The sequence below is a fragment of the Pteronotus mesoamericanus genome, unplaced genomic scaffold (genome assembly GCF_021234165.1).
Source record: "Pteronotus mesoamericanus isolate MK-2021 breed Mesoamerican mustached bat unplaced genomic scaffold, CSHL_Meso_final contig_26, whole genome shotgun sequence".
Classification (NCBI taxonomy): domain Eukaryota; kingdom Metazoa; phylum Chordata; class Mammalia; order Chiroptera; family Mormoopidae; genus Pteronotus; species Pteronotus mesoamericanus.
In genome coordinates, this window is record NW_026555109.1 from 9,184,088 (window position 1) to 9,256,176 (window position 72,089).

Genomic DNA, 72,089 nt, shown 5'->3' on the forward strand with positions numbered 1-72,089 from the left:
TTGTCCATTTCATCAAGATTTTCAAATTTCTTGGCATATAATTGTTCATAATAGTTTCTGATAATCATTTGTATTTCTGTGGTATCAGTTGTTATTTCTCCTCTTTCATTTCTGATATTATTAATTTGGGTCCTCTCCCTTTTTTTCTTGATGAGTCTGCTTAAAGGTTTGTCCACTTTATGAATCTTTTCAAAGAACCAGCTTCTGGATTGGTTGATCCTCTGAATTGTTCTTTTTGTCTCTATTTCATTCAGTTCTGCTCTAATCTTGACTATTTCCTTCCTTCTACTTGCTCTGGGATTTATTTGTTGTTGTTTCTCCATTTCTTCAAGTTGTAGTGTTAGGTCTTTTATTTGAAATGTTTCTATCTTTTTAAGGTAAGCCTGTATTGCTATGAACTTCCCTCTCAGGACCGCCTTTGCTGTGTCCCATAGGTTTTGGACAGTTGTCTGTTCATTTTCATTTGTTTCCAGAAATTTTTTGATTTGTTCTCTTATCTCATTATTGACCCATTCATTGTTTAATAGTGTACTGTTCAGTCTCCATAAATTTCCAAGTTTTTGATGTTTCTCTTTGAGTTTGATTTCGAGTTTCAAGGCCTTGTTGTCTGAGAAAAAGTTTGGTATTATTTCAATTTTCCTGAATTTACTGAGGCTTGCTTTGTGTCCTATCATGTGGTCTATCTTTGAAAAACTGCCATGAGCATTGGAAAAGAATGTGTATTTTTCTTCTTTGGGATGTAAGATTCTATATATGTCAGTTAAGTCTCTTTGATTCAGTGTTTCATTCAGCGCCACGATATGTTTATTAATGTTTTGTTTGGAAGATCTGTCCATTTTGGACAGTGGGGTGTTGAAATCCCCTACTATCAGTGTGTTGCTATCTATATCTTTTTTGAAGTCATCCAACAATTTCCTTATAAACTTGGGGGCTCCTATATTGGGAGCATATAAGTTTACAATGTTGATGTCTTCTTGATAGATTCTTCCTTTAAGTATGATAAAGTGCCCCTCTGGGTCTCTCTTTATGGCCTTTACTTTGAAATCTACTTTGTCTGATACAAGTATGGCAACGCCAGCCTTTTTTTCATTTCCATTTGCTTGGAATATTATTTTCCATCCCTTTACTTTCAATCTGCGTAGGTCTTTTGCTCTGAGGTGGGTCTCTTGTAGGCAGCATATGTGTGGGTCATGTTTTCTTATCCATTCAGCTCCCCTGTGTCTTTTGATTGGGGCATTTAATCCATTCACATTGAGAGATATTACTGATAGAAACTTACTCATCTTTTCTCTTTGTACTTGTGAGGAACTATTTTTTAAGGTAAAGAATTATTTTTCAGTACCTAAATTTCACATACAAAAATTGAGTTTAACACATTTCTCACAATGTAAAAGAAATGTTAACAAAACTTAATTTCTTTTTTCCATTAAGTTATTTCTTTTATTGTAGATTTTTCCTACTCCTTAATGTCTATTTATCTTCCAATCTGTATTTGTGTATTGTCTGATTAGTTTACATGCACAAGTATCTCTCCATGTTTTTTTTTTATTGTCAATTGAATTGTTCCTGGATAATTTCATTATTTCCCATGCAGTCAAAAAACAATTAGCAATGCTGTTATTACAATGACATGGTTCTTCAAAACTTTTTTGTATTGAAAGATTATAGATCTTCCTGCTATTGCAGTACTTTAATACCATTTACTTTAATGCTGATTATTTTTCAAAATAGTGTACCATTTACTTACTTTGCTACATTTGAATACTGGTTTCCAATGACTCACTCAGGTTGTAACTGTACTTTCTTGGTGATGACTACCAATGCAAGTCTTCTCTGAGTATGCAGGGAAAGGTAGATGATTATTTTCTTATACTTCTAAATTTTGCATTTTTAAATTTATAGCATAAGTGTAAACAATACATCTTTCAACCATTTCTTTTCTTGAACTCTTCAAGTTGGAATCATTGAATTCACAGAATATAAACTCTTACAATGACGGCTCCATCTCTGTTGAATCGTTATCAATAAAGTAAAAAGAAATATGCTGACACACAAATTAGCAAATATGCTAAATGTTTAAAAACTAGCAAATATGCTAAATATTTAAAAACTGTTGCCAAACTAGATACACTCTATGCAATGATTTTTGTTAAGAAATTATTTATATGTTTGGGTGTATATATATATATACACAATACACATATATACTGATCAGCAGTAATGTACATCTAATTCTTAATAACAGTTGTTTCTAAATATTAAAATTATGAAAGACATTTCAGAACAAAGTTGAGGTATAAAAATTGAGAGCATAAAATAGAAGAATTAATCAAGGATGGTAAAAGCAAATAGACCAGGACAGAGGCACCACCCTAGTATAACTGAATAGAAATAAAGAGACCTACATTAGCACTGTGTTCTTCCCTCTCTCTGTGCCATTCGTGGCCCTCACCATGACCATGTTTCTCTGTGCTTCTCTGTCCAGATGTTCCCTGAGAGGCTGAGCCTATGGACTTCTGTTGTCTGCAGGCAATGAGCAGCACTTAGGGAAACTGGAGCACAGGAAGAGAGAGGTAGGGTTATTTCTTCCTTACTTCTTTCCTGTTTTGATGCTGCGTCAAATCACATTAAAAATAAACAAACATCCAAGCCCTGGCGAGGTAGCTCAACTGTTTAGAGTATCATCCTGATACACTCAGGCTGCGGGTTTGATCCTTGTTCAGGGCAAATATAAGAAGCAACTAATGAATGCATAAGTAAATAGAACAGCAAATCTCTCTCTCTCTCTCTCTCTCTCCCCCCCTCCCCCCTCCCCCCCACAACTTTCTCTCTCTCAAATCAATAAATAAAAATTTTCAAAAATACAGATATTAAAAATATTTTATTCTAAAGAATCACTGCAAAGGATGGTGAAGGGAAAATTGCAATATGATGATAAGACCAATAAGTGTCCACAGAGTTAGGCAAAAGATGGGTTTTCATTTTTAGAAAGGAGTAAAACAGCCTAGAAAGACCCAGGTGTGTGGGAGTGGGGTGAAAGGGGGACATAATTGGATATAGAACAGGGTGTTTTACTCTGAGGCCAGCCTTTTCTCAGGAGTGCCATCTACTGACTCAGGCTTTGATTGGGCCAAAGTTCAAGCAACAGGGGCAGGAGAGAAGCTAAACCAAAGTTTGACTAACAAGCATTTTGTTCTCATTGACCAATGGGGACAAGCAGTTCAGCTAATTATTTATAAGCCAAGAATGGGAATGGGAGGATCTGTGTCAGGCCTTGTTACAGGCTGACAAAGGAGGCATATGAGTCTTATCTAAGTCACAGAGAGAAGGTTAGTTCCTTACAGGAAATTGTCTCCCAAAACACAAAGTATCAGAGATCTTTTAACCTTGTCTGTTTCCCAGGATCCCAGTGCCTGGGTAAAGTTCAAGATCAAGGGTTCCCTAGCACCTCCTGTATCTCTGCAACCAGCACTCTCTTGAGAGACCTCCTCCACAAATCCACAGATGCAGTTCACCGTGATTTTAGTCACACTTCCTCACCTTGTCTTCTCATTTCTAAATATTGGGAGGCTTCCCATAATTGCTGGTCTCTGGGCATCTCCACATCCCTGTCAGCTCCTTTAACTCCCTTTACAGCAATCCCCCATGAAGATCTCATCATTTGTTGTGATTTTAATCCTATGCTCTGATGTGGCCTGGTGGTTTGTAACAACTACTTACAAAGTTGACAGTATTCTCCATTTTTTTGACATAAAGTTTCTTTTGGATAGGGTGGCAGGTTATAGACAAATAAGGCAGAAGTTGTTGTGCCAATATAGAAAGGAGACCAAACCTGGTGAACTCACTAAAATCTTATAATCGTAGTATGGTTGTGAAGAACATTAACAATTAGGATTATAAAAATAAATGAATAAATAGAGTGGGGGGCCCTCAGGGTCCTTTAGTCAGGAATGGCAGGGTTTTGTTGATTAATACATCCCCAAGGCCAAGGCTGAAGAAAGGGAGAAATCAGTATCACATTTGCTTGCTTAACTTGCCTCCCTTCTTCTCCTTTCCCTCCCTTAGTAAGAGGGAAAAGGCCTTTCTTTTCCTTGTTTTATATCATGCCTCCCTTCTTGTTTCCACAAAAGCCTTCATAACTTTTCTAAACAGCAAAAAACTCTTTCAACTTAGATCCTCAAACCCAGTTGTTAATAGGGAAAATGTGGAAATAAATAAATTCAGAAGATTTGTTCTCAAGATAATAGCCTGACTTACATGGCTATTGTTTTCTGAAACACCAGTTTGAAACATCAAGAGTCAAGTAACTTCATAGTTGTTTTCCTCTGCATCTCTTTGGGAACAAATCCCCAGATCCTAGGTAGCAAAAGATGCCTTGGGTAATCTAAACTCTGTTTTTTCATTTATTACAACTAAAGAGAAGCTCACCATATAATTCTTAAATATTGTGATCATTATATATCCAAGCAAACACAGCATTTGAATTAAAAACATGCTGGCTACAATAATAATATGAATATTCAGAAACACCTCAACCACAGTGAGATGCAAGATGCAAGAAGTTCATCTTCACATGTGAAGAAATACGCCTTTCGTTCTGACCAATTAAGACCACATAAGAAGGTGCAAGACTAACACACAACAAAATTACAATTCTGTTTACATAGCTCTCATTTACATTTACAGAACTCCCAATCTAAGGTTTGTGAGATGATTTTGTATTGACACAGCACCCATAAACTAACAAGGTTACCAACACGTCAGATATACAAAACAGTTCCAAACAACCTTCCTCTTCCCACTCCCCACAGACCTAGCATTGTATTGCAAGGTACATCAAGAATCTTGAAAATGAGATAGGTTTGTGGCCTTTAAACACCCAGCCTCAGAGGCAACTTGCTGAGTATACTCACAATTTCTCTTGGTAAGCTTTTACATTCCAAGAGAGCACAAGATTCACATTCTCCACTTTACAGTTTTATAGTTATGCAACAGGGAACAGGAATATAATAGCAAAGCAATAGAAATTAAGTTGATTAAATTGTATAGTTATGGCAAAGAGTTTCTGAATCTTTAGATGAACTTTAATCATTGAAAACAAGGCCAAAAATAGTGTTCACTTTGATACAAAGAAGAAAACTGTGTAAAGACAGAAAATAAGCATGGGTCAAGGATACTATTTGTCCAAACTCTGAAAATTTCTATAATCTTGAAATTTATGTCCCCTTTATGCCAAACAGGTGTCAAGTGGCAGCATCCAATTCCAGAAACCTCCTCTAACTCAAAATGTCATCAATATACAATCTTCCCAAACCCCCTTTACTTGCTAGAAACCAACACATTTTACCAAGTTGAACTGTACATGGACTTTTGGCAGGTTCATGGTGAGAGATGGCCTTCCAGGTCTGCAAATACAATAAAACAGCCTCAAGTATGGGATCATGTGGATCACCAGGGTCAGGGACTATGGCGCTGTAAGTAAACTCAATGTCAAAACATCAATTTCCAAATGATTCTTCTTGGTTGGATACTGTCGTGGATATGTCATCTCACCTAAGACTCAGACTGTTCTGGTTGTCTATTGCAGTGTGATGAACCACCCAAAATCAGTTACTTAAAACAAAGATAGTCTTTATTTTGTTCTATATGGAGGTTGACTGGGTTCAGCAAGGCAGGTCTTACTCAGGGTGTCTCATCCTGCTGCATTAAGAAGGTACATAGGGCTTGAGTCACCTCAAAGTTTTCTTCACTCACATGGTTGAAGGGAAGACTCAGACATCTAGGAGCTAGTGCAGCTGGGGCTCCTTGAGTATCCCTTCCTCTCAAGCTATGTGTACTATTCACAGGAAGGCCTCAGAAACACCTGACTTCCTCCTAGAATGAGGGTCCTAAGACAAAGTGGTAGAAGCTGTATGATCTTTTCCAAGTTTCCTCTGGAAGTCATGTAGCATCACTGCCCCAGAACTCTGCCCTGGAGGCATCCCAAAGGACCACTCTGATTTAAGGAGAGTTGTTCTAGCCATTACCTTATGGTAGGAGGTATTCCAGAGAACTCATTCACCCTCTTACCAGACAGGGGCCTGATGCCGAGTGGGTCTGCCTAGTGCCAACCGTAGAGTGTGGGCTCCTGATTTGGTGTAGGAAAGATTTCACAACATGAGTCCATGTGACTATGAGAATACGTTTATTAAAGCTGGGGACAAGGAAGTTGTTTAGCATACAGAAAGTGATGGAGAGCTTACGCTGGGCTGCCTTAGCCCACTGGGAAGTCAGAGAAAAGGGGATTTTAGGGGCAGGTTCAGGAAATTAACCTGGGACAAGCTGCCAGTTACCCATTGCCTTAGAGTTTAGGAGTCACATGTCTGTGAACAAAGAAGGTGGAGGGGGAAAATAAAGGAAAGAGAATGACTCACGCCCCAGAGGGAGAGCACAGGTGGGTGCTTGGTCCTTTGTCTTGAGGTTTTTATTCTCTTTCTTACAGGCAAGTGGGGATCTTAGGGGAGGTTTCAGAGGAGTTTTTCAACAGAATATTCATCAGTTCTCCAGGTGTGCCCTTTCAGAGTCATGGTCTCCACTGATCGGTCAGTGACAGGGCAGGGGGTCTTTAGTCATTGCAGTTGGCCCTGGCATAACCTGAAGCACCTGGTTTTGCTGCTTTTCTGGGCCTGGAGCTGAAATACAACTGAGGCTTAGGTATTATCTCCAGAGAGCAAAGGTTACCCTGGAGGTAAGGTCCTTGTTTCTCATTTGTCCTCCCTACTAAACATTCAGGGTCTTCCAGCTCTGGTGACAAGCTGCACCTGGCTGTAAATTGCTCGGCCATTGTGTTCAGCTATCTGTCTCAGTTTCCCTATTCCACTTGCCAGGAATTTTCCTAGATTCTCACTATCCTGCCTCAACCTTTGAGTTGAGACCACCATCATGGTTTTCAGGAAAACTCATAAGATGCAAAACAAAACCACACAGGCTGTAAGGAAAGATTTTCTCAAATACCAAGTGTATTTAGTGCTCCCACGACAGCACCCATAGAGATATCTCAAAAATAGTCAATGCAAACTAAAGACATACCCAGGAAGGCAAAAGAAGACACGGTATCAAGACACAATATCCGCCAGTTCTATCTAAGAGTTGCATTGATACCCATAGGATGAGAGAACTAGTTTTTACTTAATACAAGATTCAAGAGGCAATTATGCCATTAATTATGTATAATTTTCTTCAAGTATTTGTACATAATTTAGCTCTTGAAAACCCTTCTGTAGGTCTATGAGGTTCATCCCAGAACATAAATTCAGTCCTTCTCAACTAAATCCTTTTGTTTTTCTTATAAACCCCAAGTTAAAAGAACCTAGTTGGATATCACAATAAAAAGTCACTCTAATTCCTAGGGTCCCAATTAAAAGACAAAGTATGACCCAGGCCATAGAGAATGGGGCTTAATTCAGGACTGTCCCTATTAATGTATGTCACTCTTTTATCAGTACATAGAATTTCAAGGAAGAAGAAACTCAATCAAACTTATGTATATGTTTTTAAAGGCTTTAATGAATGTCCAAGGCATTAATGCCACCAGCCAGTCATTAATTCTTTTAGCTATTTAATTTCACCTATTACCTTCAAAAAGTTCTGATTCATAAGTAATGCCAAAATGGAGAAAACTGAAATATAATTCAGTTATATTATCATCTGCGCATGATGAGAAATTGGGCAAAACAATCGCTCTTAAGCAACTTCTGCATAAATCAGTATGAGGGACTTGAGAATTGTATATACTTACTTAATGTAAAAATGAGATCACTAATCAGAAAAACTGGTGCTAAATTGTTAAGGCCAGGTGAGTGCTGTTTTTCATTACAGAAATTTTGTTCTGTGTTAAACAGTGAACTTACCCAATACTCTCAATAACTATTACTGTCTGATTTAATAATTAAAAGAATGAAACTATTCATATGACTTTACATCAACATGGCCAGAGAATGTCACTCTTACAACAAAGATTAAAATGTGTTTGATTGTTGGTCTTCCATCAGACCATAGCTTAAAACAAACACATGAATTGCATATCATTTGAAAACTGTTCTGATGCATTGAAGTTAATGACCTAATCATACTTTTGTCATTGTGGAGAACTAACGCATCAGGTAATAGAATTAAATTCAAATAGAAACACTTATATATTTAATGGCTAATTTCGAAGAATAAGGTTTAAAAATTCAAAATTCATTTAACAAAGAACTATTGAGTATGTTCATGAATACAGCAATTTTAATCTGAGAAACACGTGAGAGTTTTAAACATTGAAAATTTTAGGAGCACACACTCAAAAAAAGCCATCTGTTTTAATACATCTGCCCACTACTTGGTTGGCTTCGATCCCAATTTTCCTGCTGTTTCACAATATCTTTCAATCCTTTTTTCTCAGGAAGAAAACTATGCAACTTCTGAGTTTACTTTAGGAACTTTGTCTCATATACCTTATGTCTATTTTTCCTGTATAAGGTCAGCCTACAGGTAAATATGTCTCCAATGCCAGGGCTTCTCCTTCCTTGTGCTTTCTTACTCATCCAAAACTCAAGATGGAGGTTATTAAAATGCTGAGTCTATTTCATGTAATGGGACATGAGTAGATGACAAGAAATGCTCCCTTATGTGTCAGCACCACAAAGGGTTATAGCTAAGGTAAGTGGGGAAGCCTCGAAGCAGTGGTGTCTGCAGCTGACTCATTTCTGTGACTCACAGAGCCAATTGGTAAACTTTCAGGAATTTTGCAAGCAGACTGTTAAACCATTGTAGCTTGAAATGGGCCATGATGAGAATATTTAGAGTATTTTCCCCATGGAGGTTAGCAAGCACTACAAGCAGGGCTTGGGAGAGAGACGAGAGTCAGTTGTTAGACATTTACCAGCACACCATTATGTTGGAGAAACAGCAGTTTATTGTATCTACTATACCATGGGCTACTTTCATAAAAAAAAAAAAAAATTACATTCAATTCTCACATGAACACTGTGTAAAAAACAGGCATACTTACCATCACTTTTTTTTTTTTCAGAGAAAGAGTTTTCTCATAGAAAGAACTTGCCAGAAATTAAACTACTGCCAGAAGGGTTATAAAGTCTTAACTAGTTGTCCTCTTTACCTCACTTAAGCTCCATCTGCTTCACTCTTTATTTCAGGATTGGAAGAAATCTTAAATGTTCTGTTGTCCTATAGGCCAGTCATGTGGATCTGCATTGTAATAAATCCCAAAATGGTTGTCTTGCATATACCTGAACACTTCCGGTGACAGAAAATTTATGATCTCACACTATTCATAGTTTGAAAGCTGTTATTCTTAGAAAGTGCCTCCGTATTTTTAATAGAATACTGCCTTTTTCCTCCAACCAGGAGAGGCAAGGAATAAAGCAAAAAAAAAAAAAAGCATTTATCTCAGTTTTGTATTTTGCTTTTAAATATATCCACCATCCATTTTGCAAACATTTCTTGGCCAGGTTATTTATGATATTTGCCAGACTACAGACTGGATAGACAAATATGAGTAAGGTAGTTCCTGGTCTCAGGAGGCTCACCAGCCTAGAACCCTGCCACTGAAAGTGTGGTCCACATTTCCTAATGGAAATGTAGTCTTAGGTCCTTCTCAGACCCCAGGACTACTGAATCAGAATCTCCATTTTAACAAGGCCTCCAAGTGATTCTTTTGCACCCTAAATATTGAGAAGTCTTAACCTTGGCTGAACTGAATATTTATTTCATTTCTCTAAAGAAATGTGTTTCCATTGTTTATATTTTAATGAGGTATTTTTCTGAAGATCTATGGAGCACCTACAAAATTCTAGAGCCAGTGCTCTTTATCTACATAATTCTCTTCCTATTCTGAAGGTGGTTTTCTTAAAGGTAACAAAGTTGTCCCACAAATGCGTCACCTTAAGTTTACATTATTTGTCAGAGTTCATGGACACTTTATGAAGCACCCAAAGTGCTGTGATTCCAATATTGTATTATGTGTGGGTCATGTCGTGTTTTTATAGCTGGATTTGATTGCATGTATACGTTTTTCTGCAGTCTGCATTTAGAGTTCGCACTTCAGATTTCCTTGGAGGATGTCCTGCAGAGAAGGACACTGAAAATGGAGTTCTATTCGTCATCACAGACACTGTCAGCACTTGCTTCAGGGAACCGCAGCAAGACGCGTTCAGAGTTGAGAAAGAGACTGATTTTCTTTTTTTCTCCCCGTGAGTTACTAGAAGTATTTATCTCATCTTTGAAGAAATGGCCTTCGACCTGGCAGTTCACCCCCTAAGGATCTAGAAGTCTTTTCAGTCTGTGATAGTTTACTTAATACTGAAACAAGGAAATAGGAGCAAAAAAGAAGAATCAATCATGAATATATGTTGCAAAACAAGACAGGGTTAGAGGCGATATTTTCACCATGGGGCCTTTCAGGATGTCAAATGCACAGGATTGGTTGAATAGTTAAAACATCATGAGGAAACCACCCTTGGGTACACACACTGCTATTTTGACAAAGCACAACAGCTTTCACACTTCTTCAATGTATACACATGATCTATATCAGTAATACCAATACAATAATATACCATGCCCTTTCTAGTAGGAGGGCATTTTTTATTGCAAAGGGACATTCTTTTTTCCCCTGATAGATGGTAATTAAATTATTCCCCAAAAGTAACAACAGCATTGCAACATTTTTCATAAGAAATCTTCAGAAAACAAGTAATTTGAAGTGACTAAATTTTTAGTCCCATTTAAAACCTAAACAACTATTTCATTGCTTTTATTCTACTCACTTTTGCTTTCTTTACTCCTTTTTATTCTTGAAGTAAACAAAACATAATTTACTAATAATAATACAAAGCCCTTGTTTTTGCTATGTGGAGTAGTCTGCTAGAGTTGCTTTAAATGAAATGCCACAGACTGGGTGGCTTAAACAACAGAAATTTACTTTCTCACAGTTCTGGAAGATGGCAGTCCAAGGTCAAGGTACTGATAGGTATGGTATCTTCTGTGGCCTCTTTCCTTGGCTTGCAGACAACTTCCCTTTGCTGCTTATTCATATGTCCATCCTTCAGTGTCCTTGATGTCTTCCTTTTCTGACAAGGACACCAGTCAAACTGGATTAGGACCCATGGTCTTATTTTAACTTGATCACTTCATTAATGACCCTACCTCCAGATATGGTTACATGTTGAGCTACTGGGGGTTGGAACTTCAACATACGAATCTTGGGGAATGCAGTGCCATAACACTCTTGAAGCACTTCCTACACATTTCACAAGTAGGAACTCATTTAACTTCTCAACAACCATTTGAGGCAGACACAGTGAGTGCCTCCATCATACAGAAAAGAAGGGGAAAACAAGCAAAAAATCGTACATTTTTAACCCACAGTCGGCAGGGCTGGAAGTCACTTCTGGAGTTGAGGTTTTCAAATCATGAGGCATGTTGACTTGATCTTCTATTCACAGAATCAACATGTTTATAAATGCTTGTGATGGGTCTTTTATGAGAAGAACAACTCTATTTGCTCCCATATTCAACAACCCAAGAATGCTGGGCTTATTGTAGCTTTTTGCCAGTGTTTTTTAAATTTTTCTGGCTCCTCCCTCACTGTAGTCCATTTGTGCTCTTGCTCATATACAGCTTATCCAGAGTGTGTGGGGAGCTGCTTTGTGTTCTCCTGAAAGCTGATGTTTATATATTTCATCCATTCCCCACCTTCAGTAACATCACATTGGCAACCTGAAAGGGGCTGTAATGGGAATATTTACACAATGGAAATTGGCAAACACTACAAACAGAGACATTTTTATTTTTTGTAAAATACAAATTAGGGCTTCTTTTTGAGAGCCAATTTGCAGCATATCACTGCCTACATACCCTGCATCCTCAAAAGAAGTATGATGATCTCTAAGAAGAGCCCTATGATGAGTCTTTATCTTGAAAATGTATTCATTTTAATGCATGAACTTCTGAAAATTTTTTCTCTTTAGAGATAATATTTTTATTTCATCTGTTAGTTGTTGCTGATTGTCAAATGTTACAATGTGTATTTTCAAATGCTATTAATAATAATATGATATAAAATATAACCAAAATTTTGTTAGTATTGCAAGTTTTTCATACAAAAATTTACATTATATAAAAATACCTAAGTACATAGTACAAAAACATGAGAAACTCCAAATTAAATTATAAGCATTATTTTTTTTGCTGTAAAGTTAGATTATTTAATACAATTCTAAATCAATGATATCAGTTAGAATTATAAATATAAATTTTATATCATAAATAAATATAATGACTGTCTTTAGTCTTTGATCATATACATTAAATCTCTTATTAATAAATTAGAAAAATATCACTGACATTCTTTGAGGGTAAAAATGCATTATTAGAGAAATAACACATGTCTCACAGTGGATGTTGTCTGGTAGGTCACTGGAAAATAGGACCTCAGCATTATTATGCTAACGTTTTTATTATTTGTTTTTTCAGATCCTGAGTCCCTCCTTATTACTTCATCACAGCAAGTACCTACTCCTCTCCCACTCTGTTTTCACGGACTTTCTAGCTCTCACATTCTTGTAAGGGAGATGAAGCTGCTCAGAATGCCTGGCCTAGGTAGTTTCTTACCCCAGACATCAATTCCTTGGAAACTATCTGTAAGTTGCCACTGCTACCACCCCCACCCTGGATTCGAGATTATCATATTTAATTAAGCCATCCTTCTAATAACATGTCAAAAAAAAAAAACACACACACCTGATTTCAAACATCTGACATCACAATAAGAAAGGACAGAATTTCCAACTCTTTCACTTGTATTAGAAACCTAGCAAATGGTTAGGGCATTCTAGTTCGATGAAGGGAAGTAGGCAGGAAAGATGCTACTTCCTATCTCTACCCCCATTAAAAGGTTACACTAACTGGAACCTACTATGTGCCAGGCTCTTCAATAATAGCTTCATCTTCACAGCATCTCACTTGGTCCTCAGTACAAGCACATGAGACAGATATGAAATTTTCATCTCATGAATGAAGAAACTGAAGCTCAAATAAATTATTTGTTCAGATTCTTAACTCTAAGTAAAAAGGGCAAGATTGAAACCCAGGATTGTCTCATTCCACAGCCTGACCTCTCTCCCTCAATCACGCAAACTGTGATTCTGGATTCAGTGGTGGAATTTGAGAACTAGAAGGTCCTCAAGTACCAGATATTGAGTGTCCAGAGAAATCAGAAGTTTGGAGGGAAAAATCCCTATGGACATGATGAAATGAATCTTTTTCCTTGCACCTTTGAACAGACAGGGAGTTCCTGCTCTGTCATTACCCCACTGTGAACCTCACTGGAGTCCTGTTCTGTATTCCTTTTACTCATTTGTAAACAAGATTCATTCTTACCCCCAACCCGCTTCACGGGTGGTGCAGATGGAGTATATAATGTCAGTAAAAGCCTTTGAGCACATCAAAGACGGTGCTGTATAAATACTATATTATTATACACGTTCCCATAGGAAGCATCTCCAGGACTCTTTGATCCATAAATATTTCATTGACTCAACCCAGCCAAAGCCCTCTTAGACTCTGAGGCATCATAAGGTAATTGACCACAGAAAAGAGTTCAAAAAGTAATGCATTCTACATCCATATCACAACTGTCTCCTTACCTCTTTATTTTCAACTTGTTCATTTTCAAAATAATTTTATATCTCTTTTACATGTTCAATTATAGAGTAAGCATGTACCTGCACATAATTCTAGGTTCTGTGATAATACAATGACCATGGGTGCTGAGACATAAGAAAATAACAAAACTATTCACACTTTTTAAAGAGTAAGAAATGCTAAAATATTTAGGTCTTTGCCCTCCAAAAATAACACTTTATATACCTAGATTTATTTTTTCTGCTTTTATTTATTTTTGAATTTAATTTTATTCTATTTGGCAGCAAAAGACTTTTCACATCACTTGAAGAGGGATTAGATTTAAGTTATGTAATTTTTCAAAGAGTCAAATTCATTGTTACTTTCCTTACATGGTTATTGGTTGCCTTACATGGTTATTGGGATGCCTTAATTTGTTACAATAAAAATAAACTATGTTATATTTAATCAAATTAACTTATTATAAATCCAGAAAATCTCCAATCCTCAAATCAAAAGGAACCCCAGAACAATTAGCAGTTGGTGATGTTTTTAGAGATGAATATTCTTCAGCAAAAAACTATAAATTTTACTGAATATATTTAAATATAAGACATTTGTAAAAACTGCTAATATTAAATAAAAATTTAAGAATTTTGAGGTAATTAATAATATTATAATGGGTCGGTAATTTTCTAACAAATATAAATGACTTCAATTCCAGGGGGAAATAGTGTAACTGAAAGCTACAGTTAGTTGTTTAATCTCAAACATTTCTCTGGCTTCTACTCTGCTGACTCAAAAAAACAAAACAAAAAAGAACAGGGAACAGGAACTGAAGAGAGTGAGTTCATTCACCTCGAGGTTACATCAGTGGGAGTAAGAGTTCCCACTCAGCTTTGTAGCAGATGTGGACTGATATTTGTAAAGAAATGTTAATCATTGTGATTATTTTTTTAAAGGGAAAAAGTTATGTAAAAAGCATGTATCTGCATATAGTTTTTTATTAGACCATCATGGCCACTGGAAATACAAATTTATTTTTATCTACGTCCTTTGATAGTGTGAAAATTTCTATAAAAATATTTTATTCTTTATATACTGGCCCCCACCCCTGCTGTCTCCTGCTTTATTCTAGCAATAACTGCTCTTTGTTCCCTAGCCAGAATACCTAATTTATTAGTGTCTAGTTACACATCTGATTGTGGATATACCACCAATTTGTTACTACCAAAAGGATCATGATCAAATCTATGATAACATTTTAGGACATGAGGGAAATTTCACATAAATTCACAAGTCACTCAGATTCAAATGTGCATATTTAGTTAATATTCAGTGGTCCTGTGAAATATTGCCTCCTCCAGGACATAGAAATGTTGCTCCATGGTCTCAGAGCTCTCATCTTGGACTACAGCCAGTATAAAGAATAGTCATATGCTCACCAAACTTGCTCAGTATACACCAGACACATCAAATTTGTCATTTTTATTAGCCTCTAAAACACATCTACTCAGTCATTACACAAATAACTATTGAGCATCTATGAAGTGCCAGGCAATGTTCTAGGTGATGGAGATATTATACAGAACATGGAGCTACATTCCTGTGGGGAAACCTGGGTTGTTAGCAAGTAAACAAATAATCAATAATATAAATTCAGAGAGTTGCATCATTTATGAAGGAATTAAAACATGGTCAGAGGATATGGAATGTCTGGTGGGCTGAGCAAGTTATCAAGAAAGGCTTTCTTAAGTAGGTGACATTCAAGGGCCAGTTTGAAGGGCAAAAAGGAGCAGATTGTTCAGACATTTGCAGGAAAAAGTCCATGGTCAGGAATAGATGAGCTCATAATCATAAAAGAAATAAAACAGCATGGCACTAATGCTGTTGCAAAGGCCCAGGAGAGAGATGATGGCAGCCTGAGTGGAAAGGTTATGGTGGAAATAGGGAGCTGGGGTAACCTGGATCTTCAGAGGCAGATGCCAAGATGGGATACAGTGGACAAGGATTTTATTATGGAAATGCCTGTGTGGAAAGCAGTCAGGAAAGAGTCAGTAAGGCTGGGAAAGCAGTCAAAGGGTCATGTAAGTCTAATCACAGTAACAGGCTGGGCAGAAGCATCCTAGACTGCCATGTAGTCTAAGGGCGGGTGGCCAACGCCTGTGAGGAATCCTTGAGCCAATGGCAGCCAACAAAGAATCTCATGTACCCCAGGGATGGCTGCTTAAGTAGCTCTGCTGCATGCACTTCTTAGCATCAAATAGCCTTGAAGAGGCTTGGTCTTGGCACAAACACAGCAAAGATTTCAAAGCCCAGCTTGGACCCTTGTTTAATTACACTCCCTGTAGTAATTCTGAGTAATTACACTCCCCGTAGGAGTTCTGAGAAATGCATGCTCAGGGCTACCAGAAGTAGTTATTGGACTAGCATACCCGGGAGAGAGGGAGAAGATAGGGCTTGGTGTATGATTCCAAGAGACAGATTAAATTATAGTTTATCCATAGAGTAGACTAGTTCACACAGTGGAAACAGTGAGAAAGCTTTCCATTGACTGGTAAGGAAAGATGTATTGAGAAAAACAAGGTAGAACATCAACATAATGGAATGCTGTCCATCTTTTCCTGCTCTCAGGCACTGACGTTCCTGATTCTGGGGCTTTCAGATTCTCTGAGATTTATACCATTGTCACCCCACCCTCCAATCATTGAGCCTTTGAACTTGGACATGAACTTAAATCATTGTCTCTCTTGGTTCTCAGATCTTTAGATTCCAACTGAATTACACCATTAGGGTTTCTGGTTCTCCACTTTTCAGGCAACAGATTGTGGGACTTCTCAATCTCTGTACTCATGCGAACCAATTCCTGTAATAAATCTCTCCTAGTATCCTTAAATCCTATTTTTTTTTTCCTCTGGAGAGCTCTGACAAACAGTTTGAGCTACCTATTGGATTTCCAGATGGAGCAGATGAACAGATTAGGGTCTATACTAGTCTCACATTCAGGGAGAATTTCCAGGGTGGAGGTATAGGGCATCAGCGCATAGCTGGTGGTTTAAGCTGTGGAACAAGGTAAACTCTAACAGACAGCAAATGTAGTGAAGGAAAAGTAGTTTTGAGGCAATCTCAAATGAGGCCTGCGTGAAGAGGAAGGACAGCCCCAAAGGAGACATGAATATGGCTAACGATGTCAGGGGACAATATAGGGAGAGAGGTGTCCCTGGGCTCAAGAGAGGACTACATCTTAAGAATGAAAGTCTGCTCTTTCACATCAGATATGTCTGAGATATCAAACTATGTCATATGCATTGAGGAAGACTGAGAATTAATTGCTGAATTTCCCATGATGTTCATTGATGATTCTGACAAGCACTGTCTTAAAGAAGGGAGTGGGGGCAACACTTGGTTGGACTAAATTAAGGGGAAAATTGGAGGAAGGAAGGGGATTGGTGGCAGTAAGTAGACACCTCAGAGCCACCTCTGTAAAGAGATATTAAGAAAGAGTTGCTTGTTTGTCTGATTGATGTCACCACATGTCTGTATACTGACAGGAATTGTACAGTGGGAAGGGTATAATTTTGCAAACAACCTGAAATTCCCAATTTGAATAGAGTTGTTTCCAAGATGTTGCTTCCCAAAATTCCATCTGAAATGTATGCATGCCCAATATACTGCATGAAAGAAATACTCTGCTATGCATTTAATAACTGTTAGGCCCTAAAACAGCACAACCTCAAGCTATTTCCAAATTAATGAATCCATGCAGAAGAAACTGTTAATTTTCAAATTCTCAGTTTAATTAATGTCATTACAGCTATTTCAATAATAATTTGATATATTCAACATTTTTCTCCCTTTGAAATTGGATTGTCCTTTTAAAGTATATCCTCCAATGTATATCAAACATAGTCTGCCTTTTATAATTGTCAATTTAAAATCATTCTTTCAGAGAAGAATCCCAAGAAATGTGCAAACAAGTAAAACACAACATCTTCTCCTAGGAAATTCATAATCTGAAAATGAGAGTTAAAAATATATATATATAAATCACTAAAATATGTTACACGTTAAGTTCTATAAAAGAAGGCAAACCACTCTAGGGACTTAGGGGGAGGAGAGATCAATTTCCACCAGTGTGATGAAGGAAGATGTGGCAGCGAGTGTCCCAAGAGGAAACATCCGGCACTTGCAAGTTAGGGAACATTGAAAGGGTTTATTTACAGAGGGAGCTCTGTAACTAGAGGTGTGGGTGTTGGGAAACCACAGCCCAGTGGCCTAGGGCTGGTAGCAGCAGGAGCTGTTACCACTGAAGCTCACAGGGAGAGTGTTCTCTCAAAGGTTCACTCAGAAGCCTACAGGACCTGTGGACTCCTATAGAGAAGCAGCAAGCTTTAGTCAAAAGACAAAACCAGCCAGAGGTGACCTCACAGCGGTAGCCAAGAACAAAATTCCCTGACCTCTCTATCGTCCTTCCTCTAACCTTCCGCCAGTTTCCCCTCAGACCTCTCCCACCAAAAGCCTCAGGCCTAGGGACCTGGCACACAGCTCACATGGCATCCTAAGAAACAGAGAAAGGTGAATCGGCGGAAGAAAATGGGAGAGTTGGAATGGAAGATTCGATGAAAGAGTTGGCCTGAGACCTACGATTTGAAAAGTGAATAAACAGAGATTAAGTATGCTCTTGCAGGTAGAAGTTATAGCGAGATCACATGTTGATAAATGTGAAGAGGAATTAGTTTTGCCACCAGCTTTTAATATGTGGAAGGAGAGAGAGAAATAAGAATAGAAAATACAGGTCAGGGGATTAGGGAAGGGCAATAAATATTGTACTCAGGGTTTTAGTTTAATTTTATAGAAAATGAAGAACCACTGAAAGTGACTCATTTGCCAGTGAAACAAAGAGAAAAGGGGAGAAGCAAGAAATTAAAGGCAGAGAAAACAAGAGAAACTGTCTGGAGAAAGTGCCAACATGGGGACCATTGTATTTCTCTGTCTAATGTTTACCATAGAATAATCTAATTAAAATCATTTTTTATCTGGACAACAATGTAAATGAGTTTCCCAGAATAGCAGAAATTCAGCTACAACCAGAACATTTCCATTACCATTAGCACAATGAATAAGAAGTATTTTGAGGAAATAAAATGATGGCACTCTTAGGAATGACAAAATGCTCTCTAGAACTTGATTAGACTCAGAATCCACATTCCTACTCTATAGAAATGGTGTTGCTACTATGAAAAAGGTTAAACATAGAACTACTACATGAGCCAGCAATTTCACTCCCAGGAGTATATCCAAAACAGTTGAAAGCAGTACTCCAACACGTATCTGTACCCTTATGTTCATGACAGCATTGTTTATAATAGCAAATATGTAGAAGCAATCCAAGTGTCCATTAACAGATGAATAAATAAAAAATAATACACTATGTACATGCAATGGAATGTTATTCAACTATAAAGGAAATGAAATTTTGATATATGTTAGAACATTAATAGATCTTGAAAACCTGTTTAGTGAAATAAATCAGTTATAAAAACACAAATATTTTATGATTATAATTACATGAGGTACCTAAAGTAGGCAATTTCATAAAGACAGAAAACAGAATAGAAATTATGAGAAGTGGATGAGGAGATTTTAATTGTTTAATGAATAAAGTTTCTATTTGGGTCAATAAAAATATTTTTGGGTATAGATTGTGGTAATGGTTACACAGTATTATGAATGCATTTAATACCACTGAATCATACAGTTACAAATAGTTAAAATAATAAATATAATGTTATTTATATTTTACTACAATTAAAAAATAAACCACTGGCCCACACAACAAATATTTGCATCAATACTTATTTTGCAATAAATTATACTTGCAAACAATATTTACGCAATATTACACCAATATTTCTTCCTGATGTAATTTGCATCAAAAAGAAAGATTGCCTGTGTTAGAGGGTTTATACTCACTTTCATAGCATTTTTTAAATTGCCATCTCCTAATAATTAAGTTTACAGCAAGTCCAGGCATTCACTGTTCAAACTGGTAAATTTTGGAACTTCACTAGCAATGCTACTAAAGCATTGTGTGGCAAGCATACAGTCTTTACTTCTCTGTTAACAAAACAAAATCACACACACACACACAAAACAAAATCACACACACACACACACACACACACACACTGTGGGGGGGTCGGGGACTCCTTTCTTTGCCTAGCCTACGAAGCTATTCTGAGACCAATTCACACAGGAGTAAAGACTTAGTTGTACAAACTGCAGTAATTTAACAATTCATACACTGTCTGGGCTTGTGTTAAGGAAATACTGTGATTTTAAAGTTATACAAGAAATCCAAAAAGAGATCATTCTGATGCAAATGAGTCATTTCAAGCCATTCACCAATGGAAGACTTCTTGAATACTGCAAAAGTTGAGCTGTTAATTGTTGTTTGGTTTCTTTTAGTTGTTTTTTAGTCTTATTAACTTTAATCATAGGAAAAAATAACAGAAAGAAAAAAAGGAGTAAAAACTAGTGGTGTAGTTTAGAACTTTCATTAGTGTCTATTTTACATTACAAGACACTAGAAGGCACATTTCCAAGAGGCATAAGCTGAGAGAAAGAATTGAATATTGGGAAAAACAGAGTTTCCTGGAGTCAAAGCAATGGGAAATCACCTCCAATAAGCAGAGACCTCATTTATAGAATCGTCATTACTTAAACTATTTAAAATATTTTCTTAATCTTCCAACAAGATCTATTTTTGAAATACACAAAGACTATTTTAGAACTTTAGAAATACACAAAGAAATTTAGAACTTGCACTTTAAAAACAGAAAAATAAGAGAGCATCTTTATGTCAAAAAAAGAAGCTCATTGCTATTAAAAATTTTTCCTTAAAAAAATTATTTCAAGAGCATCTATTTTATTTTTAAGATAAACAAAAAGCACAAAATAACTTTGTTTTACACCTTCTTGAACAATGACAAAGGTTGCTTACATCAAATAAGCTGTAGAATCATCAGTGAGAAATGAGTGACAATTTCATAAAGAGATAAACTAGTAAATTTCTAATTTTCCTTTTAAATAAGGGTATTTTTAAAAGATAAAAAATTTTCAATATCTATAAACATATTTTCCTAAACAATTCCTATTTCACTTTCATTTATTATAAAAGAAATCTAAAAATATTAATATTGATCCTTAGATCAGTATGTATAACAAAAAAAATTGTCTCATTGTAAAGGAACATGTTGAGATTAAATTTTTTTAAGTTTTATCTTGATATCTAAACCTATAGTTGATCCTATAATAAAGTTTTGCAACTTTCCTATGATTTTGAAACAGTCATTGACAAAAAGATTCTCAGATTCATTGGTGAATTTTCTCTCAGCGATTTTGTTCTCCATTAACTCAATTATGAACTGTCTCTCATAGCTAGATAAAATAATGAGCATTTCTGAAACTGAAGCAGCACTTTGGAAACTAGAGCCCATATCAGCATGCAAAGATCTCAAAGTGGAAAGAACCACAGAGAACACTGGATGTGATTTTAAATTCTGCCTACTGGCAGAGAGATCTGTAAGCCTGCACCGGTTCCCTTAGATTCTCAGTCTTGACCAAGCAGGGATCAGGTGATTCTTACTCTTCTCACCTCCCCTGTGGCAGCACCCAACTCCTGTGTTTTGAGATAAGTCTGAAGACAAGCCATCCTGTGCGATGTTAAAATGTGTTAATTTAAGCAGTATTTTTTTTTAGTGTCAAACTTAAAAATTCTACCCTGCATTCCCTTCCCCTTTCTCTTTTTTTGACTCTTAACGGATGAAATAAATCTCCTGAATGACTTATCATCAGTACAGAAAGGACTATCTTTTCCATCAAGCAGGCCACAAAGGCAGGAAAGCTGATTCTATGGAAGGTCCTGGAGGGCCCTGAAATGCCATCTCTTTCAGATAGTGATACTTTGGCCTTTTGAATACAATGGCATCTAAGAATTTGCAGCAAAACTATTTTTTGAGAAAAAAGGTACAGACTTATTTTCCACATGAGCCCTTTGTTTTTTAGGTTTCTTGAAAATAAAACTTCAAGGACAATTATTGGAACGTATCAGAGAGATCATTCTTTCACTTTACAATTAGTTTTCTAGTTTACATTATTCTGATCTTTTTGTACCACAATGGCTGTATAATGATGCAACCACCACCTTCCAGAGATGATTATTATACTGGAAATCATCACTGATTATAATTTAAGATAGATTATTCATATCATTTTTAATTATTACTATGGGATTGAAATTTAACATATTTCCATTATTTTTTTTTACCAATTATCTACTTTGTAGGTATGAATTTTATTTTTCTGAGTCCTGGGTAAAATGTGGTAAGCCATCTCCAGATTTTCATTTTCATATTTGTGTATTATTCATATTAGAGATCTGTGACTTTTTTTAAATTGGCAGCATAAGGGGTATTATAACCTCATATTCCAATCAGGTTTCTTGTTCTCCTTTTCTCTCAAATATATATATTAATTGCACATCTTGTTTATTTTTTAAAGCTTTTCACCAGCTTCAACGATAGTTGCTAATTACCTTTTAGAGCTATAGACATATTTATAACATATATTTGTCTCCCATATTTCAACATAAGATAAATGCAGCCCCAAATTTTCATTTATATTTCCTTAATATAATTGGAAAATGTTACTTCCAACTATCTGCTGGTTGTTCTTTCAAAGTTTTTTAAAATTATTTTATAGAAAAATAACCTGTAATACTTATACTTTTCTATTTTTAGGAAATGGAATATAATATCGTTGTACTCATATCCTACCTAAAGGATATTCTGAATATCCTTTAAAGAGAACCACCACATGCCCATGTCAATTTTTCATATTTATGAGTAATACCCACTTTTAGTAGAAATATCAAAAGCAAAAGAAATACAAAGATAATCACAAAATTTATTTCACTTTCTAATTCTCTAAAGAATTATTCTATTTTTATATGTCCTTTCAATTTAATCTCAAATAATGTCCTCTACTTACCTTTAACTTAAATTGACCACCACCTAAGTGATACCACCTAAATGACATCAGTTTCTGAAACATAAATGGATCTAAATATTGGAGTTGGGGCAAAGAAAACCACATTCATTACCACAGTGTGAACAAACTATCTTCAATATAATTCAAAAGGATACATTTTCAAAAGAAATTAACTGAGTTGATTTTTTTCCCATTCACATTTAGTATTACTGTAATCTCTCATGAAATCTCTTTTTGTTCCCCTGATATATACAATCACTATGGAAATTTTAAAAGCATACACTTCAGTCTGAAATTCTATCCTCAGCTCATTTCAAGGAGTAACTGTAATTCTGCACCAATACTCTGTGTGTACTGTGAATTTATTCCCACTTCAGTAGGAATATTTTTTAATTAAGACGGTTTCATTCTGAGCTTTTGCATAAGACCTTAAAATTAAAGTTGGAGAAATGTTCATTCCAAACTGATATTTGAGTTGAATTTTCCATAATTACTATTCTTTTAAAAATAACTTTACAAAATAAGAAATGACTTGAAGGAAAATAACTATACAAACCAAGGCAGAACTCCACAAAACTTAGAATCTTCACTCTTTATTGTCAATGTGTATTCAACAATGGTTTACCAAAAATATGTCAAGAACTGGAAAATGTTATTAGTGAGAAAGCCATTTATCTTTAAATGATATTTGAAACTTGAATGCCCACAATGATGACAGTTATTTAAAATGCAGATGGTGAGGTAAACAAATAGAACATGACAGAACCAACGGAAATTCAATAGCATGTGCTCATGTTCATTTTTCTAATGTTTTTGGTGCTAAGATGTCATATCTTTTGAATCCATTCAATGTTATCTGAAATCCCATGGCTTAATATCCAAAAAATAACACGAAGGACACATAGGGATTATATTCTCAGAACCTGAGAATCTAATTTTTAATCATTTTTAGTCCAATAAATTTGGTATAAATCAAAAATTAAAAATTAATAATAAAAAAGAAACATAGATGTAATTGACCATGGTCTCCACACACACATTCAAGATTTCTACCATTGAAGCAGATGTAGACAGGATCCAGTATTTGAAGACAAAACACTGTATTTAAGACTTTGCTCAAACCTACACCATTGCTATCTGCATTTTGAAAACTTCAGAACAGAGACTTTCCTTAATATTTACACTAGCCATAAGTGTTATCTGCAAGTGCAATCCTTCATTAATTACCTCCTCTCTCAGGTGTATTGTTCAGTCTCTCCTTCACCTATAATTCCTGCCCTGTGATTATATTTTAAATTTAAGTTTCCCCATTTATTAAAGGCACGAACAATAAGAGGCAGACACGTTTTACAAGTTCTCTGAAAGTTATAAAGGAACCTGATAAAATCAAATGCTTTGGAATAGGGAATTGAGAGGCTGAGGAATACAGGTTAGGAAGGTAGTTTTTCAGCCTATATCTGTGTATATCTTTCAAACCATTGAACAATTACCTATTCAAAAACTAAATAAATATTTTATGCCCAAATTTCTCGACCTCACCCTAGACCTATTGAAACAGAATCCCTAAAGTAAAGCCCCAAAATCTTCATTTTATCTCATGCATAAATAAATAAGCAAAAAAGTACTGCAACAAAAAACACAGATGGCCCAATATTAAGAGGTCCTGCATGTTAGATAATGCAAAAAATGCTGAAGAACTATGGCAATCAAAAAGACCCTCCCTCACCAGTCTGCTCTCTAATGTCTGAAATAATTTTTCTGGACTTTTTTTGTCTTCAATATATCCTTATAAAATTGTGATGCCAGAGACAGGTAAAGAGAGAATTTTTGCTGCCACCAAAGTCTGTCTTCAATCTATTTTCCCAGTATTATCTAATCAGCACAAAATCTTCTTTTAAGAAACAGGCTACAGAAATTCTTTTTAATATTTTAAAAATATTAAATCCATCTAATATTCACAACAACCTTACTTTAGGCATAAAAGAACTGAGACACCTAAAAGATAAATTACTCTTTCAGGTCACATGGCTGTTAGAAATGGTCAAAGATTCAAACTCAGGTAGTCTAAGTCTAAAGCCATATTGCCAATGATCATGTTATGTTGCTTCTCAGCATTAGTATAATATTCATCAGCAAAGTTTCGATTCAATCACTTTCGGTCAAAAACTTTATATGTATCCTCATTGAATACTGAAATATTTAAAAATCTGTAATTGAGTTAAGGCTGAAATTTGATCTTATCTCTACTTAATTTTACAGCCACAGCTTCCATTATTCTCTTTGACTCATAGAAAATATTCCAAAGAATAAATAATATAAATTATTAACTGGTTTCAAGATTATAAGTTAGACTTGTTCTCCTGTGGTTTGAGTTTTTCTTTACAGCTATAAAAATTTTAGCAGAAATCTGTCTATAGTATAAAACTTCAATAGGTATAGGAAAAATCAAAATTCAAATCAGAAGTAACAGAGACCAATTTATCCCCTCACTTCAAACAATTAGTAAACCAGAAGTATACATATGAAATAATAATGGTGGTTAGGACATTGGACATTAGACAACAAAGGATAATGATGACAGAAGATACAATAGGGTGAGACCTATGACTGCTCCAGCTTATTTCCTAGGGAAAATTTCCAAGCAGAGCCACCAAATAGGAAAACCCAGGCTGGGTCTGGAAATGTCTGTGAGTTAAGAAAACAGAGCTAGAAATGTCTGGGGGTACCAAGGGTGCTATAGTTTTCAGGGTAGAGTATCACTGAGCTATAGAACCACAAGAATCCCATTATAAGAGTAATTAGAATTCCCATAAAGAAAGGAGAGGAGAAGAATAAAAAATACTCGAGTAAATAATAACCAAAAACTCTTCAAATTTGATGAAAATGATAAATCCACACATTGAAGAAGTTCAACAAGCCCCAAGCAAAATAAACTTAAATAAAAACTAAACAAGGTGTCAAAATCAAATTGCCCAAGCATAGTTCTCCAGGTCCATCTATGCTGTTATGAAGGATAAAATTATCTTCTTTTTTATGGCTGAGTAGTATTTCATTATGCAAATATACCATAGCTGTTTTACCCACTCATCTACTGATTCACACTTAGGCTGCTTCCAAATCTTGGCAACTGTAAATAATGCTGCAATGAACATGGGCCATTCAAAGAAAGACAGTTACCATATGATTTCACTCATATGTGAAATCTAATGAACAAACTGAACTAACAAGCAAAATAGAAACCGACTCATAAATAGAGAGCTGTCTGACAGGTCTGGGGTGGCCGTGGGTTGGGGGGCAAGAAAAAAAAAAAGAAAGAACATGTGAACACAGACAACAGGTGGTGATTGTGGGGGAGGTGAAAGAGAATACAGGGGGATAAATAATAATGAAAAAAATACAATTAAAAAAAATCAAATTGCCCAAAACAAGAGAAAAAGGAATTCTTAAAAACAGCCAAAGAGAAACATTATGTACAGGGGAACAAAGATGAGATTAAAAGTAGATTTCTCATTGGAAATAGAGTCAGTTGGGAGACAATAGAGGTGCATCTTTTAAATAGAGTAGGCCCTTCTTATCCATGAGAGATACTTTTCTTTTTTTTTCTTTTTTTCATGAGAGATACTTTTCAAGACCCTGGGTAGATGCCTGAAATCGCAGATAGTACCAAACACTAACCAACTTCTTCAATTCTGCTGAAAATATAATAGCAGCTTCTTCATCAGCAAACACAACCTTTCCAATAATTTTTATATTTTTCAGTCCAAACCTACCCCTGAGTCTGAATTTACTTGCAGTAAATGACTCATTTCAGGGGATACCTTGGTAAAATCTTTAGGCTCTATATTTTCTGGCTCAACCTATCACCATCAATTGGAACACGTTTCCTGTTCTTGTTTCCAACCCACAAATTTAAAGCCTTTTCCATTTTAACTGAGCACTTCATCATGCACTATGATCATAACTTTTGCAATTTGCTGTGGGAGAACAAAACTAACATGAATTTTTTTTCTTCCCAATTTCATAAACAAAGATTCATTCTTACTATAGATCTTAACCTCAGCATATTATTTTTTCTCTTTCCTTATTAAGTTGAAAATTTTCACCTTTTCACTTAAAGGAAGTACCTTACTGTTTCTCTTCAACGTATCCAAATTGCCAGATCACGACTCTTGCACTTTGGGGCCACTATTAAGTAAAATAAGTGTTAGTAGAACACAAGTACTGCAATGCTATCACAGTCAATCTGAGAACTAAGATGGCTACTAAGTGAATAACTGGTGGGAAGCATATACAATGTGGAGACACAGGACAAAGGGATGATTCATGTCTCAAGGGGCACAAAGCAAGACAGCACAACATTTCATGGTACTCAGAATGATGCACAATTTAAAACTTATAAATTGTTTATTTCTGGAATTTTTAATTTAATATTTTTGGACCAAGGTTGACAACAGATAACTGAAGCTGTGGAAAGTGAAATCACAGACAAGGAGGGACTACTGTAATGGAAGAAGAAAAGTACTTAGAGCTTTTAAAAGCAAAAATAATAACAAGGTATTTAGGGGTAGAATGTAGAAATAAAATGATCTATAATAGTACAAAATCAGATGCAGTAAATGGCAATATATGGCTATAAAGTTCTTATACTATATATGAAGATTGTGATGTTATACTATAAATCATAAATTAATCACAAAAAAAAACACAACAAAGAGTTATTGCTAAAAAGACAAAAAAAGAGATAAAATAGAATTGCCAAAATGACAAAACTGTTCCAAAAGAAGGCAGGAAACTAGAGAAAGAAAAACAAGATTCAGATGAGACAAACACAAAACAAAAGCAAGAGGGCATATTTAAACCCAACCATAATAACTATGTTTAATATAAAATGTCTAAACACACCAAATAAATACAATAATTATCAGATTGTATTTTAAGAAGCAATATCCAAGTACATGCTGACTTCAACAAATCCAACTTTAAATATAAAACACAGGCAGGTTAAAACAAATGGATGGAAAAAAGATAGAGCACACTACACCTATCAAAAGAAAACTGGAATGTCTATGTTAACATCAGGAGAAGCCAAAAAATAATTATTAGAGACTTTTTAAAAGTTACTTTATGTCCTATCAAAACTATAAATTCATACATCGAAGAAATTACATAAACCCCAAACAAAAGAAACATGAAGAAAACTACACAAAGATACATCAATTCAAATTGCCCAAAACCAGTGATAAAGAGCAATTAATTCCACCAGTCAGTAAATGCACACACAATCTAAGCCATGCTTTTAAGCAGAAATGTGAAAGTACAAAGGCTTACATATGGCACAAAGAGCTACCAAAGTTTCAATGCCAAAACAAGTAGAAGAGGTATGACCAGAGACAGGACAGGTAGCCAGCCATCTGCCCCACAACAGAGCTACATTTTTTACCCTGAATCCAGTGGGGAGCAACTGAAGAATTCCATGCAAGGAAGTGGCGTGAACAAATTTTGGAGGAAAAAAATTACCTTTCTGCCAGCAGGTTCAAAAAGATTTGTGCGATGTTTTGGGGGAGATAATAGGAAACAGCAGTAGCTGGCAGTAGGGGAGGAAGTTCTAGGGCACATAGGGATGGAGTGGTAGACAGATCAGGAAAAAAACTATTATAATAACCCAGAAATGATGAGCCTTATAACTACTGAATTATTGTTTAACTTCTGAATGGCTCAGTGAGCATCTGGAGGATAAGAAATGTCTTTTAAAGTTGTTGTTGTTGTTGTTTTACCCTACATATAGGTCTAGTATTTCTGTTCCTCTGTATTTTATGTTTTGTGTGTGTATGTCTTACTGCAAATGGATCTTTATTTTTAGTATATGTTCCATTTATTGTTTGCATATAGGAACAGCATGGATCTGCATAATCATTTTGTAAGTGATCCCCCTAAGTGAGTACTTCTGATAACTGAATACTTTCAAGTCTTTTTACCTGAATGTCCCAATCAGATGCCATTTTAACTTTAACAAAAATTTTTTAAACCTCTTGCTTTGCCAATAGTTGTATTTGATTCCCAAATATGGTATTGTAACATAAATAAATTTGGAGATAAAAGAAAGAGATGTCTTTTAATCTTTCTGTCTTCAGTATCAGACACAAACCTTGGTATATATATTTTTAGAACAAATAAATGAATTTGATCACAATTTGTATTTTTATTTACTTTTTATGTCAGAGACACTGATATTAATAATTCTAGAAATTTCTCATTTGTAAATTTCTGGGGGGAAATAACATGCTTAATCACATATTAGTCATAACCTTTCTTAAACATTGATCCAATTGCATATATAATCATAGATGTATTGCATACATAATTATAATAAAGTCATAAATTATATTAGTGTGACTTAACAATAAAGAAAATGGGTTTGGTTCACGTCATTTGAAAACAGCATCATAATTGTATTGTTTTCTTGGGAAATATTCACACCCCCTAGTACAAAAGAAAACACATACCTTATTTAGAGCAAAAAGTAAAGGAAGAGAACAAGGAAGAAAACTGTTTCAGTAATTATAACTTCAAATGAAAAATTTATCAATGACAATATTCCTATTTTTTATTGAGTTTCCTTTCATTTCTATTAATATTTAATATCATTTTTAAAAGGAAATTAACAAATTAAAATGCATTAACAAAAATTTGGAGATATGCATGTTATGGTATAGCTTTTGCACTTTGAATTATTCCCCAATATAAAAATTTTCCTCAATCATCTGAAAGTATGCTAAAAAATCACACTTTTGAACAGAAATAAATACATCTGTGAGGATAATGGAGGAGATTTGCCCATGATTACAGATTGGAAGGTGGAATGGAAAAAAGACAAGCTTTGGATTCACAAAATCTGGTCTGTGAGCTAATAACTAACAAGTTGGCTCACTAGGTTACTCTCTGACAGGGACTCAGTTTCCCTATCTGTGAAATGCGGATGTATTAGAAAAGTGTACATGACTCCAAATATTCCCTACCCCACCTTTTACTCCAACCACTGCTGAAGAGAACTGCTGGGCCCAGCTTCTGCCATCTTTGAGAAGGTGCAAGGAGATAGCATCTCATGTCAGGTCTTCACCAGGCTGTCTTTCACACACTTTTGTGTGTGGTACTAAGGGGATCTCACTGAAGCAGGTAGAAATGAGATAAGTGGACAGTTAACTATTCACTCACCTACCTTGACTGATGGAGGATGGAAGCTGATGGGTAGTCACCCTTTTTACACTTCAAGTAAACAGTGTTTGGATGCATTTCTTAAGCCTTTTCAAAAGGCTCCTTGAATCAGGTCCACTCTGTTGGTGGACTGCACCAAAATGCATCCTTGCATTGGCTTATCTCCCTCCTTATTTCACTCACTCATCCTTTACTCCTGCTCCCTGGGGTTATGTATTGGCCATAGGCTTTGCTTTCAAAGGAATGGGGGCTAAGGCAAAAGATAAGAATGCTTCTAACCCCACATGGTGGGTAAGGAATAAAATAAGGTGATTTATGTAACAGAGTATGTACAATGTTCCACGTATTGGTCTAAGTGATTTGCATAAATTAACATTTGTAAGCCTCCCAAAGAACACTAAGAGGTAGATATTACCATTATCTTCTCTTTATAGAGAAGAAAGTCTCAGAGAAGTATCTTGTCCAAGACCATACAGCTATCAAGTATCTCCAGAACCCACAATATGTCCCAAAATCTCATCCACTAAAGCCTACACTAGATGCCAGATAAGTAGTGGCTTAATATTTTTACAGTGTTAGTTTAGATCTAACACAGCTTTGAAGGTTGGAAAATTATGAAGGACAAGAAGGAATACAGAGCAATGATGATGATAAATCTGCCTGCATGATAAGCTGGTATTCGCGTCTGCTTTGATCTCTAAGAGATGAGACATATAGCCAGGCTCTGTTCTGTACACATAGGGAGGCAGCAGCTCACCATCCTTACTGACACTTAAAATAGTAATATGACTAAATTGATTTAGATGCTGAGCTTCCTGCTTAAATTCCACTTATCCTATTGACTTCAAACATAGCCCTTTGCTTTCAATGTAGATTTTTCCCATTATCTATTCCCTCAAGGCAGCTCCCACTAACAGATGTCTATCTAGCTCATATACACTAAAGCTTGAAATCCAAAATCTCTTTATCAAAGGAGATTGCAACTTCCCCCCACTCTGCAATTTAAAGGCAACTGATATCTAGGTACAAGAAATAAAGGCAGAATCAGCAAATAAAACCCAAGGCCCCAGATCCCACTGTGTAAGCCAGATACTGCTCTCCTGACAGGGAAGGAAGATAAGAAAAGCTTCGGAGGCAGCCGCAATGAGGCATCTCTAGGCTCCCCTTCAGAAATCTGCCCAGTGGTCACTAAGAAGTCCCAGGTATCTACAAGTTGCCTGTTTCGAGCTCAGGAAGTGGGAAAAGAGGAGCTGTTATACCGAGTCAGCTTTAATGTCAGTCTCCTTTCAGCCTCAAAATCAAAACATCAAACTGTCACTTTAGAAATTACAGGCCTTGTAAAATTGAGCCTAAGGGCTTTCCTAATCTGAGACCGCACTCCAATCTAGCCAAGGAGGCAGGCCCATGTTTACTTCTAGGAACTAGGACGAGCACAGACTCTTTTTTCTTTTTTCTTTTTCACTTACATTCAAAAGGAAATATCTTGCATTTCCTCTGAACAGAAGCACATCAGAAAGACAAAAATTCAATTTCATGATAGGCCTTTAAAGTTACTATCCAAGACCATAAAAATTTAACACGGGATAAAGAGAAACAGACTTATAGAGGATATATAGTCAGCTGTGAGTTTATTGGATTTCTCAAATAAAAATGCTGCTTTTGACTTGTAAATGGAGACGTCCTATAAAATATTTGGCACTCAGAGACAAGGAAATAGCAAGCGTTTTCATAACTATAAATACGGCTTCTTTTATTTTTCAAAAGGCTGGACGGCCTAATGTATCCTGGGAATATAACAGGCTAATTCATTCTTGCCCCACCACCACCCTAACCCTGACTTTAGGAGATGAAACTTAAGGACACTGGGAGATATCTGAGAAAGTAATGTGGCTACACACATTCAAACACCATTTATTAAAATTGTTTTTTTAAAGGATCCAATAGAGGAGAAAATCTTCTAAATATTACAAAGGAAGAGCCAAGAGTATAGATTAATCCACCTTAATGAAGAACTGCTGCCCCCTGAGCAGGAAATACAATTTTCCAAATACTGCCCGATGAATCTGGTTGTGACCTCCATATTACTTTTGAGTTCATGTTCATAGAAAGATGATCGAAATTTCAATGTGAGTGTTTTTTGTAGCTGTTATTGCTCATTGTTTCCTGAAATCTGGAAATCTACTTTTTGGAAAAAGACGATTTGTGAAGGAAATTTTTTCAAAAGTCGATGGTATATTCTGCTTGGAAATTTCTTTTTTGAGACTATAAAATAATTACCAGATAACTTAGAAGTGACATGGTGAGTGCATATTTGGCCTTTGAAGAAAAACAAGTTCAAAATTTATCAATAAACTAAAGAATATCAAGCATTTAAAACAAATTTGTGAACACATCTCAATTTACCTTGACTTGAGAAACATTCATAAAGTTTATATTTGCAACAAATATATTAATACCTGCCATGACTACAAACAAAATCTGAGAAAACATTTACTATTATATTGACAAAGTTCATTTTTATTAAAAAAATAAAGCAAAATAAACTAAACCAAACAAAAACTCCTGCATGATTGATCTAATAATTTACTAATAGCTAAAAGAAGAAAGTATTTTAAATGAAACACTTTTAGTGGACTAATCTAGCCATTGTCATCACACCATTGCTATTTTAATTTAATTCATAGGGAAAAATAAACTTAGAGTGCAAAAAGGTTAGTCATTTACAAGGTCTGAACTGTTCCAAAATCATTAACATGTTGTTACTGTCAGGTAAAACAACTGCTTTGAACACTCTCTAGATCTTATTTACACTATATGAAGACAATAAAATTTGCATTCAGCTGACTTTCAGGTGATGCTATGAACAAGTAAAATGTAATAGAATGCAATACTCTTAATGTAAAAATAACCTTAATTGATAACCAGACACTTTGTCCTAGCCACAGAGTAAGAAGTTACTTTATAAAATTAGTAAATATGTGAGTATATCAAAAAATAATGGATTACACTTTACACACAAAAATAGTATTTGAGAATGGAATATATTCCAAAGATGTGTGACTTGTGCCAAGGAAAACAGGTGATTATGAGTGTTCTATAGAAGTATGCATGATATCTCTTCCCATCAAAGTCAAGTAAATACAGGCAAGCTTTGCATTTGTGCATAAAAACCAAGCTGGTGCCACACACAGGAATCACCATTCAAAATATTAAATTGTCCAAGATTCTTAATTCCCATTCCTTCTTTAAAAATGTCTTGTGTTTGATTAAAAGATTACTAAAAGATTGGAAACATTCTATTTTTCTGTTTTAACCTAAACTGTAGCTTTAAAGGAATAAAAATGAAAGAGTAATTAAAAGACTACCATCAAAAATGTTCATATCCAAATTCTTTGTTCATTTGAAAGCATAATATAAAAATTGGCCTAGGGAAGTTTATATCTAGATTATAGAAGTTGGTGTTTCGTCCCTTTTGTTGGAAAGTAATTAAACCTCACATACAAGGTTATATATAATAAAACCTCACATACATCTTTTGCCTCTTAAAAAAAAATTATGCCAGACAATTTTCAGATTTATTTTATCAAATGGTATACCATTCCACACCACTTCTTTGAATACACTTAAATTGTATGCATTTATCAGACACATAAATATATATTCATGTTCTTAATAATAAAAGTAAGCTATACTTAATTCAACAGCAGGTGTTAAAGTTACTTTAATAACATGTGCCATATGTGTATTCTACTATTATGTTCTCATTTATATAGTATTAATTTAGTGTTATCGGTATATGATCACTCAGTAGATATACAGAACACATCATGTTAAAAGAATGAAATAAAGGAAATTTTACTTCTTTTGTTTTAACACAATTTTTAATCTAGATTGCAGAAATGGTAAAGGGATAGGCTGAAAAAATCAGAATTGTAAAAAATAAATTTAATAAAATTGATACATTATGTCATTCTCTTTGAAACAATATTGATGGTAGCATTTAAGTCAAATTTGGGTCTAATGTTGGTTTCTTTTTAACTTACATGTATATTTTTAAAGTTCGAATCTTCACCTCAGAAAATCTAACATGAAATATCTTTCAATAAATTACAGTGACTTTAAAATGTTATCTGTAGTCATTTGCACAATTTCTGAAGTAATATTATGGAATTGAGAATATTTAACTTCAATACTCATACTTTTAAAATTGGCAAATAAAAATAGAAATAGAAATAAAAGGATTATATTTTATTTGAATTTCAATATCTTCATAGTTTCCCAAAACATAAGGAAATTTTAGTTTTAATCTTAAGTATTCTTCTAAAATTAATTATCTAGAACTATATTTTCTAACAATCTATGGTTAGAAGAAGGTTAAAAGAGTAATACAGTTTTTGACTACAAGAATTCTAACCCTCCAGTGTAAATAGTTAAGGAATGCTGATAAAATTGAAGCATTTGGTTATGGAATTGTGTGTGGTGTTAGAAGGTTTCTGTTTGTGAAATGTATGTAATAAAAATAAAATTTCAAAAACTTAAAAAATAAAAAAAGAATTCTTACCCTCTCTAGAAAAAAAAGTGTCGTTTCCACAATGCCAACATTGCAGAACTAATGGAGCTTGCCAGGAAAACTAATACTGTCATTGTATTATTTTCTAATTACAATGGGCACAAACAGGTAAAACAAAAGCCAAAAAATGAGAGAAATCTGGCACTGCTAAATGATTCTGGCTTCCACTAATTTTTAAATGTCTCAGGTTAAGCAACAAAAACACATTTAATTTTCAACAAAAATATATTTCCTATTTTTTTCTCTATCATTCACCAAATTAAAGCACCAGACCTAGAATCTATGAAGAATTGAGCCAATCAAGCTCTTGAAAATAGACAGGAGATAATTATTTTTAAAAGCTGTTTATAAATCTAAAATTTTGAACCACTGATTATGTCCCTGTTTTTATAAATAGATTATTTTAAATAGTGCAAAGGAGGATTTCAACATGAAATAATGTTAGTGTCTATTAAATAATTTCAGATAAGCTCTTATATTTTAAGTTCCATAGAGGAGTAGTATTTTCTCCCATTCATTGTGAAATGTTTGAATAAACACTTGCTATGAGAATTTGAGTGTTATTTCTTTTAATGTTTTAACATTATTTTAAGATAATTATTCTGTATGACTAATTACAAACACAGACACTGTTGTTGTTCACAGAGATTAAAATGAAAATGGATCTCTTGGCTTTGTGCACAGCATAACCTACCCAAGTATGTGTGGCAGCCCTGTTAATTGGTATATTTAATCATTTTACATTATTATTTCAAGCAAAATCATGACGCCATGACTAAGTCCCGTTTGGTCAGGGTCACACTTTAGATATATTACCTATATTGTTACATGCCACAAAGGAGAACACTGGGCTCATAGCAACAGAGGCAGAATAAATGCCTCAGTGAGATTCCAAGAGCATTAGTCATTTGACAGCTTCTGCTTGTTCACAACAAAGCAAGGGCACCAGCTCCATACTTTCTGATCCACTGAAGGACAGGCACAGACAAAAGACTGATACTAGAGTCTGATATTTAAGAACAAATGACAACTCTCAAAATGTGCTGTAGCTCTGAAATGCTCAAGAAAATATGAAAGTAATTTTCCAAGCCCTTTCCTTGATGTTTCTTTTTTAAGAGAAACATGATCTCTGGAGACGTTGATTAAAGAAAGGTGTAATCACTCTTTTTAATTCACTCTGATTTCACCTCAAAAGGGACACCCAAGTTCTCTTTATTCCAGGTTGACTCTCACATCAAACCAGAAGAAAGGCATAAAAAAGTGAAACCAATTTGAAGAATTCTTCCCAAAATTTGGAACTTCAAGGGTATTGACATGTATACTAAACTATACTGTAAAAAGAGAAAAAGAAAAGAAAAGAAATTGATTGTTCTTATGCCACAGGAAGATTTCAGAAGAATTTTAGTTTTAACAGTATAACCTAGAAAATGTGCAACTGTCATCGGCATGTGGAAGAACCTTTAGTCAGGCACAAAATATGTACACTTCAAAGATCATCTCTGTTATCTTCATTCTCTAATATCTCTAGAGTGGACATGGATTATTTTTAAAAATAACAATAATGAAAGCTGCCATTAAAAAAATAAATAATTATATATTGTATTTGGAGACAAAAATCTCAGAATCTTGTGTCCATTTCAGGGCCAAAGCACAGAGATCCTGCTGAATACAGCAAGAAGACCACAGTCACCATGGTGTTAATTGATAAGTGCACGGCTGAATAAAAGAATGGAAAAGGGCTGAGAAACAAGGGCAGCCAGGGCAGTTAGCACTCAAAAGCTGGTGAGCTTGTCCAACTAATCGGCCACGTTTGTTTTCACAGCTTTGCTCGGAACATTTGCAGGGCTGGCCCGGCACTCCCTGCAGAGCCTGAGAGCGGGTGGTGAGCCAAGATACCAGCAGCACATTGTTTCACCTGCGCTGCCAGATACTCAGACAGAAAAAAACACAACAGTTTGTCAAAACAGCCACGGACGCTGCGCGCTCGTTTTCCCCGCAGCCCCTGGCCTCGCTGCCAAAGTCCAGGGCCGGGTTTATCTCCGCGCTGGGGTTGATGTAACATGAAGGGAACCGGAGTGCTCCCGGGGGAGGCAGCCAGGGCTCTACCTGAATAGGTCGTGCCAGACACATTAAATCAGGTTCCCACAGCCCTCAGCCTTAGTCAGCACCTGGCTGTGAAATGACTCAGACACAAGGAAACCATCGGATCAAGGAGGGGCTCCAAGCTTCATGGGAGAGCAGGGCTTTTTAATTCCTCCCTACCGCCGGAATCGCATGATTTAAAAAAAAAAAAAAAAACAGCCTGCACATAAACCTAAGGCAGAATTGGTCTGCCTTTGTCTTCCCTTTGTTATCACGCAAAGCAAGCATCAGGATTGCCTTTGTTGGGTTTCCAATTCATCGCCAGCAGAAGCGCATGTGATAAGAAGTTTCTGATTAAGCACATACCAGCAATGCCTAATTATGAACGATCTAATAATATGTTCCTTGTGTTTCTCTGACAACCACATGTTCAGCATCCCGGATGCGAGTAGGCATAGAGAAAGATACTGACACTACATATTATTGCACAGAGAGGGGGATGTTCTTTACACCGACCACACCTAAGCGAAGCCAAAGTCTTCATTAGACACACATGTCATGGAAGAGAAAACAGGATATATACAAAAGCAGTTTCTTTAAATTAAAATTTTTTCTCAGGGAAAAAAAAAATCAAGTGTTGCTTGGTAATTAAAATAAGTGCAATGAGTTATCTTTTAATTACCATTCCTCAAGTGTCAGAAAATGTTCAAATGTTGCCACTGTAAAATTTCCTGCCTCATCTTTAAGATTATGTATTTCTAAAAATACATTAGGTGACAGTTAAACAGGCAGGAAAAAGCATATCGTTGATCTATACATATGGAAATAAGTTCTCTCAGGCAATACCTGGAACAATGGTGGCAAAATCTCTATCAAAGGAGTTGGAACCTGCGAGGCTTTCCCCTTTGTGTGAGAAGTGTGTGAGTCCCGACTTAATGGGCTCAAGCGAGAGATGCCCACTTTGAACACATAATGCTCGGTCACCTCCACTCTTCACCCCACAGGCTGTCTGAAAAGTACATAAAAGAGGGCTTCTCAGGAGACACTTGATCAAAGCAGGAGCATTTGCCTCCCTGAAACAAAAGTAAAAAAAACACCAAGAAGCTGTCACTGTAAACCAGTGATTCCAGGGGACTTCCTTCTCAGCTTTCTGGGGAAACAATTATGCAATTCTGTTCCCCAACATTCATCAAAATACACTTTTTAGATAACAATTTGGACTTTTACACAGGATTCTGAGGGTGTCCGTGAAACCATTTTTGTCACACTCTGTCACAACATTGGCAAAATGGCTCAGTTATGGCAGATAAATGAGAGAAGAGATGGCTTTCTCTTCATGGACCCAAGCCTTCACCGAGAACGCCTCACCTAAGAACCTCACTACCGCCTTCTCTCCTACTTACATTCCAAGAAATATGAAACACAGGTACTATCTAAATATTTAAAACAAAAGATGAATAAACACATGGAGGAATTAATCCAACTTTTGAGCATCTCAGCAATTTACTGGATGCTAAAGTCACGCTGCGACTGTTTTCTCTAGCTCACCATGGATTTCACAGCTATATCTCTTTGTCACTTGGACTCAGGCACTTGAAAAGTCCCAATTTCATAACTCTATTATTATATATTTCCTGGCCAGTCTAAATTAGCTCATTAGATGTAATGATATAAAATTGATTTTTAAAAATTATTTTTTCTAGACAGAATAGCTGGACTTTCCATTGAAAAATAGATCTCTCATTTTTCCCCCTAGACATATTAACCATTTCTAGTAAAGAGCAATCTTTATGTCCCCAAAAACCTCCAAAAGTTAACACATTACCAGGAAGTGAATGGTTTTCCTTTTTTTTTTTTTTTTTTGTAGATCCCAGTCCACTAATTGCTCAGACACGGTGTCTGCTGGACCATTTAGTGCATGCACGTGCCTCCTGGCACCAGAGCAGAAATCACTTTCACTGATCAAGGAGAGGTGAGCCTCCATCATTAAAACAGAGTTCTCAAAGGCTCAGCTAATCAGGAGAAATGCCTTCAGATATGCAGCTAATCTCATCATTCAAATTTCCTGGTTGCTTGGTTTTCCTCTGCCAGATAACACTTTATCAGGCTGTAGTGGAACTTCACTCTGATCTGGAAAAGGGCATTGCAACAAAATATATACATACGTTTGATATCTTCCTTTTATGGAAAGTGGGCGAATTTAGTTGATAAAATACTGAAATACAAAGCTGGAGTCCTGAAGTCTAGACTCAGTTTCAGCCACCAATAATTCAATGGGCTTAGTTTTGACAATGGTATTAAACACAAACAACTAGAAAATTTTACTTTTTATTGTCTTTCCAAAACTATGTATGTAAAACGAAAGGAAAAATATACAAATAAGAGGTGTTTACAAGCAACCTGGAAAGTACTCTTGAAACACAGTGCTAACAATTAAAATTTTAAGTTAACATTTATTAATATGTCTAAAAAATTAGTATGTGTGAAAAAACTTTAGTTCTTGTATTTGGATTTTTGTTATCTTAAATTGGATTTTATTTTAAAAATTGTAATAAAATTATATATATTGTTTCAGATCTCTCTTTTTAGAGAAGCAAAATATAAGCAAGAGACCTAATTGACAACTCATAAATGTTACAAGCACCTGACTATCAAAAGGATTTAGACCAGGGCTGTAAAAATAAAACAAAACAAAAAATGAAACAAATGAATAAACACTTCAGAAGACAGTTTAGCAGTTTGATACAAAACTAAACACATTCTTGCCATGTAATCCTTGGTATATTGCTTCCTTGGTATTTCTTCAATTAATTAAAAACTTATGTCCTTGAAAACTTAGACATGAGTGTTTATGATAGCTTTATTCATAATTGCCAAAACATGGAAGCAATCAAGATGTCCTTCAATGAGTGAGTGAATCAACAAGCTGTGGTACATCTAGACAATGGCATATTTTACAGCAATAAAAAAGAAACTAGCTAGCAAGCCAGGAAAAGACAGAGTGGAACTTTAAATGCATATTGCTGCACAAAAGAACCCAATCGGAAAGGGTACATATTGTATGATTCAAAATATAGGCCATTCTGGAAATGACAAACCTCCGGAGGTGGTAACAAAATGGGTGTTTCCCAGGGTTCAGGAATGGGGTGAAGGATGAATAAGTGAAATATAAAGGATTTTTAAGGCATTGAAACTATTCTATATGAGACTGAAATGGTGGATACAAGTCATCATGCATTTCTTAAAACCTATAGAATGTACAACATAAAGAGTAAACTTTATGGAAACTATATATTTTAATTAGAAATAGTACATCAACACTGACCCATCAGTTGTAACACTAATGCAAGATGTTAATAATAGGGAAACTGGTTGGGGCTAGGAAAATGAGAGGCTATAAGGGGACTCTTGGTACTTTCCTCTGTAAACCTAAAACTACTCTAAAAATAGAGTCTTGATTTTTTAAAAATTAACAGTTATAAAAATATACACTGGTATAATGCAAAATGCCATTGAATGTGTCTATGAATGTCACTCCACAAATTAACAACTTAGCATTTTTAAATATATATTCTTCATATTAGAGATTAGGGTCACCACTAATTCTTGTCTTTCACCAATAAACTATTTAATTATTAGCAGAGGTAATAACCTGGACCCCAAAATGTCTTTATTTTATAACCTATAGAAGAGAAAAAAGTTTAAAAAAAAACCCTATACTTTACCAATATAACCCTTCACAATGAAATCCTTTCACTTGCCCCTACTAAATCTGTTCCACTTGGACAGCTTATTACTTTGCAGACACAACCTCTCTCTTAACACCATCACTTTATTCAGTGATGAATTATTACCGTTTCCTCCAAGACTGACCTGTTGTTACCCTTCGTCAATGTCTCCACTGGCCAACCTGCTGCAAGAACATTAAAAACCACCTTGCACCAAGGACTTCCAGTGGCTCTCACATGAGGGTTTGGGCTCAGCAGAGAGGCCTGAAGGCCTGCCTCTTTGTATGCTTCTCCTTCTAACCCCAGCACCCCTGAGAAGGAAACAGGAAAGATGCTCCTACTTTCTGTCTTCTATATTGAAGTTCCAAGTAAAATTTTCTTTGCCAAAAAAAAAAAAAAAAAGAAAGAAAGAAAGAAAGAATGAAAGAAAGAAAGAAAAGAAAAAAAGAAAAAGAAAAAACCCTGCTGTCAAATGCTATTCTGAAAGACCGCTGACATGGACCATATTATCTGCCTTATTGTACTGAAATTAATTGAATTTCCCTTTAATTTGCTGTTGAAACTGCTCATTCTGCTAGTGAGGGAAATTGCCTCTTTAAAACAAAATCCACCAGTAAGTGAAATTGTAGCTAGTAGCTACCACCTAGCAAGAAATGTAATGGCAGAATTGGAGCAGAGCAAGGCAGTAGACACTGACCTAGAAAAAGTCTGGCAAATGGGGACCTGGAGACTGGCAAAAGAGAAGGATTTCCACATTATTTAAGATTAGCAAGAGGCAGGGGAAAACAGTGATAGAGGGAAGCTAGTAACAGACTCTTAATCTATCTCAGCAAACAGATTTTGCTGGAAGGAACTGCAATCTTTATCCCCTAGTAGAACTCACATTAGTTACTTTTATTAAACCTGGGCATTCTGCCCACCCAGACCCTTCAGTCTTCTGGTAGCAAACATAATGGTTCGAGTCTGCATCTCACATAACACCAAGAGCTAAACATGCACACAAAGAAAAGGCCCGTGAGCGCATAGGAAGAAAGCAGACATCTGCAAGTCAAGGTGAGAGGACTCAGGAAAAAAACCCAGCCAGCACTTTGATCTTAGACTTTTCAGCCTCCCCACTGTGAACTGAATGTTTGGGTCCCTCCATAGTTTATATGTTGAAGCCCTCAGCCGGCAGTGGGATGGTATTTGGAGGTGGGGACTTTGAGAGGTTATAGGTGATGTGGGTGGAGCCTTCATGAGTGAGATTAGTGCCCTTATAAGAGAAGACTAAAAAGAGATGATTTTTCTCCCCTCTACATGTGGAAACAGCAAGAAGATGATCACTTCTGTAAACCAGGAAGAAAGCTCTGAAGAAGAACCTGACAATGCTGCCACCCTGATCTCAGACTTCCAGCCTGCAGATTATCAGAAAAATATGTTTATTCTTTAAACTATGTAGTCATTCTGTTATAGCAGCCTGAATTGAAATGCTTTAGAACTTCCAGAAAAGAAATTTCTCTTGTTTAAGCCACCCAGTCTCTGGTATTTTGTTATAGCTGCCCTAATAAACTAATAGAGCTTTCAAAAGGCCAGTAGTCTTGAATATCATTCCATATCAGGCCAAGATGGTCTAAACCCCAGAAGAGAAAAATTTAGAGGCCAAAAAGAGAAGTGCTTTCCACATTGACAGGGTTGTGGGGCCAAAGGTTTTGACTAACAGTAAGACAAAGGGGATGATTTCGAAAGAGCTGAGACTGCCCCAGCTCTGGCCATCTGCACACTCCACTCACCACGGCTTCCTGGCTTGATTCAGCATCCAGTCTCCTTCCCAGACAAGACTTGGACTCCCATGGAAAGGTCTACACGTTATACAGACAGTCAAGCAAAGCAGCGACAAACAAAGCTATTTTTATTTGGAAGAAGACAAAAGAACTATGACTAATTGTTTCTAGGTGTCTTGTCCCTTTAACCCCTCCATGTTTATTATTCCTGTTAATCCCTGTCTGCTCTTCTATAGTCATCAGGCACAAGTGCAGAAGCTGTGGGCTTGTGTGAAAAACCTTTGAGCAGAGAAGGAGGAGAGAATGTGTCTCCTTTTCCACCGCAGACATGGAGACAGGAATTGGAATAGGAAGGGAACCACTTAGGGAAGAAATGGGCTGTCCCATTCTTGAGGCCTTGGAAGAAAGAGATGAACAAAAGTGGCCTCGAGGTTTTAAGATTCAAGAAGAGAACTGTCTGAATTGTGTTACAGACCTGAAGTTTAAGGCAAAATTACCTCAGCAGGCTGCAAAAGAGGGTCGATTCAGAAATGGTGACCTAAGCAGAGGACCTAAAGTAGAACTGGATAATAAATTATCAGAGGGAATTTAAAATGAAGTCATAGAAAAGCTAAACTTCTCAAGGAATTTCACATGTTAAAATTTATAAAGACTTAGAAAATTATAAGTACTCTAATTAGGATCTTTAAATAAAGTTAGAGACAAGATGTGTTGATAAAGGAATAACTACAACACATAAGAAATAAAAGATCTAGTATCAGGCAGGGTTCCAACAACAAGTGACAAAGGTCTGACTAAAGCACATTTAATGGAGGGATTATATGGAATGTGAAGTCAGGGATAGGGGCAATATCCAAGGATGCTGAAACATCCAGGGACTATGAAATGCAAGGAGGACACTACCCCAAGGCCCAAAGGGACAAGGGAAGGAAGGGTGTCAGTAGAGTTTAGCAAAAACAGTAGAGTGGGGAGTAGCCACAGGAGATAAGGAGCTTGGGGCTACTGGAACTCTTCAAGGCATGGGTGAGGCAAACAGAATGAGTGCTATGCCTCCCTCCCACTCTCACCACCCAAAATCACTATGTTGCTCTCTTGGGTCACCTCCACTGGAAGCCAGAGGGCAAAGAGCCTGGTGCTTTGATCCCTCGAGCACAACCTCCCCCTACACCCAACAGACAGGTGCAGAGTGTGTCGAGCAGAAGGGCAAGCAGAAGAAAGCATGTCTGGTCTCATCAGTTGACACCACTTCAGCTGAAAGCACCTGACTTTATGTTGCTTAACCAAGAAGTAGGACATGCACTCATAGACAAGGCCCCACATAAGACTGATTCTTTCAGATGTTCACCAAAATCCTTGAGAAACCACATTCTTTTCTCTCTTCCCTGTGTACCTGGCCTTGACCTTGGGACTGTGAGGAGGACCTGAAGCAGTGACTAGCCAAGGGCAGAGCCAGTACAGGAAACAGGAGGGGCCTTGTCTGTAAAGAATGTGAAAACAATAATAAAACCAACTCACAGTCTGCTTTTTGTTATCACCGTGTGCTGGCAAAGCTACACATTGTCAGTGATGAGAACATGCCTCCCAGAAAAAAATCTTTTGTTCCACAAGTTCTAAGCAATTACTGTAGCAACTGTGTTTTAGCAATACATGTATGCTTCAAATTAGCACATGTCATTCCTTATTCTTTTGCAAACAGTGTATCAGAGACCTCCATGATTTATTTGGCCCCTGCTATACCTGAAACTGGTACCACACACAAGTTTCAAAGCAACTTCCTAAGAATTTGGAAATGAGCTTACTTCAGATATAGCTTGTGTCCCCAGACCCTGAGATACTAAATACTCCAAAATTTACACAGTGGCTTTAAAATAAACCATGAGAGCTCAGAGATTGTATAAATAACAGCTTTTGAGATATTTTAAGTTTGTTCATCTATATGAAAATCTTGAATACAAGTGATTAAAGCAGAAAAAAATTATAATGGGGAGGAGGTGTTGAAAATGAATCTGCTTCATGTGTCAAATATACCTGGCTCCAGCACTTCCCCATTCCAGGTGGAATATTCACACCCCACAAGATACTGTAGGAGAAGGAGCTATCTCTTCTTCAGGAACTTGTATCTGCAAAGGAAAGTCTCCCAGAGCTCTGAACTGACTTCCCTGGGGTCTCCTTTCTTGCACTTCTACCTTAGGCTGAGCCATCATCCATCACATGCAAAGGCCATGGTCCACCAGCTGAGCCTAAGCTTCTTAGGACCCACCCCAGGATAGGCAAGGCCCCACCTGCCATCCACATAGACTAGGAGGATACTCAAAGGAAAGGAGAAGAGTTACTGAGCTCCTGGGGCAACAACAGTGTGGTTGTAGTCGTGTGATACCATTGCTTCAAAAATCATTCTAAGTCTTTACTTGATTTCCTGTTTGATACTTGCGTACTTTTTTTTTTTAAATAGCATGTAAGTTCCAACCTAGGTCTAGATTTGGTGTTGTACATAAGTGGCAGGGACATCTCCCCACTTACACATGAAATTCAACCTCATTATGGCTCCCAAACCCCAGGGAGCATGACACACATCAGAACCTGCAGACAGCCAAGCCAGTTTACAGAAGGTGGACTTCCTGCCCAAGGCAGCCCTGTGCCAGCAATGTTGACAGCAACGTTGGGGGCTCTTGCAGGTTGGGAGCATGTAGCAGGCAGAGCTTCATTATATCACAGGCATTCTCATTATTCTGGTCATGTGGAGTTGAAACGTAAGGGGCCTAAAGGACAGTGCTAGATCCCCTCTGTGAAATGTTCCCAGAAGCTCCCAGTAACAGCGAGTTGGGCTTTTGGAAGGGAAGAGTCTGGGGGCAATATGCCACCTCTGGAGGCACAAGTTCATGAAACTGAATCTTCCCTATTGATGGGACCCCATTAATATTCCCACACTCATGATGCCTGTGAGGAACTCAGGTTATAGAATGAATACACACACACACATACAGACACACACACACACACACACACACACACACACACACAGAAGGAATAGGAAAATGTAAGATTTAGTCTGGATGACCTTATGACAGAAAGACTCCATCTTTAATTTCTGAGGGCAGATGTACTTTTTTTGGTTCAAATGTTAAATGAGGCACAATATCACCAATTGATGGCAATGTAATCATGAGGCAAGTATTAAATGATTCAATCTGCTTGACTGAAACAGGAAAAAAAGAGGTGAAGTTTGGGCAACTTTTTGGAGTTAATGAAAGTATTTAAACTAAGTCCTTTTGAAATGTAGGCAGTTTATTCAATATTTCTTCCTTCTTATCTGGCATATCACTTTATTATCAAAATGATAGATACTTAGGAAATAACTTTGTGCACATGCATCAGTTAAGAATGAAATACCAAATTAACAGTGACCTCAGTAAGCAGGTTTAGACATAGAGAATTCAATGGCCAATGACCTTGGTTCAGCAGCTTTGGTAGTGTCTCTTTAATTTCTTTGACTTTTTCTAATGACTTGCCTCAGGACCTCAAGATGGCTATAGCACCTCCAGCTATCAAGTCTAAATGCTGAATAAGATGAATGTTCAAGGATAAAGGGCTTTATTTTCTTAGGGCTTCTATTTTTTATCAGGGAAGATGGTTCTCCCCGGAGATGTACTCCTACGTGTCACTGGCCTAGAACTATGAGGGAGACTGAAAAAAAAATCAAGTGTTTAGCCTTCTAGATTCTACATGTTTTCTTTTCCAAACTGTAAAAAACAAAAGACAAAACAAAACAAAAGGCAAATTCACTCACTTCTCTTCTCCCCTCCCATGGTTTCATACTTGGATATTTGACTTAGTAGATCCATTAGTAGAAACCACAGTTTTTCCAAGGGATGAGATGACCCAGTAACTTTTATGTACAGACCCCTCGGGCTTAGAGACATGGGTAGCTAAGTTGGAAACAACAAAGCCCAGGACTCAGGATGAGAGCTGACCCCTGAGAGTCTGTCTGTGAGACGTACCAGAACTGGTCTTGCCATTGGATGGCAGACTGGGGACTTCAGAGGTCTTTTGGGGATGCTGGGTTCCAATTTCACGATGAACTAACTAGATTACACACTGGATCATACACTTGATTTTCAGTCCTATAAGTGAAGAACGTTAGTTCTTCCTTTTCCCGTCAGAATATTGAGAGGTTCAAATAAAATACTCCAAAACAACTGTAAAAACCTGAAAACATTATGGCAGTGCAAAGTCATATCATGTCATCCAGGTTAAAATTAGTCCTAAAACAGAAATAAGGGAAAAACAAAAAACAAAAAACCTGTGGTTCTGTTTGGCTAACTGCTTCTCCTAGGGGCCTTTCTCAATTCCTTCATATTTCCTTTAAAAAAACAGGATTCAAATCCTCACCTTTATTCTCAGATGCATTTGTCACTTCCTAGACATAGCCCAATATCTTTGCTTCCTTTTGAGCTCTCCTCCTTTAGTACTCTCTTCTCCCCAGCCAGCCACCTACCCCAGGAGAATTTATCCCAAAGATGTACTGTTTTCGTAAACAAAACCACCAACTCTACATGTCTAGAAACAGCTGATACTTTTTAGGTGCTGAATTACACTACCTTTCATGTCTGAACAGCTATAGTGGCACAGAATCAGTGTTGAGTGCTTTCAGAAATACACTCAAATACAGCGAGATAACCACTCCGCTCTCAGAACATCATGAATATTAGGTGAGATAAATATACTGTCAAGTGTAATGACATCCTCCTCCCAGCTCCCTCATAAAGAAGTATTGAGAACATATAATTGCCCTCAAAAGATATCTATTTTATGATAATCATTACCTAAATATTACACACCAGAGACTTGTACTATTAAAGAGGCTTGAAATTATTCATGAAATATTAGCTGTTTTACTTAAGCACTTTGGACCTAACTCATAAAAATTAATTCATGGTTTATAAGAATGAGCTCTGTTCCTTAATAGAAAACTTCTGTAATTCATTCAGTTCTTTAATCCCATCACCGCTGATCATGCACACTTCAATTCTAGTCCTTTACAAGGAAAAGAAGACAAACTTTCAGCAAGTTGAAGGAACATCAGGGTTTTCAACCAGGACTTACATCTCAAAAAATTATAAAGAAATTTATAGACTATGGAGAGCATGAGGTGAAACAAAAGTGGGCCCAGATATATCTGCTTTTCAAATATATTTATGAATATTGGGATGTAAACCTAAGTTTTAAAAAATGTTACTTTTTCAAGACATTTCTCTGAGAATACATGGATCCTTTCTGAGGAAAAAAGTCTGATTTATAAATTTTCATGGTTCATCCCAGATTTCCTACAATCATTTATTCACTGGGTTTTCAGTATTTTTAAAGCGTTGTCAAAAAAGAGCTCTGGGCCCTTTGGAGAGACTGTGGACATGTGCATGCCAGTCAGCTCCACGCAGCATCTTCAGGGAAATGATATTGTAAAATAGAATATATTTCCCACCATCATGTTTAAGTAATTGTTTAATGTATTTTTTAATTATTCAATGTATTGATTTACATCTGTCTCCATCTCTGGGTTGTAACATCATGAGGGCAGCAGACCTTTTTCTGTCTTATTAGCCTCTCTCTATATTCTTTGCCACATGATAAATTTTCATCAGTATGTCTAAATAAAAAACTAGCATATTTCACTAAATTTACTCTTGTCCAACCAGGCTAAGTAATATTAACTCAAGTCACATACATTTATTTATTTTCTACTTATAAAAGGCTTATAAAAGTCAGGAAAATAATCCCTTATATTTGTATTATCTTTAAAAGTATATGATTATCTAACCACTATAATGGACACCACAAACTAATACAAAATCATATTGAATGTCAACTGAAACTGAAAAAAATGTAAATAAAATCATTACTAACTTTTCATATGTATCAGGGCTTTACACTCACATTAACTTTATGAGGAATTAGGGTGGATTTTTTTTCCCTATATTTTATAAGTAAGGATACTGAAGTTCTGAGAAATAACTCACTACAAGATCTGGCTGCCTGGGTGTAAGTAAAGGGAGGTTATTCCTTCAAATAACACCGAGTCTAGAGGCATCCTCAGGTTGGCCCCGTTGCTCACCCATGAGTCAGGTGCTTTCCTTTCTCATCCTTACAGGGAAGCTCAGGATTAAAGGTGACTATTCCATTCTCAGGCATCGGGATATGTTCCAAGCAAAAAGGTAAAAGACAAATGGCTCTTGCTACCTGATTCTGTCACTTTAATCAGTATAACAAAAGTGTTTCTGATAATTTTACTCAAGAAACTTCCACATACATTACATTGGCCAAAAGTAGATCATGTGGTTACTTCCAGCTAAAGAGATTGTGGATTTGTAATCACATTAGCCACCTGAACCAAAGACTGGTTTTCTTACAAAGGAAAAGGGGTAGAATAGTTATTGGCGGGGCATCTAATAGTGTCTTCCACACATGGAAAAGTGACTGAGTTTCTTTAGCACAGAACTTTTCAAATTTACTTTGTGAACTTACCATGGGAGACTGGGGGTAAGGGTGTGTGTGGGTTGAATTATATTACCCCTTCTAAATTCATATATTATGTCCTTACTCCCATTACCTTTCATTGTGACCTGTTTTAGAAATTGTTATTGCAGATATTAGTAGTTAAGATGAGGGCATTAGCATGGGTTGTAATCTAATATGACTGCTTTCCTTATAAAAACGGTCAATTTGAATGTAGATGCACACTCAAGGAGAATGCCATGGCAACGTGAAGAGGGCCATCTCCAAGCCAGGGAAAGAGGTCTGGAATAGATTCTTCCCTCACAACTCTCAGAGGGAACTGATACTACCCACACCATGATTTTAGACTTCCAGCCTCCAGAACAGTTGTTCAAGTCACCCAGTTTGTGATATTCAGTTCTTTGAAATGTGATAATTCAGATTTGGCCATAAGCATCCATCCATCTTGTTACCTTTTTATTCTTTATAGTTGTTTTTTTTTCTGATTAGAAGAGTCATCTGTTCTTGGTGTAAACAAAAAAATAAAAAATTTTAATAGAGAGTTAAAGTCTCTCTTAATCCCCACCCTTCACCCTCCTCTCGCCTCCACGGTAAGCACTACAACAAGAGTGCGGACATTTTTTCCAAAATTGTTTGACAGATAGAGCATGAAAAATATATCTTCAAAAAAATGGAGTCTTTATTGTTTTATCATAAATCCTTTTTATATCAGCATATCAAGCTTTATATCTTTTATCAATAACTACATAGTATACCAATATACATATATACTTTCTGTGCTATTTAGATATTTGGGTTGATTCTAACTTTTTAGCACTACAAATGATTTCTGCAACTTATATATTCTTGTTTATGCAGTTATTCAGGAGTTTCTATAGGATCATTACTAGAATTGTAATAGCCAGAGAGTTCAGTTATGAACATTTTAATAATGATAAGTACTTCCAAATGACTCTACAAAAGTTTTATACTAATTTATGCATCTATCAAAATATGAGAGTAACTGTTCTCCCAAACACTCAGTAGAGAATAATCAAATTTAAATATTAATATTTGTTTTTCCAACTCAAAATATGTCTTTTGAGTGGATTTTGGATTTCCTAAGGGTTAGCATATTTTATATTGGACACTCTTATTTTTATTCTTTGAAATATCTGTTCATATCATTTGTCCATTTTTCTTTGGAGTATTTCATTTCAGACATTTTAAAAGCTCTTTGCATGCCATAAATAATAATTGTTCCCTGTGATGTTTCAATATTTGTTTTCAGGTCTTCTTTTATTTTTTGTCTTTGTGGTAGTTTTTAAACATGAAATTTTAGTTTTCCATCGAGTGAAATTAATCAATTTTTTATGACTTTAAGATTTGCTGTCATATTTAAAATATATTCTTTAGTCCATTATGTTCTCCGAGATTAACTGCAAGCACCCATTTCAGTGGTTTGTTCCACCTAGTTATGAGCTCATCTGTCCTCGGATGTGGGTACAACTATTTCCAGGACGTGGATCACAGAATAAGCAAATTACATTGGTTAGCTTACTATCGCTGTTGTTCAGAGTACTGGTTTGAATATTATTTGTATCACAAAGGCTTCCAGCTTCTCCTAGGGAGTCCCAGACTGGACCCTGGCTCAGTATAAGGCCAAGATAACAGAGTGCATATTTTTCCACTTAAACTGAGGTAGCTATTAGGCATAATATCAATGGACCAAGTAAACAAAACCTTGGTCCCAAAGGAAGGCTTACTCGTTGCCTTAGTACACTATGTCAAGCCCACTCAGTAGATGTTTTTTACTAGTTGGAGAACATTTCATCACTTAGTATAGAATTCCATAGCCTCTGAAACAATAAAGGAAAATAAACGAAAAAAACAAAACTCAGTTTACATACGGCTATATAGTCTGTGTATTGTGTATATGGATTTGTGTGTTTGTGTATTAGCTGTTCTCTTGTTTTCAATGAGCTTTTATTTGCAAGAAGATTCCTGCTAAGGGCATCTTATTTCAAAGAACCAAATAATTTATATGGGAATAGTTGAATAGCTGACCACCATCATACAAAACTTCCTTATGTACCATCATAGAATTTCTCTTTGTTTCTCCGTAATAGCATAATCATAGTCCAGCTTCTTGAAAGCCTCCATCTGCTTGTGTTCATGCGTTGCAGGGGGAGTTGCATCTCCATCATTATGGCTTTTGGAGAAGCCAGCAGGAAAAGGACTGAAAGTTCACGGGTCAAAGGGTCCAGATTTTAAACAGAGTTTAGCTTTTTCTTCCTGCTTCAGCCCAGCGGGGGTGTATTTCCCATAAGAAGGCCTTTTTTTTTTTTTTTTTTTTTTTTTTAAAGAACAGCCACAGTAGCGAGTCACTTCAGAAGGAATTAGTAAGCTCTCCCCAGGAAGTTTTAATTTAGTGCAAATGATTGGGTCCTGGATAGGTGGGTCACAGTACAAACTCTCCCCCACCCCCCACCACCATTCTTTAAGAAGAGACACAGTAGGACTCAGGAAAAAAAATAATTTATGATGAGCATTCACCACATAAAAACACTTTGTAGTTGTTATTTTTAAAGTCCCAAGCTTTCAAGAGGAAAGACTTGTTTTTCTTAGGAAAGATTAACAGTCAGATGCTAGTATGGTGATGGCCAAAGAGAACATTCTAAGGGATAACACAGTCACTTCTCAGGGCTTAAGGAAGCAGAAGACTTCCCTGCATTTATTTGGAAAAGAGTACTAAGAGCAAAGAAATCAAAGTTGTTTGAGGTAATATTAGAAAATTGTTTATTTAAAGGAAGGAAGTATTGAAAAGGAGTGATATTATTATTTTGATCCTGAGGATGAAAAATTAGTAATCAACAGTAAAGAAATATGAATAAAATAAAAGGCAGTATACCTAATTAGTTTGAACACATCCAATTTGTAGCTTAAAACTAAACCTATTAGTGAGTTTAATGGTGGTTCTATTTACTGATAAATTACTATAAATACCAAACACATATTCCATTAGCCCTGATAACTCTGGGTTCGAATCTTAGATTAATTGGATTAATTTGAGTTTATCTTTTAAGAATATCTATTCAGAGTCTAGATATTAATTCTGTATACTTTTAAATGGCTTAACAGGTAATTAGGGAAAATGTTTATTAATCCTCTTAGACTAAATGTTTCTCCAGAAATAAACCTTGAAAACAGATTGAAATGCATATAAAGCATAATATCCTAATATTTTTCAAATAGATGACAACCTTGAAACATGGGGGAAAATACTTTCTTTTTCTGTAACTGTTGGTGCTTGTCACATTTGAGATGTTTTTATTTACAAAGATCTATTGCATGTTAACCAGTAGTCTGAATTCTGAGGTAACAGTATCTATAATACTTTAAATGTTTTTGGCCAGACAAGCAAATCAACTGGTCAGTAGAATATCAGTGAGTAAACAGTGAGGGTCTATGGTCATTTCCTTAAGACCATTAGACACTGTGTGGCCCCAGAAGAGGGTGTATGTGAGAGTTGTCCCGCAGAGACTTCTTTTTCACTCTTTCAAACCTTGTAGCTTATGGTTTGCTGAGGGGCCACCCTCACCTGTAAGTCCCTCAGGCCTCTCCCAGGCTGCCAGAGAACAACCAGGACCACAGAGGGCAATTTCTGATAACACCTTCAGATGCCCAAGGTACACATCCATGCTGTCAGGACAGCGGCTCACTCTGCATAGCTGCACCACGACCATGGCATGCCGCAGCTGTCGTCATGTGGAGAATTAGTATTCACAATCCAGTTTTAGCAAAAGAGAACTTGGGTATTTCCTTAAGCCACCAATTGATAATGAACTTGATATAGATGCAAAAATAACTACAAAGAGAGAGTTTTGGCTCACAGGACAATAATTAGGATGGCAGAAGCTCTGCCAAGAGTAGGCTTTGAAAGGAACTAGCTGAGGGCAGAATAGCTCTCTAGAGGCAGCTGAAGATTTGCCTGGCTTTGGACTTAGAGAAAAGGAGACCCAGCCGATACATCGCAGCACCTCAGAGAGCTCATGGCTCAAACCAACTTTTGTTTCTCATCCAACGTCTGTAATATGGTCTTACAGTTGTCAATTATGGCTTTTTTTTTTCAGGTAAAACTTCAGAAAATTACCATTGTGTATAAATGAAATAACAAAACCAGTTAATAACAAAACCAAACACTTTTTGGTAACTCATAAAATAATACAAACACTAAGAAAAACAGCAATTTCACTTAAAAAATGGAAGTATCTTCCTCACCTACTCCTACTCATGATGCCAGAGATAGTTTCTAATACCAAAAGGTTGGAAATCAATTTTCCTCTTAATAATTTTAATGCATAATTTTAAAGGGCCAGTAAGTATGTTCGAGCAAAGATGATAAAGCAACAAATACATTAGTTCTTCTTACCATAAAAATATAGTACTTCCTATTTTGCTTATAACTGTGTTAACATATGATTTTATTAAGATATTTTACAGCTTAACTTCGTAGTTAAAGTTGTATCTTTTTTTATAGTATATATTAATTGAATCAGTGAAAAATATTTTGCAACACAAACCTAGCTAAGTAAATGATAGAAAAATATGAGGTCATGACAACATAAACACCACGAAAAAGCACAAATTCCAACCAGATTCCCAAACACAACTCCTGCCATGAAAGGACAGCCATGTTAGTCTGAAGATTATATTGGGCTGTGAGCAATAAAAGTCATGAGCATGCCAGGAAACCAATAAATACATTTCCAGATGGCTCTTCTTGGTCACCCCTGATTCACTGTCCCTGGTGCTCCCCTGTTATCCTGAGCCCTCAAATCACAACCTCTAGTTATTACCCCCTTTTCCTGAGTCAAAAATAAATCAAGATTTCAGTGTATACATGTGAAATCCCATTGACAAAATAATGAACGAGTCATCAGTTCTTCCCCATATGCCATTTAGAACAATCATATACATTTAAATACTCAGGGCAGGGGTGGGATGGTGGGTGGACACACATACCCTATCCAATGAGCTTGGAAAAAGAAAAAGTTGCTTTTGATATCATTTGTACTACCATCAACAAGGCTATCTTTCTGTGTATTTCAGTGCTGGAAAATCACACAGATGTACCCTCACCTGCCAGTGGGGTATCTTCTTCTCTAGTCTGCCTATTTTTGAGGTGTTTTATCTCCTGACAATACCAAATCAATAAACCTAATTTGCAGCAACATACCACATTACAGCATTTTATATCACACTTCCAAGAACTAGCAGTCTAAAATCCTGACAACTTAAGCCATATACCAAGTTCTGACATTTAGATTTTTTCCAGTAAAAAATATGATAAAGTTTTAAAAAATATACCACATAGTATCTATATTCCCTACTTCTGTCAATAGTACCATTATTCCAAACCATCACTTCAGCTTTTAAACTTTACAGCTGTTATCTTTACTTTTATAGCTTTTATCTCTTCTATGTGCTCATATCTTATCAGGCACAAAGTCCTACGAGTTCTTCAGAGTGTCGTCTACTTCTGTCCATTTCATTCATTTCCAGGGACACTTTCCTCTTCCAGCAATCGGTTATTTTATGCCTGGATTATCATAGTTGTTTTCTAATTAATCTCACTATCTCTCACCTCTTCTGCCTTCAGTTCATTCTACCCAAACACCACCTGACTGGTCTTCAAGAAATCTTAACTTTTTACTTCACTTGGCTTTTTAAGAGTTTTTAATGACTCAAACTGGCATTCACATCCCTCCATAGTCTCCCCAGGCCAGCATTCCAAGAGTTTCTCTCAATTCTCTACAAAGTAGTGAGAGATAAGACTTCTCATATACCCTCAAACCACCACAGTAATGCCTCATCCCACACCGTTATTCAGATGCTGCTCTTCACCAAGAATATATTACCCCATCTTCTCTACGGGTGCACAACACAATGTGCAGATGTTTGATTGAGTTGTACACTTGATACCTTTATGGTTTTGCAAACCAATATTCACCAATAAAGTTAATTTAAAAAATAAAAAACCACATACACAAAAAAATTTTACCTGACCTTCAAGTTTCAGCTCAAATCCAACCTCCTCCATAAAATTTCCAAACATTTCTGCCTCACAGAGATTTCTCTCTCCAAATTCTTCCTGTTCACTTTCTCTCCAGACATAATCTGTGCATTTAAATGTGCCCTTTCTACCCTTATTTTTATCAGATACATATACATCCAAATACATATGTACACATACATATATTTTCCTTACATAATTGCTATTACAAATTAATGTTATATGACTTTCTTTTTAATACACTACCAATATATATTTGAGATCTATCCTTATGATACCTGTGGGATATGGATGGCTATTCATTTTTATATGTCTTTATTTTCAAGAATTTCTAAGATAATCATGTATAAGCTTTGTAATGACATGAAAAAGTGCTATTTTAAGACCACAAAAACAAACAGACAAAGATATATCAACATGAGGTATCATGACCTCACCTTTCTATCTAGCAGGAAAAAAAAAAAGAATTCTAATAGTGAAAAAAATGCATGGAGAGAGAGTACAAAATTGTACCACCTTCAAAACTTAAAGATTTTTGTAAAATAAGTTAGAGTAGAATATACACAGCAATATTTATATTTTTGTTCAATATATATTTAAGCACCTACCAGTATCAAGGATTGTGGAGCACAAGTGCATAAATGAATTAACCCTAATCCTTGCTTCAGGGTGACAGTTTACAGAAATATGCAGTAATGATCTTAGATATATTTGTGTTTCTTTCCTCCAAGCTCTCATTGCAAAGAAAAGATATCTTTGAAATAAAGTCATTTGACAACAGGGCTAACCTGTTAGCCACAGGGTTACAGATAAGAGTCTATTATTTTACAACATATAAGTTCACTATCTAAAAAAATGATACCTCAGTTTAAGGCATTTTTGAATTTTTTATATATCTTCATAACTATTACTTCATGTTACAGTCACACAATCCTTGTTGGCAAGTGAGGGATCTGCATTGTGTGGATAGAAAAACATACATGAGGTGGTCCCATGACTTGCCTTAACTCATGGAGCTAGCAAGGCAACAATGGAAAGCTCCTGGCTTCTAATCTCATATCTTCTCCTTGCACCAAACTAATTAATGAAACTTCATGTTGACAAGAAACATTCAATTATGGCCGCAGAACAAATTTTAGCATCAGAACGAAGTTATAAATAAACTTGTATGGTGAGGGCTGAGGGTACAGTGAGCTCTGTTTTATGGCCAAGATGACATGGCACACTGAGTGTGCTAGTCTCTTTCCCATGACGGTTCCCGGTAACTATGAACCAGAAAAGAGATTTGTTTAAGCACATTCCACTTGACAAGTGCAAATAAATTTATCCAATTGCCTATATTATATTCTAGAACTATTCAAGCAACACCACCATCACATAAATAAAAGAACCCAAGCTAGAAACAAACCTGTACATTCAGGCACATGCAATGTTTCAAAAAATGCTGATTTTAATATCTGATCAAATACTGAGAATGAGTGGGGGTAGGGGATACACACACAGATAGGACCATCTGTTACTTATTTAAGCCATTCTTAGACAAGAATATATTACTTTTCAGGGAGAAAAATATTGTTCTTTCCAGAGGAATAGGAATGTGATATAAACAATGAGATGAGATAAAGCTGTTTATATCAAAGGGTGAATCAGATTATAACACTGAAAAATAGTACACATTTCCTGTTATTGCTGCTATAAGTAAAACAATATTTGAGAGACAAATTACCATGTTACTATTCTTGAAAATCCCAGGCTCTTCTATAAGTAATGACATCTTGGTAGACATGAGACTAACGAAGTGCAGACAATATCTCCATCTACATAATTTAAGGGAGGAAAAAAATCAATTGTTTCTCTTTCAAAAATGAGTATGCTTCTTCCTTTAAAATTTAAGGAATTTAGAAAAGCTTAAATTTAAAACAAATGAAAACCACAAATAAGGAAGGGATGCCATAAAGACAAATATGCTCCCAGTAGGACTAAATGTAAAGCCCTGGCTCTAGAGGCAATATTCTGGGTCATGTACAGCAGGCAGGTGCCCAGATCTGAAGTACTCACAGCAGCTCACAAGCCCCGAGGGGCCTCTGCAACCACAGCCTCAACAAGACTCATGACAGCAAAGACTGGCATCCTCACCTGTGACAGCTGGCAAAGCACATTTCCAATGTTGACCACACACTGACATGCGTGTAGTTGGCAGACATGGGCACCCATGGAAACCACACTGGGTCTCAACGTGGACAGACATTGGTTTCAGCAAAAGCTCAAGAACTAGCTACCACCCTACTTTCTTATTTAGTAGCTTACCTAATCTCACCTCTTACGAACTCCCTAATTTCCCAAAGGATAGAAGCAATTGCAGCCAGGAACTTGGGATGTCTGCTGCTTTCTAAAGCCCAGAAGGAAGGTAGCTCCAAGCCCCCTCCTCTCTTGTCAGCAATTGGGAGAATATCTGTGTCTCAAACACAAAATGACCACCAAGCTGCCAAAGCTATTTTGAACAACAGACTAACAAAGAAGCAACCTGGTAACCAACTGCCTAGGTTCTTCCTATGCTCAGGAGTTTCCCAGAACACAGGACTTGCAGTGTAACCACAAGGAAAGTCCCAGCAAACCAGGATCATTAGTCACCCTACGAGCATCATCAAGGTCCTGATATTGGCTCCTCTGGGCCCTGCCTTCGAGGGTCCTTCCTGAGAGATGCGTTCTGCCATGACAGAGGGAAGGCTGCTCCAGGAATCCCAAAAGTCCCTCTCAGGGCTCTGCAATCACCATAGTCTGGTATGGCTTTTGTCTGGAAGTAGTTCTTGGCTCCCTGGTAAATGGTAAATGGTTTGGATGGTTAACATTACTTTTGGGAAATCCTTAAAGAAGAAAAGCCCACCCACATGGCCTAGAAAGGAAGAAATAGGTCTACAGCAATGGTTTTCAAAGAAGCAGTTTTGCTCCCAGAAGACATTTAACAATGTCTGGAGACAACTTTTGTTGTTACAGTGGGAAAGAGGGTGCTTATGGAATCTCATGAATAGAAGTCAGAGGTGCTACTAAATGTCCTACAGTCTCCATGACAGCCCCCACCACAAAGAATTATCCACCCAGAATGTCAATAGTGCCAAGAGTTAGAGACCCTGGTTGATACTAACTGAAGGCCTGATGGTCAAGAGTTGGGGAAAGTTGGCTCAGAGGCTCATCCATTTGACTACAGGCCTTCCCAACAGCTTCAAGGCTGACATAAATCCGACATCTCCATGCAGCAAGATGTGCCTGACTTTAGACACAATGAATGATGTGGGTGCAGTTTGTCCTGGAGCCTTTCTTCTCTCTTCTTCACTCTTTCCCTTCCCAGAATGCCTGCTCTTCAACGATCACCTCCTTACTCCCAGGAGCCTCTCTCTGCCTCAACTAGTCCTATGAACGAATAGCAGAAGCTCTCCCCTTTTTCAGGGGTGCAGTATTTCAGAGGGACATATGAAGAGTAGGAAGGCCTGAACTCAAGCACGGAATGGGGTTTCAAGGGCAGTGACCCGTTTCTGGCCCTAGAATACAATTCTGGGACTACCTTGCTCAAACCTGGATCTCAGCAGGGGAAGCACATTTGATCAGAGATGCAGCCATCCACCCTTTAAGAAGCACCAAAGGCACATATAGGTTCATGAAGGAGACCAAACACTGACATTTGCCTTTCTTTATTGAAGAGTCAAGTGGGTGCCATCAGGTGAAAATGTAATTGACTGCAGGCTGGAATGAAGAAGAGGGTAGGGCCACATTTGGAGAGGACCCAGAGACTTTTTTCCTAGTGGCATGGCCACAGTGCACATCGATGCTTTCCAATTAAAGACAGGAAGTGGGTGATGGTGTATCTTGTTGAAACTATAGGAATAATTGAGAGATAATTAAAAATATAATGACCCAAATTAGGACAGGGGAAACACATTAGTATTAATCTCCTTGCTCAAAGAGAAGATGCCTTGAGAGTTTGTGGTCAGGTTTACTACTTACTTAAAAGATTCCACCTCCAATACTTGTCCCCTGACCTACTGGAAAATCAGCTTCTTATTGACTCAGAGGATAAGCGCCAAGCCCTGATTCACTGATGCCACTTCCTGCAGAAATTTTATAGCCCTGTTAGAAATGCCCCACCAAGGGGACTAATCTACTTAAACTGAGGGAACCTGGTTCAAATTTTTAAAATAGTTGACCAATTTTACACCCCCCTCCCAAATATCCAGTGTTGAATGCACACATTTCCACGAAAGATCACAGAATGAAATGATAAAAATACAATTTGCACTTGATTGGTGGATTCAAAACCTTATAACACAAAGTTTGGCTTCTTAGAATAGTTCTTACAATTTTGATTTTAGGGACATGCCAGAGAGGAGTAGAAAGATAAACACCTGTCTTTGCTCCTTTCCTACTACTTCAACTGGCCTGTCTCACTCGCTATGTCACTGAACTGTTTCCAGTGAGGATATCAGAGGTGCCAAGAGTCTCCCAGTGAATCCCACTAGTCCCAGAGTGCTTGCCTCTCTCTGTTAAGAACCATCACTGGATGAGCCCATGCGGGACATGTTGTGGCCTCCGGGGCAGTAGGTGTGAAGAGGGTTAAGACCACTGTGTCCAGGTATCAATCTCATAATTCAACTACAACATATGCTTCTCCTCTGACCCTTCAGCAGCTTACATCTCTTCTCCCCTTCCCCTAATTCATTATATCCTCTTCTTTTTCTACCCATCCTGAAACACAGTACAACATGGTGGGAAAATATATGTAGAAAAAAAAATACATTCCCAAATCTATCAGACTTGGGTTTGAATGATTAGCCTGACCACGTACTAATTCTGTAACCTTGGACAAATTTTAACCTCTGAGTCCACACCTGTAAAAAAGGTGACAATAATATTATGTATTTCCTACATTTATTATTTGGATTTAATAAAATACTAAGTCTTCAAATTTGGTGTTTTGTTGATGGTTATTAAATATTTGTCTCCTTTTTGTTGTTTGTTCTCTCTCTCTCTGCCTTTCCCTCCCTCTGTCCTGATAGAAATAGGAGCAGAGGAAAAGCAAACAAACAAACAAGGAAGAATCACAGAATTTTAGATATAGAAAAAAATGAAGATCTCATTCAATCCAGTCTCCTCATATGATAGATGAAGACATTGAGGCTCAGAGAACTGAAACAACTTTCTTGAGACCACTCAGCAAGTATATGGGGGGAATTCAAGACCCAAGATATCTTTCTTGGGCTTCCTCTGACCACACCATACTGCAGACAAACCAAAGAGAAGGGGAAAGAGGAGGTGTGAATTTGCCATTTCTACATTATGTCTAATCCATATTTCATTTAGAAAATGTTTATCTGTACCTTTTTTTAAAGCTAAATTATTTTTATTGAAATTCTTCAAAACTGGGATTACTAAAGCATTCCTGCTTCTAATCAACAAGTTCAAATTTTTTAAATAGTTTACCAGTTATGCACCACCCCCCAAATATCCAGAATGTTGAACACGTACATTTCCTATTTGGAAAACCAGAAGGACCTGTTCACCCTCTGGTTTGACCTTACCCATCTCCTGAGCCCGGCACTGGATCCAGGCCTATGCCTCCCATGCTGCCATCAAGGATCCCAGTTCTTCTGCCCTACCCACAACACTGAAGCTAGTCCATTGGGGCCTTTCTCTGTGTGATTGAATTATATAATTTGATCAGACAATTCATGCTAACATAAGGGTTGAAATGGAAGGTACCCAACTCACTCCAAACAATTCTGTTGTTTTGGGTAAAATGGTTAATTCAGCAATGACTTTCTAGAGAATATGTCCCAACTCTGTTTCTCAGAGAGAGGCATCCTTGGTAGAAGAAGAGTGTGTGTGTGCTTGTGTGTTTGTGGTGGGGTAGATGGGGCGAGGGTAGTGTTTTTCTTGTTCCCAATGTCCCAGATAAGAGACTCCTCTGATTGCAGCACTTGGGCCACTGTCTGTATTCTTTACTCCTGAGTCAGGCCCTGTGGTCATGAATTCATTCTTCAAAAACTCTTCATAAAATAAACATGCATGACTAACTATGAGATAAAGTAAATGATGCAAGTTGATGGGACTTAGCTCACCTATTCAGTGTGTCAGTTCAGTGTTGAAGAGAGAGATTTTTGCCATCAATTTCCTGGCTGATAAAAGAGAAAAGAATTTAGAGTAAGTATGGGTGGCACGGCGAGGTCTAAAAAACCACCATGTTTCCACTCTTTGTCAGCTCCCCAAGCTCTACTTGACCAGATTCTCAAATTAAAAAAGCTAGACTTTGTTGTGTATTCTACCTGCTTTCAGGTAGCCTGCAATACCAAATGCCCACATTGGGTAAATGTACAACCCCATCCTTAAACATATGGTTTTGAAAATTATTTCTAAATGAATTATGCAAAGGGTAAGATAATTTATTGTTATCAATTATTAAACATGCCAGTCAAAATATGCATTCATTTATTCACTCTTTATTCAGTCATTCGAAACACAAGGATATAATGGATTGTCTGTGGGTTTTGGAGCCAGAAGGACCACAGTAAGACTCTTAGCTCTACCACTTTTCAGTTTAAATATTCTGGGAAAGCTATCTAACCATCTGAGTCCCTTGTAAAAATTAGGAAAATAATACCATCATAAGTGTTTTAAAGATTAAACAAGATAACGCATGTGAAGTGCCCAACCCAAACAGCCACTCAGTTGAAGGAAGTGCGTTGCCACAGAATTCCAGCACAACAGCATGAGTCAACAATTTGCATAAGATAAAGGTCTAGCTCATAAATTGGGTCTAATGTTGACCTTTAATGTATAAAAATCTGTGTTCCCCTTGCACATAGCTGTCCTTCTATTTCTGTTTTACCATGTCTAACTTCTTGGCAGTTTCCTGAGTCCCAGCCTTGAGGTGGTTTCTCACCTCATCTCTGGTGGACTAACCATTTCTGGGCAATCCACCTCTGCTACTCCTCAGCCCAAGCAGAGGCATCAACCAGGCTGGAACCACCTTCTGTGCTCAGCACAACTGGTCATGTAAGTCAAAGCCCACAGGGAAAGGAACTGCTCCTGGCTGCAAAGGGCAAGTGGCAGCAGCTGGACCGGGCAGTACAGTATCCCAGGGGATTTTTCATTCTGTGGAACTTGAGAATGAATTTAAAAGATTATTTACTTCCAACTTTCTGATTTCTAAGATGGAATAAGGCCCAGAAAAGTTAGGATTACATAGTTAGTTATGGCTGAATTTCTCCTTCCTCCATTACTCAGATATTAATAGCTGCCTGACATACCCCCAAACCTCCCCCACACTTCAAAAGATTAAATGCTTATGTAGACAAAATCACATATTCCACTCTAACAACTTAATGATTTCCTGATGATATACAATAGGTCCAGATTATAACTAAACAGCATTTTACATTTTGACAACTGACACTATTTGGGAGCCAATTGCAACTTTAGGAATTGGAGTCTAGTTAACACTTGCCCGGCCAGAAGCCACAAGGTAATACCAGACCCTTACACTCCCAGGGACTCCCAAACTGTATCTGTGTAGGGCCATCTCCATGACCACACCACTCAGGGATTGAAAAAAGAAACATTCAAGTTTGCCTTACATCCATCTGTACCCTGAAATCCAATATCTTCCCTTATAAAAATGCTACATGGGATATGATTAAAAATAAGTTCAAAGCAAGAGAGTAGTGTGTTACTCAGAGTTCTCCAGAAAAACAGAACCAATGGGACAAGTGTCTATATATAGAGAGAGAGTTATTTTAAAGAATCAGCTGATGCGATCATGAGAGCTGGCAAGTCTACAATCTACAGGGCAGGCCAGCAGGCTGGGAAGTCAGACAGGATTCTTATGCCTGAAGAAGGCAAAATTCCTTCTCTGGGAAACCTCAGTGTTGTCTCTTTATCTGATTGGAGTTTAAGATTAAGGCAATAACCTGCTTGACTTTAAGTCAACTGATTATAAATGCTAATCACATGTAAAAATAGCTTCACAGCCACATCTAGGCTAGTGTTTGAGCAAACAACTGGGTACCACAGCCTAGCCAAGCAGACATTATCAAGTTAACCATCACAGGGAGACAGTGCAAATGGTGTGCTGTCCCACCCCAGTTTATTTCTACCTTTCCCCAGAGCTTGGCCCTTTACGTGGCCAATCTCATCCTTTCAAGAAAGGGCATTGATTCTACTTGTTTCAAAAGCTCAGAGTTTGTAAGAAAGCACGGGGTTTTCTTTATTCTTGTCATTTATTCAGTCTTGACTCTGTGCCAGGACCTATGATAAGCATTTTATGTAGATGATCTTATGTAAGTACTTTCAGTATCCTCATGATGTAGGAACTGTTATCATCCATTTTAGAGATAAGACAATGGAGATACCAAGACAGTAAGGTCTTTTCTGTTGAATAAATTTAATGACAAGAAATTTTCAACCTGCTTACAGGAAAACAAAACCATTCGAGTTGTTTTTATTGGGGAGAAGAGAAACAACCTCAGAAAAGTTTCTAAGGCATCCCTGGCACCAGATACTATTTAAAGCATAGTGTTCTAGAACCCGTGAGTGATACCAGAGGGCCTCATCTAGGCCGTGTTTTCTTCACCTCCCTTTGTAAATGGAATATTCCTACTCTAAGTTATTTACTATTTTGTGTTTCTAATTAAGCTATAATGTGACAGGCAAGCTACTTTACAAGGCAATAAAAAAAAATAATCATGCTCCCCAGTGAGTAAACTACAAGGCCAAAGTTGAGTTGTTTTTATCAAGAAGAAAACAATATTCCTGCATCAAAAAATAGTGGGCTTATCTTATTATTGCTGCTACCAGTAAAAACAGTTATAGAAAAGAATGAGATAGACTGGTTACCAGCCTCCTTGAAAGCACCTGTATTTGGAATGACAAAATTGTCTATGTTTGCATAGGAGCAAAAATGATTGCTGGAAAGGATGGAGGGACCAAAGTCCTATCCCCAATTTAGGGCTTCAGGGATAGAGGGAGGTGTTGAAAGGTTCAGGAGCAGAAAAGACTCTCCCTGGGTATATGAATGGCAGAAAAATGTAATAGTAGATTAACTGACTTAAGAGTCTCATCTCCTTTACATGATGAATTAAACATAGCTCAAATTCAAATGAAATCATCTATGGAAAACTAAAATGATATTGTGAGCCTTGCCTTGTCATTATGGTGGCTTATGGGAAGCCAGGGTGGCTACATATGGCCACCAGACGGTATTTGGTCTTCCAAACAAAAACAAAGTACACCAAAATCTCTCACCCACCAGGGAAGCCAGAATAACTTACCTGCTGAGAGACTCCAAGCATTTCAGCTGGAAGCAGTCTGGAAGTAGCTAGTGATAAGTGACTCCAGAGTGAGAGGGGAAGGATCTGGGGGAGTGTTATCAGAGCTGTCTTTCTCTGTCCCTGGTACAGGCCCTGTGTGCACGATGTGTTGTCTGTCTAGGAAGGCTGCAGGAAATGGGAGGGAAGGAGTATGCAGAGGAAGTCCATGGCATTTTCGTTGATTGGGCCAGATCCCCAACTCAGAGGAAAGCGCCCTCCTTCTGAACTTTGAAGGCAGCTTCTATAAGAATAGACCCTCTTCTCTGCCTTGTAGTATTCACTCTGAGTCCCCTCTGCTGAGAATAGTGTCTGGCCACAGAGGGTACTTCATGCCTTGGTTGCGTGCAAGGATGACTGAGTGACTGGTTGAATCCTTGAAACTTTTTTTTATTGTTTAATTAGAGTTGTCCCCATTCCCCTCCCCATTACTGTCACCTGCCCTACTCACCCTCACCTTCCACATTCGATCCTTCTCCCCCCGCCATTGTTTTTGTCTACAAAACTTGTACTGTCAGCCTCAAAAGAAATCAGTCCTGGCTCCCCACTCTGTTAAATAACTTAATCTCTTCAAAAGTTCAAAAAGAGCTTTCCCTAATACATACAAGAGAAACATTGTCATATCCTCCTAGCTTTCTGCTGGAAAACTTTCACCAGTTATCTGTTTAATTTCTTCTCAGAATATACTCACCTTTTGCATCCTTCTCTACTTTTAGGCTTCCTTGTCTCAAAAGCTAGTTCATGTTAGTTTTAAGCCTTTGTACTCAGCATCCGCAATTAGAGCATAACCTTCCTCTGGCCAGTAATGTTTGTGTATTTCATTCCCTTCCCCAAATCCTTGCATGTATTAACAACAGTTTGTGATAAAGGAAGGATTGCCACCTTAGAAAGCTGACGGGTTATATAGACTCTGTCAGTTTGCAAATAATAAAAATTTGTTCAGTTTAAGTTGGGTGATAAGATTTATTACTGCAAAAATACACACTGTGCTAGTGGTGTCTTAGTCCATTTGGGCTGCTATAACAAAATACCATAGACTCAGCAGCTTAGGCAACAAACATTTATTTCCCACAGTTCTGAAGGCTGGAAGTCAAAGATCAAGGTGCTAACAAATTTAGTATCTGGAGAATTCATTTTCTGGTTTGCAGGCATCTGCTCTCTTGCAGTAACCACACATTGCAGAGAGAGATTTTTGACTCTCTTTCTATAAGAACCTCACTCTCATAACCTAATCTAACCCTAACTTGCCTCCCAAAGGCCCAATCTCCAAATACTATCACATTGGGGTTTAGGGATTTAATATATAAATGTGCGGGGGTGGGGCACAAACATTCAGTTCATAGCAGGCAGGCAGTTGCTCAGGATGGCCACCATCAATTTCTTTACCTCTCTGTGAGCACATGCTATTACAGTTCATGTCCAAAAATAGGACTTTTTTTCCTCTTCCTTGGATTTTGAGGGGCTTTGCACCTTGCTTTTGAGCAACAAAATGTGACAGAAGTGATGTTGTGCCTGTTCAAAGCCTTGTCTTTAACCCTTTTCCATCCCGCTTTTTGGAAGCCAACCTCCATGCAAGAACTCTGACTAAGCCCAAACCAACAAGAAGTGAGAAGCCCAAGTTAGCCACATGGAGAAAAACAGGGCACCAAGGAGCAGAGGCATGAGCAAAAGCTGTTTGGACTTTCTAGCTCACTCCAACAGTCAAACAAATGCAGCAATAAATGAGCCTAGCTTACTACACATGAGAGAATTTCTGAGCTCTGCCCAAATCCTTGGCTCAGAGAATTTTCAGAAATCATATTAATTTCAATCACTAAACTTTGAAATATATTGGTATGCAACAATAGATCAATAGAACATGCTGAAATGTTAAAAAAATATATATATTTTTTGCAGGAAAGAGATCCCATAGCCACATAACCAGGAGTCATTTTACCTGAGGCTCTTTCTGTATTTCTATATATTTCTTGCATCTTACGCAACTCTCCAGGCCCTCTCAGTGAGTCTCCATTCACAATCCTTGAGCTAAGGTCATGTTGCACAGTTACTCCCTGGGTCAGAGTTCTACAGTCAAGCCCTCTTGTAGCCACTGGTCAGCTTAGGGATAGCTGATTTCAGATCAGAAGTGAGTCCTTGAGGATAAGTTGGCCTAGTACATGGTCACCCCGCTGGGAAATAACTCCTGCTACTTTGGCAGACATGGGAGGACTGGGACTGTGTTATTCTCTGTTTAGTACCTTTTAGTCTCCTCAGGCTAAAAAGGGTACACTAGGCCGGAACTCCAGTTTGGTGCCAAGGTCCCTGCTTGCTCATATATTAATATAGATTCCCGATAATTTGGGGGATGTTGTGTGTGAGTCAAAGATCAACAGGAAGAAAGAGAACCAAAACTCTTGCCTCCAACAACACAAAACATTTGCCTTTAACATAGTAAAGAGATTTTTGGCTTTTCCAGATTTGTAGGCATGGCTATTATCATGGAGCACTTTTCTTGGGCTTCAAAAAATTTATGCATTTAATTTATGAGTTTGGATATAGATATGAATATTTTTCTGTCATTGGGAAAACAAATTAAGTCTAAAAGAATTGGTTGGAATTACCAAGACTCCAAAGAAATCTCTTTACCTATATATAGTGCAAATCAGAGTCAAGGACAGTACCTTGTCTTCACAGTTCCACCTGCAACTAGAACTTTAAGATTTTTTTTTTTTTTTTGATTTGAGGTTTCCCCCTGGAAGAGGTCATGTATCCTCATGGTCTTTCCCACATCTGATGTGCCTCTTGCTCTATTAAAAAGAATGAAGCCTACCTCTCAGACAAAGGCTGTCATTTCCTAAAGGTAGACCTGGAGAATGAAATGCTATTGTAGGGGTAGAACATGAACTTTAGATAATTAATAAACACAGGGCTCTGTCTTTTCCAGTAAGCACTCTCTGGCTAAAAAAGTCAATTCAGGGTATTAAAAATTAAATATACATGCCAAAACTGCTATAAATTCATTATGGACAAACCCCTTCTTCCCATCACTTCATGAAGTTTAATTTTTCTGGTCAAAATGGAAATTGGTGATTTCACAGGCTTTCCTGGGAATAATGTAGAAGAAATTCACTACCACCCCCAGAAAATGTGGTTTTACCCAGATGGAACTATTGTGTAAAGCTGCGTACAAGTAAAAAAAAAAAAAAAACAAAAAACCTTTTGGTAAATTCAATTTCATGTTTACAAAATGCATTTATTGAACAGGCTATTTGCTATTGAAAATTTCCACTGTGGGCCAGTTATAAAGCATTGGAGTAGGAGGAATAGCACTCACCCTGGACATAACTGTGAACTTGGTGAGCTCTCTCTCTGGCACCTCCAAGTTTCCTTTCTCAACCTATTTCTTCTTTCCTAGGAGCTTCACTATTTTGTTCATGGCAATAAGGTCATCCTGTGCCCACAACACTACTGACTCTTATGCCAGAATGGCACTGCAGGTGTTTACCACTGAGAGTGAATTCGTGCTAAGGATTTTTTTTACTAGTTATAGAATAAAAAGGATGGAGGTAGAGTTTCCCAAGCACCCAACATTACTTAGTGGAAGATGATGCCAAGTCTTCTCATGTGGAGGCCAGTCCAGGGCAGAGAATTTTACAGGCTATTCCTGTGGAATCCAATATAGCAGTGGTTCCCAAACGATGAACTCAATGAAATCTATTTTCTTAAAGAACACTGAGAATGCAGCTACTGTCATGAGGAAAGGAGAGGAGGTCTGGGCTTTTAATCTTTATATTAAAAGAGAAGTTTTCTTACTTGAAAATGTTGTAAAGCAGGGTGACTTAAAAAAAATAAAAGTAGTATAGTCCCACCAAAGAACTGGTAGGTCAAATAGAAGAAAAACAGTTAAATATAATATGTTAAGTTTCAAAGTAATACTGGAAATACCAATATATATTGGTGTATATATATTATATATATATATAATATATAATAATATATATATTACACATGTATGTACTTTTCCATACATACACATACACACACACACACATATATACAGAAAATAGATGACAGATGAAAAGATGGATGGATAGAGAGATAGATAGACTAGATTGATGGGTAGGTAGGGTGGCTAGATATAGATAGAGAGAGAGAGAGAGAGATGATAGATGGATTTCCTACATATTTACTGAACTGAATGGCATTAGTAAGGTTTGTTCTTGAAGAGACATTGAGATTTTGAATGGACATGCTTAATTTGATGTCATTTCACCAATTCATTAAACAAAAGCATCACGCTAGGCAGTGCTAGGACACAGGAGCCGCCTCAGATAAGTAAGGATAGCCACTGCCCTCTAGACACTTTAGTCCACTGGGGAAGCAGACATTAAAATCAATAGTCACAGGTATGTGGTCAAATCTATTGAAATACTTTCCTTGGATGGGGTTTCAGATGCATTGCAGAGCTTACAATTCTAATCAGACACACAAGCATCCCCAAGCCCAGCATTGTCTCCCCTCCCAGGTGATGAGTCTTACACTCCAGGGCTGAGCATATCTGTCTTATTTCCCATTCACACTTAGTAATTGTTCACCAAAGCACCAGCCCGGATCCAGTTAGTTGGCCACAGATGTTGTTCCAGCTTCAGGAAAAATGATTGCTGCAAATCTTTACAATCAGGCTAGTTCAGTGTGTCCCCTCCTCACTGGACCTGGGTTCTTTCCTGCCAGGAGAACCCATCTGGGACACTCTGCTATCCTTTCAATGTCCTGCATTTTGATGGTGGGAGGGGCTGTTGTAGGGGTCTGAGTTCCTTCCCTCCCAAAGGACACAGTGCTCCTTAGGACCAGCTCTGCTTTTCCTCCAGCATTATAGATTTCAAATGGAAGAACAGCCTTGTTAACATAGGGAAAAAATATGAAAATGTGATTCAGTGATTTGGCTGCCCCTTGCTTATTGCTTACCTAATCTGGAGTTACTTTTGTCACCTCCATATGGCTCAGAGGAGGAAATCCAATGACGTTTTTCCATAATTAGGAAAATCTACTTCACAGTGACCTGCTTCCTACTCCCAGATTTGTAGAGCTATGCATATTTTTTAATTTTTTTATCTCACCAGCATGCTTCATACACAAATTATTAATTATAGTTGTGATAAGTGTTATACACACACACAAGCACAAGGTGATATGAATGCATAAAACAGAACTCTAGTGTGAGGGCGATGGTGGTGGTGAAAACTTGAGAGTACAGAGGAAGAAGGCTTTCCCTGGGGAGATGAAGAATAGGTTAAAGGGCTTGATGAGTGAGTAGAAGTTGGCCAGGTAAGTGGAGGGGCAGGTATTAAGGTGTGCGTGAAGGCCTGCAGTGAGAAAGAGCTAGCTTGTCCAGGCAATTAGAATCCCAAAATGACAGAGACCCAGGATCAGGCCAGAGATGGGGGCCTGGCGAAGTCCTGAATGTGTTCATGGACTATCTACCTACCTACTACATGCTTGTACAGAGTCTAGGAGAAGACGGATAAAGCAGAGGGCTAGCAGAATTTCTGAGAGCACAGGTTTACATAGCTGAGACAAAGTTTCCTCTGGCCACAGCAGTAGAAAAATAAGAATAGTATTGTTAGAATAAAAGTTCTGGTTTTCCTGGAACAGCCCTGGTTAATACTTCTTGTTATTTCCTCTTTTAGAATAGAAAATGTCCTGGTTTACTACGTTCAAATGATTCCTAATAACAACAACAACAACAACAATAAAGTATAAAAAATACATGACAGAATAGGAAAGCATATGGGGCAACATGTTAAAAATAAGTGAATCTAGGTTTCTTAGTTTCCCATTGCTACTATCACCAATTACCACAAACTTAGTGGTCTAAAATAACACAAATATATTCTCTGCAGGTTCTGGAGTCCAGAAGTCTGAAATTTGTTTCAGTGGGCTAAGGTCAAGGGGTCGGCAGAGTGGGTCCTCAGAAGGCTGTGCAGGGAGAATCTGTTCCCTTGTCTTGTCAGTTTCCAGTAGCTGCTGCACTCCTTGGTGTGTGGCCCATCCTCTGTCTTCAAAGTGCATCATTCCAGCTTCGACCTGTATTGTTATGTTGTCTTCTCTTCTGTAGTCAAATCAACATCTACCTTCCTTTTATATGGGAGACATTTAGGGCTCACCTGGATAATCCAGGGTAATTGTCTGTCTCAAGACCCTGATGTAATCACATCTGCAAGCTCCGTTTTTACTCTATGCAAGGCAATACTCACAGGTTCCAGGAGTTAGTACCCAGATGTCTTCAGGGACTATTATTCATTCTACCATATTGAATAAAAGGAGTAATTATTTTAAAATACAATGTTTTCAAAAAATGAACTCTGAAAGATAAACTATACCATTACCATAATAGAAGGCATAAATTTTCCTTTATTCAACCCCTTCAATCTTCTTCCCCCCTTATTTCATGAAAAATAAATACTAAATCATACATGTACACCAGCATCTTGATTCTAACACCTACATACTCAATTTTATTTTAAAGACAAATGTTAACATGTGATCCTCACTGCTGTTTCTAAAAGACTGAGAAAAATCATTAAGGAAAATTTCTCCAGCACTGAAATTTATAAATTGAATGCTGTCAGAGAAGGCAAGTTTCTACAATCTTACAAGCCTCTAATTATTAAAGGGCTAAGAAAAAGTCTTGGGGACTCTTTTTCCCCTTAAGATTCGGGCCAGCACAGTGAAGTAACAATCCAATGTAATTATAAATGTCTCTTTGCATATGTTCTGGGTCTCTGCACTTTGCCACCTGTTTATGAATGCCTTCGGTTTGAGCTTCTTCAACACTTTTTAATAACTCACAACACTTTGGTCATCCCTAGTCTCCTGTCCCCTCATATTTAAACAGAGAATAACCTCTCCTTCCTCTCAGCCTGTATCTTTTACTCCAGATTGTTCATGAATTCTACTTACTGAACTCTCTTTTATTACTATTATCTTATAATACTATTATTAAGGCTTCTCTGTGGTTGGAAAGACAGAGGGACCAAAGAGAACAAACATATCAGCCGAGGTTCCAAAGAGTTAAAGTGTCAATACCAAAATTCTGTGAGCCTCCTTTTCCCTCTGCACAACTCACTCTTGGACTAGTCAAGTAGATTCACCCTTGCAGATCCTCAGCCAACAGCAATCAGGGAAGGAAGAAAGATCCAGAAAACCAGGCAAGGCTCAGAAACTGCCCCCAGCTTGAACGGAGGTGTAGATTAGACAGAGCTGGGCATGGAGCCCTGACTAAGACAGTTTTTCAGGTGGATATAAACAGAAATTCAGGCTTGGGGAAAACATCTCCATTCTAGGTAAGGAGGGGCAAACTCAGAACAAAATAATAGAAAACATGTACAAGCAATTAACGGAAGAAAGTGATTTAAATCACAAAAACAAAAAGAGAAATAAACTTTGACAAACTGCCGACTAAGAAGGGCTATTAAATGTAAGGTAATAGCCCTGGCCTGGTGGCCCAGTTGGTTGGAGCATTGTCCCATACACCAAAAAGCTGTGGGTTCAATCCCTGGTTGGAACATGTGCAGAAGACAACTGATTGATGTTTCTCTCTCACATGGACAATTCTCCCTTCCTTTCTCTCTAAAATCAATAATAAAAAAAAAGTATCATTGAGTGAGGATTAAAAAAATTAAATGTAGGGTAATAAAGCTATTTTGCTATTTGTTCCTTTATAATATTTGCATAAGGAAAGAAAGTCCTGGGGATTTTACCCCACCTATCATTGAACAAGAACTGGTTTGGGGGTTTTGTTTGTTTGTTTGTTTGTTTGTTTTTAGACTGTATTTATTTATTTTTAGAAAGAGGGAAAGGGAGGGAGGAAAAGAGGGAGAGAAACATCAATGTGTGGTTGCCTCTTGTGCGCCCCCTGCTGGGGACCTGGCCTATAGCCCAGGCACGTGCCTTAGACTGGGACTTGAACCCGTGACCCTTTGGTTCACAGGCCAACACTCAGTCCACTGAGCCATACCAGCTAGGGCACAAGAACTGTTTTTTTTTTTTTTTTTTTTTTTAATATTTTACTTCTCAGCATTGAGCAGAGCACTGGGTTGCTGTTCCAAAGCCCTTTTCCAGGAT